Genomic DNA, 53138 nt, shown 5'->3' with positions numbered 1-53138 from the left:
AGTGTTTTGTCTTAAAACACACAATACACTAAAGTTCTGTGGTTCTCAACAGACCTGTATCAGGCAAAAATACATACCTTACAAGGAAGCATATGAGGATAATCCAAGCTGCATGTGCATTAGGTTACCAAAGGCTAAATTTTCTGCATACAAGTAAAATAATCATACCATCCAAGGATGCTGTTTACATTTTTCTTTATTGTAAACTCCTAAAACAATGGGCAAAATTAATGCCTTTCAGCAGAATTGATTTATTAAAATACATTATAATAAAAAATTACCTTTTTAGATGTAAATATACTATTAAAGAATGTAGGTTCATTAACCTTTAATGGATGGATACCCCCATATAAGTAACAATAACAGGTTTTAGAGTGGTGGACGGATTAACCTCCTGGGTGTATTCAATATTACATGCCATCGATTCAGAGAAATCATAGGAAAAAGGTCCCATTACTACTTCAATAGCCCATGAATTTTCTAAAGGCAACTATTGGACTGGCTCAGCTCGCCAATTCTAGGCAGCTCATGATTTAGTTGTGTATACTTGACTTCTAGGGGGCATGTACTGCCTCTCCCTCCCACATGAGGTCTTTTTATATATTTGCACATAAATATACCCAGGGGTTGCTGTTCGTTTTAGTTCTTATCTTTTATGATAGTATACATCAGTTATAATTGTAATTTTGCAAAGAAATATTAGAAAAAACATGTGTAATACAAAAAGTTACTGCATTTTTTATCTCAGTAAATTTATGTAAAAATATTTTATAAGAAATATACTCAGAATTAGTTACTGATATTGTGTGAACTGTAATTATAATTCTGAAAAATAAAATAAAATTAATAATTAGAAAAATTATGTATAAAGTGGCAAACTTTATGATTGTCTTGTAAAAGAAGCCCTACAAGGGGTTGTATATAGTAATTTTCAACTTTTCGTGGAAGGTAGGGAGAATTTGTTTAGAAATGTTTTCCTTGCACTTTGTGCATTTGCATATCTCCTCTTTCCATTGATGTGTTTTTGTCTTAAATTGGACGACCTCGAAGTCTCCCTGGTCTGGGGTGCTCCATGTTTTTTTTAGCTAGGTTCTTAAGGGTTAAGGTTAGGCCAACATTGAAGATGCACACTCAAGAATTGAAATAAATAAAACAAAATATTGTTAAAAATAAATATTTTTCATAAACATGAAATTTACAGTAGCAAAAACAAATCAACAAAATGTCGAGCACTTACCCAATTGATAATAAAGGGTACATAAGTGTAAATCATTATTTACATAAAAACAAGGCTACGGCCAATCTAGGAAATCGCACCTTCTACAATTGCCTATGCAGCCCTAACTGTAAGCTATCCTAAACATTATAGTTGAATCAGCTCAACTTTCAATAGGCTAGTATATCAAATGTTTCTTTACCCTAACCTTTGTCACTTTAGGATAAGCCTAAAGGATACAGTAAGATGGTACATGATTCCTATCATGTCAAGTAAAGCTATGCTAGGCTAAGCTTGGAGGCCGGTTCCTAGTTTCTTAATCATCATTCCAAAAACACTGGTGGTTAGATAGCAGAGCCTGAACTGATTTTCTATTTTTTTTTAACTTTCATTTAAATTTGTCTTCTTTTCTCTGGCATTGCTTTCACTTTGTCATTTACTGTATCTTTCGTTTTTTATAAGATTTTAATGTCACCTTCGTGTCTGTTTCTATTAAAAATGATTACCTTTCATTGTACTATAAATAAAATAATTTCTTTGTGAATGTACCCTTGCCCGTGTCCGACTACTAACATGATAGCTAATTTAGGTAGCCTATAGCCTAGCTAGTAGCTAGCTAGGTAATACTACTAATTTTAATTTCTATTACTACCTACTACCTAGGCACTCCAAAAAATTTCATACTGAAAATTTACTGGTTTTTACAGTTATTGTCTACTATAGTTTTAATAACCAGCTATATTATTCTATCGGGGCAATATTAGGGTAAAACATCAAAGCAGGCCACGCAGGCCAGCTACCATCAGTGCAAGCCACCCTCCTCCGAAAAAGTACATTATAACGCGTCCTGACACCCGAGATGGGCATCAGTCGCGACTTGTTGTTGGTGAGAAACGGAGCTAAAGACCTCTACTCTCCTTTCGAAGTAAGTATTTTCCCCAAAGTTAGAAATTAAGGCCAAATTTTAAGATTTAAACAGATTTAAACAGAGGGTACTGAAAATGGCGCCCACGGCAGTGGAAATCTCACCAAAACGCGTTCAACATTTTTACTTACAACTCGAGGTATTTAGAAGATTGACGCCATCTCGATGTTTACGGAGTAGCTTGTGTCAATAAACTAACCATTTCCTGTGATAAATCCGCACACCACTTGTACCCACAGACGCTGGAGCACTTTTATCACAACAATCGAAATACGTATTTCTCATCAACAACAAGCCAGGCGTAAACAGCTGTTGGGGTAGAAGATGACGAGAAGCGTGCTCTTGGCTAATTTTTAAATAAGTAGTAAAACATCAATATTTTACATATTTATGATGATTAATTTGAAATATTCGTTATTGAAAAAGTAACTCGACTCTGACTCAAATTTAAGTAATTATTTTTCTGAATTAGAACGTTCTTTCAAGTTCTGTATTATGACGTCACGACATCTTGACTTTCGTACCTATTGTAAATAATTGCTATACTCAACTGTCATTGCAGAACAGTTTACCAGTTATTCATGCAGCTTCGTTATCAGCTATACGTGTAATTGTTATAATCGTAATGCGCATATATATCTTTACTATTTACTTTTTGGATATATGAAGATGTTTTACTGCTGGATTATCGCCGTAGTGTGACGCAATCGTTTTCGGTCCATGGGCCTCTTGTCTGTTTTCGCACCATAAGAAATTATGGGGCCGAATTTGCAATGACCATCCAAAAGTCGTTAAAAAGAGGAAAGTTAGCATTGAGGGGCATATGTTTTTTTTGACTGAGAAAAAATACAAATTTATTCAATAGCTAGCTTGTAAAAAATACTTGGTTATAAAAACTTGTCTACTATGGGTTTCAGAGACAGTCAAGCACGTTTTTGGGCAATACCTATTTCTGTAACGAACACTCTTAACAGAACGAGATTTTGCTATAGTGCATTACACCCAGTGCCGTAATTTATAAGGGTATCGTGAATCACTAATCGTAAAGAATAACGACACTTGTCCTTGTACCAAGAGACAAAACTCCATTATGCAGAAATGGATACGAACACGCGTATAAAGCTCCACCTACCCTCTCCCCAACCCCCCCCCCTCCACCGCCATCCCTTTTCTTCTTCGTTCCTCCGCCTCCTCTCTCTCCTCTCTCTCTCTCTCGCTCTCTTCTCTCTCTCTCTCTCTCTCTCTCTCTCTCTCTCTGTTGCCATTCGGTATGTGTTGACCCTCCAAACTGGGTATAAGACTACACACAAAACGTTGAAATTGGTGAAATTAGGCTATGTATTGGAAGTATATATACATAAATATTAAAGCAATTTTATCATTATTGCATTACTATGACAACTAGAATTCATGGAAACAGTTTATAACCTGTTAAGCGTCACCCACGTAATAATACGTTTACCGCGATCTACTCGGTAGCGCCTTCAACGGGATATTACGTTCAAGACTTTAACTGTGCTTGTCAAGCCGTCAGCCCCGTAATAATAACGTTTTTTACCTCGTATAGAAAGTGTAGGAACATCATTTGGTAACACTCTCAGCACATGGGAAACTTATTTCCAGCCTGGCAACTCTTCCTGGTGGTCGCTTATGCTAGAAAACTGCCTGTCCCTGTTGGTTTTCTTTCAATACGCTTCGGGCGTTTATCGAGACAAATTGGATTTCGCGTCTTTCACAATGAATGTCCCAAAGAGAGGCATATTTCTTTAGGTGAGATCAATCAAATACTAGATGAGGAGTGTGATATTGATAACCTATTTGATGATGAGAGCTCTAGTTCTGAATCCTCCAGTGATGATACAAACTTTTCTTCCAATTGGCGGGAGTGAAGATGACTTTTCTTTGCCGAGTGACTGGACTCCGAGAGAGAGAGAGAGAGAGAGAGAGAGAGAGAGAGAGAGGAGAGAGAATTTCCTACAGTTAATTACAGTATGAATAACAAGCATAAAAATCAATATTAACTTTGAAAAACTATTCATCAGTGCTATGATCGCTGATTACAAAAAAAGCGTGACGGTACGTTAGCAGCGAGCTCATCAGGGCGGACGCTTAACAGGATAATGGAACGGCGTATGTGTGAAGCCTCCACTAATGTGGCAACGATGATTTTGCCATTCTTAGCATGCAAACATTAAAGCATGCAAACATTAAAGGTTACATTTATTTCTGGCATACGATTATTTAAGAAATTCAAAATACTAATAAAGACTGAATCAATGAAAAGTGCTAGCAAAAACAAAAAAGCAAAAAAAAAAAAAAAAACGTAGTCGTTCCTCTTTGCACTTTTCCGTATTCGTTCCTCTATGGTTTTCGGCAGCCCAGATGTACGAAAACGTTAGAAACATTTGATTTTATCTACGTTAGAAATATCTGTAATTTTTCGGGGTAATTTGGTTGCAAAAAAGGGATAATATACATGAATTAAATCAAAATTTTTAAATAACAATGTAAATTTAAACTAAATAACGAGTAAAGTAAACAGTTTAGGGAATAAAACTTTGCAGTTTCGTCGTCTGTCGTCGTCTGTCGTCGTCTGCTATTTGTAATTGTGTTTATGGCGCGCGCGCTTAGAAACCAGGAACAGCAACGGGTTTAAAGTGCAAGGTGGAGTGAACTGAGACAAAATGTGTATAATAACAATCAAATAAGCACTGTGGAGTTTCAGTTGTGATGGCAGTAAGGATAAAAACCGCCGATTACAAGGTAAGAATGAATTCAGTTCCAACCATAACCCCCGGAATAACAAGTTTCATACTTTCACTAATATAGGCAAACAAAATGTTGTTTTATTGTGCTGATTACAACTGCAATCTTGAGTAAGATCAATAAACGTTACATACATACGCTAACATTGTTCAAATGAGTGCTGGGAAGGCTGGGAAAAGATGGTGTCCGTCACTGATGAGAACCGTCCATGAAAAACGTAGCCGCCATATTGGATTTCAAAACTGCCTTGAAAACATATTTTACGAAGAGCTCACATGCTTATTTTAGTTCGTATGGGGCTTTCATATATCACAATATGTTGACGAGACTTCAGTCTTTTAAATGGTATGCTTAGAGTTGCAATTGTATTCATGTTTCACCAATTAAATATCGAGTGAATAAGACCCGTCTACCGTGATGAGGGTTGGCCTGTACTGATGTTTCCCCCTAGGTAGTACCTAGTAGTAGTACCTAATAGGCTAGGTACCTAGGTAGTATAATGGTTAGCCAGCTCTTAAGGATCGGAGGCTACAGTGTCAAAAATCTAAATGTAACTGACATTTACTTACGTTGATCATGGGTCACAATGAGTTTCTCATCTTCCTCGTACGAGCCCGGAAGAGTGTGTTCGGGAGCGACAGCTTCAACAAAATCATCTCCGTTCCAGGGTTCCAGGTTCTCGTCCACAGCTGTGCTCTACTCACACAACCTGTGAGACTGTAATGTAAACACATGTTTCCATGGCAACGGACATGCCAGATCATCCACTTATCTAAAATAATAGGAACTTTTAAAAGAAAAAAAAAAGAGGATTGACAAGCTAATGAAAACTAGTTGATTGCCAAATAGTCTGAAATGAATATCATCAGTCGATCACTCCTGAATATAAATGCTTTAACTGATGCCGAGCTAACGGCTGCATCTAGACGAGTTTCGTCTGGACTCTGGACATGTAAATCATTCGCTTGTTGGGGACGGCCATCTTACAACTCCGAATGTACTTTGCGGGCTATTGTGAATTACTTGTAGTGGCTGGGCAGTGTCCACATGCAGATTTGGATTACGCTGCTTTACGTCAGCAAAGGTTCTTGTACTTCATGCCGTAACGTGTGAAAATAATTTAGAGGCATGGTATGGACCTCAGGACTCCTCCACTCATTAGTGTGAATGTATGAAACTTCAAATACCAGGGATTCCACGATCCCTTACAGTTTTGTCACTGCCGTTAGATTTTTTAAAATGTTGCAGCATGTCATTACAACAGGAATCTAAATAGTACTATTGACAATTCAGGTTGCTTTATATTATATGGCCTTCATTTTCTGTTCAATATATCATGGTACCTTGCTGCCATAAATAATGAATTGTAAAAACACATGCTAATTTAGTGGACTAAAGCGTGGCATCACTAAAGGCGCTGTCATACATGCGAATTTTCTGTCGACTTTTGAATTTGACGTCGACGACTTTTCATAGTTTGCATCATATAATGCGATTAGAAATATATATAGTTTTTTTTAGGTAGGTATAGCAGCCATATCAGGGTAAAAAGAGGAATTGATAGCTAATGTACTTTTATCTACAGATCTGCTGAGGCGGAGGAAGTTGAAGATAGGCAAGAATTTATAAAAGAATTGTGGTATTACAGATAAAAAAACTTAAACACAGACAAAGGAGGAATAAAAACAAGTAATGAGTGGTTTTAAAGGAAATTCCGCCTACTACTACCACCACCACTACGCCACGGTACGGCGCGGCGTCGGGATACAAAGATTAGAAATACATATAGTTTTGTGCAGCAACTATATCAAAAAAATAAAGAGGAATAGGTAGCTAGTATACTCTTATTAGTAGATCTACTGAGGGGGGAAGTGGAAAATAGGAAAGATTTTCTAAAAGAAATGTGGTTTTTACGAAAAGAATAAAACAAGCAAGGGAGCCGTTTTAAAACATATCCACATGACTACTACTACAACTAAAGCGAGCGACTGTAAACGCGGCGCAACATGGTTCAAAAGTTTTTGATAAAAAATTATGAGGGCATGACACTATTACGGAAAAACGTCTCAAGAGGAATAACTACGAACATATCGCCATACGATTTACGGAAAGTTTTCCTGGTATTCATGCAGGAAAAGCAATATGGCCTGCCATATTGGCACATTGGACGCCAAATTCGAGAAATCTGGCACTTCAATCTTGTTTGGCGTCCCAAATTTTGATATGGCACATTTTGTTATTTTAGCATTTCTTACTTTGCCGTCCAGTATATGTACAAAAATATTAATACAAATAAAACATTTTTCAAGAAATTGAATCTCAAATTTTATTCAAATTAAATAATTAATCAATTGAGTTAAGTAACCCCTTGAATTTGTACGTGCATGGACTTCCATGTTTCCACGGTCCTTGGATACGTCACTAAATGACAGACGTCAGACCTAACAAGGACGCGGAAAAAGCTCGGGTAAGACAGTACTAAAGTACCGCAACGACCCTTCACTACCACCACCGTCGCCAGAGACAAGACCGGGAAGGTAATCGGTTACGAAATATTGAGGATTCGATAGTTGGCTGGTCGGGTGATCAATTTCTACTTTCTTCACTTTTTGTTGATGGATCGTTTTCCTGGAGGTACTGATGTGGTAATGCAGCTCAAGAGACTTCCTGTTGAATCACGAGCCTTCGTAAGGTGTACGAAATTGAACATGAGAAAATAAGCTCATCGTGTGGGGGGTTCGAGGTGAAGGACAATACATGGTGGAGGACGACGGCTGAGTTCCAAGATCTTCGCTGCTGGCTGCCTAACTCGGGTTGGAGTTTCGCTAAAAGGGGTGGAACCTTGGAGTGAAGAGAGGTCAAGAGCTATCGTCTTGGATCTAACGGGACACTTTCATCATGTAGACTGGGGATTTATTACTTAATTTCATGAAGCTATAGCCTTCAATAACTGAAGCTATTTTTCTCGAAGTGGCTCACTGAGAAACTATTAGCAACATAGTTGATTATCAACTCCCTTCATGATCCTTTCATGAAGTTATATTTCATGTTCCTTGACTGGGTTCTTCCAAAGTTTACTGAGTTCAACAAATTTTTCCCGTCAGATAAAGCAGTAATAACAGTTTTCCATGATAAAGTGTCCATGCTATTCAGAGACCTCCTTCTCTCATTTATGGACAGGACCAAATGTACCTAGGAGTTAAAGTTATGCAGGGATTAAAAAACCCCTCCATACAGGAAAAGAAAGCTCAACAGCAGGGGTTTTATCAGAGGTGTAGAAGTTTCCTTGTAGTGGCATGCACACAAATAGAAGAGGTATAATTTCAATGATGGTGTCCTGTCAAAGTTAAACTCTGTCCAAAAAATGCTCTCTCATCAGAATTCAGAGAAAGAATCCCCTCCTTATTCCCTCTTGCATTTGAGCTTCCTCTGATTGTACCCCCAGATGACCACTAACTACTTCAAAAGCTGGATGACCAATGGAGAATGTTTCCCATATTGCAACATAACTTCAACATCTCGTTAATGAGTCACCTGATAAGTTCTGGGGAGAAGTGTCCCAAAAAGTCTTGTTTTTCAGACGTAGCCAATTTTGCTCAAACTGCTCTTTGCTTGCCGCACTCTAATGCTGAATGCGAACGAGTGTTCAGTAAAGTTAAACTCTTTAAAACTAAACAAAGAAACAGAATGAAAACAAGGACAGTTAATGGGGCTCTTCTCTCTGCTAGTTGCAAGATTATCATGTTCAGCTGGTGAGTTTCCACCTATAACAATATCATCCAGATATGGATAAGCAAAATCATAAAATGCTAACAATTGGGAAATTAACTTCTGAAATATTGCAGGAGCAGAATGGATACCAAATGGTAAGCGTAAATATCTATATAGACCCAAATGTGTGTTAATTACAAAATATTTACGGTCTTCTGGAGCAACTTCCATTGGCAAATAAGCCTTCTTGAGATCAAGTCTGGTATAGTACTTATATCCAGACACACTGGAAATTAATTCTGACATATTAGGTAATGGGAATTTAGATTCATGAAGAATTTCATTTATTTTACGAAAATCCCCACAAACCCTAAGGGATCCATTTTGCTTCTTGACAGTAACAATTGGTGAGGCATAATCTGAGAATTCTACTCATTCTATAATCTTATTTTTTTCAAGCTCTTGCAGCGCACTCTCAGCCTCACTGCGGACCTTCTGAAAAACAGGAACATGACCAACTTTAGGATACAATCGGGCTTGACAGTTCTTAATTGGTTTCAAACTATCTACATTATATTAAATTCCTACCTATCAAGTTATTTGGGAGTCTGACCCAACAATTATGAATTAACGTCTGAATGATTTTGCTGTTTGTAAAGAAAATTTGAAACTTTGATCTTCCCAAATACTTTAATTGGCACTTGGTTATAACCCTGCAATTTAGTTCTACAGTTCAGTAATGTACAATTTAACTTCTTGAAATCATCATACTTTAATGTGGAAATAGCTGAACCGGTGTCAATTTCAAATAAAATTGGCTTATGATTCAATTGACAACTAACAACATAAGGTTGAACAGAACTCTTGTTTACTATACATTTCAAATCAACTGACTCATCATTGGATTCCTCTTCTTGGATTATAACTTCATGAGTCTTCTTCCTTCAAGTGGGGTTTCGTCGTTGGCGGCGCTCTTGTGAAAACTAACCTGAAGCTTCTGTACAAACCTGAGAGACAATTGTCATAACTTAATACTTTCGCAAGCTTAAGGTGGATTAAATACACACTTCGTGTAAAGTACTCGCAGCTTTATTGTTCCTTCACTTCGTTACAGGTGGTATAACTTATAACTTAAGCATAGCGTTACTCCTGATCCTGGGCCTGGCTGCCCTTTTCGGATCTTGTTTACATGCTGACCTCTTTTTGACCGGGTCCCGCCAGCATTACAAAGTAGAAGAATAGTAATGTATCTCTATATCAGGGTTGTAACAGTAGCTATATGCAGTATGTATGCTATATTTTTTTTTTTCAGTTTTAGACATCAAAGGTAGTGTTGGAATTGTTTAACAACGAAATTCTGAAATGTCACCCTTGGAGAGATCCGGTCAGGACGACGTAAACAGAACGTAGAAAACAACTATTATTCGATTTTAAGTTGAAATAGGCATTTTCTGATAATTCACAGAACGTTAAAAAAGTTGTCATTTATCTCCTGTTTTATTAATCACTGACTTCTCATTATGCCTTAACATGAGAACTGTGTGTGTGTGTGTGTAACACACTCGATCGGTGTCCGAGGCAAAACGTCCGTTACACTTCTTTACAGTATATATTGGATTTCTGAATCCCCCCCAGAAAATGAATGTTCATAGGACATCAGACGAACGTACTTTACAAGCTTGCGAACTTCAAGCCCCAAACTTAAAAAGTGCTTGAGATACACCTAAAAAGTACCTGTTTTCATGTACACTTTTAGGTTTGTGCAAGCCTTAAATATGCTTGAAATATACCTCAATAAAAGCCTTGGAAGAGCTTCAAAAAAACCATGGTATAAGCCTTCAAAAGCCCATATAGAACCTTAAAGGGGCTTTGTAAATGCCTCATAATTACTTATTAACTGCTTTTAACATACATTGTACAATCCTGTACAGAACCTTAAATAGGCTTTATAAATGCCTCATAATTACCTTTTAACTGCTTTATACAAACGTTGTAAGGATATTAAACAATCCTTATAGAGGCCCTGAAAATGTGTTTACAAGGTTTATTTGAACCTTGCAATAGCTTTGAATAATAATTTTCAAGACCATAAAATGAAAGTTCATATACCTTACAATAAATAACTCAGGAGAATGAAAGTTTTAATCTTGCTTATCATTTATTTTGCACTGACACGTTCCAGTGAGGACTAACACTGTACAAGTAAATAATGTGGCCTCTTGTTTTGTATATAAATAACCTACACATGCACTCGATTGATTCTTACCTCAGTCACAACACCTCATTCCATAAAAAAAATTACAGTAAAAAAGTATATATAAAGTATGTATGTACATACATACATACATACACACATGAGACTTGTGCTAATGGACAGCTATTTTTTATAAAACACATACACATTAATAGTCTGTACCATACTGAAGATTGCAACCACTTCTAATGATACAAAGAAAAGATGAAAGATTCAAATATATCACATCCCACCAAGCACATGAACCATTTGTTTTGGTTTTATTTCTATATTTCTTTTGGTAACAGATATATGCATGTACAAACACTGAAAATATACATGAAATAAACCTTATAAAATATGCTAATATGTAGATACATATATATAAAAAAAACATAATTTGGACGCACACACTTCCATCTCCCTTCCTATGTGGAGTCATTGATTTCTTCCTCATAATTTTCACTGAAGCGGTAATAGCTGCCAAAAACTGACAGTGGTACAGTTCCACCTTTTCAACCAGATGCCATGACACAATTCAGCCATGCCTCAACCTCCACAAACAATTCAAGTCGCATCCTGAAAAAGAGTGATATATATGTAGTTTTCCCTCTCTCACATTAGGTATTGTATGTGTTACTGTAGCCTACAGTGTTTTTGAACTGATTTTGCAAATCTTTAATTCAAGTTAATTGCAACTTATTAGTAACAACTGATTAACAAAAAATAATATACATGAATATACCAGTACACAATATAGGGTTAGGGGTATGAAAATTTCACAAGATATAATAAATTAACTGTTTCTTGTAACTCACTACTCAGTCCATTATACTGTAATAAGATAATGAACTTGCAGACCCTGAGAAAAATATGAAGCTATACCTCATTCATTTTATCCTGAACCGTGCAAAAGGGAATAGCCCAGGTGAGTTTGTAAGCCAAACGCTGATTTGCTGCTACCGTCCAATTACAGATCTGAATTATTTATTTATTTTTTGCATTGGTTTTACAAATACAGTGCTTTATCACATTCCATAAAAATGTAAGGGTAATATTATCACAGCATTGAAATCTACTGAGTTTTAAAAAAATTCTTTGGTACTAGAACCAATCCCTTTCTCAATATTTACCATGAATATCTGTTCCTCAAACACTAATTGCACTTACATCACCCATTACTTTTCTTTCAATGCTAGAGGTCCTCCAGCAAGGAAAGGGTAACTCTAGGGAATATTTTCACGCCTTATTTTTCTGTTTTCCATAAAAAAAACTGGAGGCAACTTTAAACATAACTATTTTTGCTATTTGATATTTCCTCACTTAATGACTAGCCTAGTATCTATGCATTCTATATACTATTGGTAAGGGTTAAGAATGCGGGATCCACTGACCATTAATGTAAATAAATACAACCTAACCTAATATTACTTAATCTAATCAACATAGCCCATGTTATCATTAAAATGCTGATTTATTGTAAATTGACGAAGGTTAAGTTAAATAAGCCAAATACTAAGTCAGACTATAGTAGTTCTACATAAAGAAGTTTAAGAGGATTCCACATTCTTTACCCTTAACCCTTATGGTAGGTCTCCTTAACTCAGAGTGGTGAAAATTAAAGATGTTGAGATGTCTTCTGAAAATTCACAATTTTAGAATTATGTCATTTAAAAAAAAAGACAGCTTTCTGATGTTATTTTACATATTGTTTAAAGAAATTCAAGTGGGGCAAACCCTCCAGCACCTCAATTTTTAATTAAAGTTGAAAATTGTCCTCCGGTACCAGAGCTTCCAATTTGTGGCACTGTCTTAACTTTTGGAGTCTACTTTTTTTTATTAGCACAGCCTTAATAGCCTAGTAAGAATCACTAAGTTACCAACCTTTTATTTGTCTATCTATGCAAAAAAAAAAAAAAAGGAAAAAAAACCTTGGTCTGTAAAATAGGAAGTAACCCTTTATTCTATAACCACCCAACAAGCATGGGGGCCTTATGGGAATCAGGGGTTTTGGGTGGACTAGCCTAACCTAACCTCTGCGTCAATCAAGCATTACCTAGATGGGGGGTTTGCCCCCATACCCCCTTTAAAGGTGTGGGGCTTCTCCCTCACATCCCTTGACTTAATTACTAAGCCGGGGACGGCCGTAGTACGCCATAAATTAGTTACTTACCTAGGTACCTATAGGTAGCTAGTACTAGCCTAGTAGTATAGGTTTACTTAATTTTTGGCTGAGACCTTGTCACCTTGTGCAGCCTATATTCTCGCCAATTTTAGTCCAGCCTAAAGGTTTGCTCACATTAAAACCCTTACTACAAAAGCAACTCTTCCTAGAGTCGTCGTTGGTATTTCAATTCCCCAAAGAAATTGCAGAATTACCTAATTCTCTAAGTAGACTAACGTTGCTTTTCTCAAATATTGATATACTATGGATGGTTATATAGTGAAAGATAATGGCATAAGCTGCTATCACTTACCTATGGGCCCTGGCTTTCTCACGTCGTCGTAGGGGTATTTACCTATATCAGCTGGCATGCACTTGCATGTAAATTTTATTCAGCCACTTTGTCAAACAAATTCAGTTCGTGCGGCCCGCCAATTTGTTTACGCTGCTGCAGAGACATCTGGTGGCGGCATTTGGTGACCATTTCCCACACAGTTCAAATTTCTCGATCACAGATAATTGCTGTATCATTTTGAGCTTATATAAACTTATTTCAGTACTCTACATGCTGTCGTTTGCTCACCAAACGAGGACGAATGTTTAAAACAACAATTAATAAAGGAAGTTTTTAAGAAATGGAAAAACCTTTAATTTCCTTCGAAAGGTGAAAATGAGGTTTGTACATGTTTTTGTACACTATAATATTACGATTTTTGTGCATCACTATATTTCTGCATGTGACAGGTCTAAAATCAATGAGAAAACGCATAATTTACTGTATATCGAGTTACATTATCATTGACGTCCTAAGTATGTGAAAAAAACGTTTGTTGGAAGTTTGTGAAACACTCACCTAAAAAGTGCCTTCATGAGCCTGAGATGAACAGCGTATTTGAAGCTCACGAACGTTCGCTTCCGGGGGGGATGACGAGTCCAACGCAAATTCATTTTAATAAGACACCAGAAAGTAATCTATCTTTTTATATTTTACTGTAAATGATTTTACATCATATAATAATATAGAAGTTTCACTGGTATATGTGTAACATCTATGGCATTTCAACAGAAGTTCTTCGTTTCGGCGACGTCGGTGACGAAGCAAACTTTCATTATATAGAGACTCCTGATTTACAACTATTAACGTCAGTAATTTTATTTAATAGTGTATGAAAGAGGTGAAGATAACTTTCTACTTATATAATATCAGCAGATTGATCTGAGAACGTAAAATAATGGGATTTTATATACAAGATGGTTTGTTGAGTCTTCAAGACCAAGTAATTTCGCTTAAGTTCCTGCAGCAATTTTACAACTGAAGGATACGGGTATGGTAGGAATCAATTAATTTATATTTTACTGGACATCAGTTGCCTTGTGAATGAAAAAGTATTTGTAGATCTATATAACTATTCCGCGACGAGCTAGATTATGGCATTTGACGTTTTTCTATGCAGTTTTACCTCTTATTCGTTTGGGGAACACATGATCAGTGTAAGGCTACTGAAACCCTATAGGCTACCTATATCCCAAAATTATTGCGGACTACAGCCGATATTGGTAATTTGGTATAGGTATTTTAGGTGGGTGAAAATACAAGAGCGAAATACAAGGATATGTTTTAAATGGTCCATGATACTTTAATGAAGGGTATTAAAGTGCAGCGTAGCCTACACTAGCTAAGTAAGGAGCTGGTAACTTAGGCTTATGTTAGTGGTCTACCAGGCTATGACCTGATACCTAAGGTTTAGTTCAGGTTAGGTAAGGGTAGATTCCCTGCCGATAATTTTTAATGTTAAGTTCCCAAAGTTAGGTTAAGTTGCAGTCCAGGAGGCGGCAAAAAAAGTCCGTCTATGTAAGGCCTTCTGTGCCTTTGACTTTGTTACATTGGATTGCAACCCTGTTATTTTAATTCACAGTCCTTAAAGTTACAGTAGGTTGGGGGGACGCTCATGAGAGCGAATCCCCCTGGTTAGGATCCCCTGATAGGTGAAGTAAGTCCAATGATTTTCACCCACCACCCAAATACCTGGTTCTTTCCATTTATAAAAGGGGGAGGGGGTTTTATTATATATATAAAAAAAACGTGTATTTTGGCCAGGTCCGACGTGCTAGATAGGCTATAAGGCGTTTTTTTTTTTTATTCGTTCAAATGCAAATTTCCTCGTTAATTGTTGTAGCACAGTAAAACCTTGATAAAAGAAGACGTTCTTCACAGTTAATCTGGATAAAAGGGCGGTCTTCACCAATAATACCTGGATAAAGGGGATAGTCTTTTCAAATAATACCTGGATAAAAGGGATAGCCCTTAACAGTAAAATACCTGGGATAAGGGGACCGCTTCACAGTAATACCTGGATAAAAGAGACAGTCTTCACAGTAATACCTGGGATAAAAGAGACAGTCCTTCAAAGTAACCTGGATAAAGGGGATGCTTCACAGTAATACCTGGATAGAGACAGTCTTCACAGTAATACTGGATAAAAGAGACAGTCTTCACCGTAATTACCTGGTAAAAGAGGACCGTTTCACATAAATACCTGGATAAAGGGGATAGTCTTCACAGTAATACCTGGTATAAAAGAGACAGTCTCACAGTATACCTGGATAAAAGGAACAGTCTTCACAGTAATACCCTGGAATGGGGATACCTTTCAACAGTAATACCTGGATAAAAGAGCAGTCTTCACAGTAATACCTGGATAAAGGGGAGAGTTCTTCACAGTAATTACCTGGATAAAGGGGAAGTCTTCACAGTTAATTCACAGATCACAATAATACCTTGGATAAGGGGACGTCTTCATCAGTAATACTGGAATAAAGGGGTAGTCTTCACAGTAATACTGGATAAAGGGGACCAGTCTTCACATAATACCTGGAATAAAGGGGACAGTCTTCACAGAAATACTTGGATAAAGGGGGATAGTCTTACAAGTAATACCTTGGATAAAGGGGGACCGTCTTCACATTAATACTGGATAAAGGGGATAGTCTCACAGTAATACCTGGATAAAGGGGATACAGTCTTCACAATAATACCTGGATAAAAGGGGACAGTCTTCACAGTAATACCTGGGTAAAGGGGACAGTCCTTACAGAATACCTGGTAGATATCTTCACAATAATTACTGGATAAAAGGGGACAGTCTTCACAATAATACCTGGATAAAGGGGACAGTCCTTCACAGTAATACCTGGATAAAGGGGACAGTCCTTCCCAAGTAATACCTGGATAAAGGGGATAGTCTTCACAGTAAATCCTGGAATAAAGGGGACGTCTTCACAATATACCTGGATAAAGGGGTAGGCTTCAGTAATACCTGGATAAAGGGGATTAGTCTTCACAGTAATACCTGGTAAAGGGGGACAGTCTTTCACAGTTAATACCTGGATAAAGGGGACCAGTCTCCACAATTAATACAAACAGTCATCACAGTTTAATACCTGGTAAAACGGGGACAGTCTTCACAGTAATACCTGGATAAAAGAGCCAGTTTCCCATTAATACCGGATAAAAGAATAGTCTTCACAAAGTAATACCCTTGGATAAAGGGGATAGTCTTCACAGTAATACCTACCAAAAGGGGATAGTTCTTCACATTAATACCTGGATAAAGGAGACAGTCCTTTCACAGTAATATTTCTGGATTCAGACATTTTTACAATAATCCTGGATAAAAGAGACGTCCTTAACATTAATACCTGGATAAAGGTGGGACCGGTTTTCACAATAAATACCTGGTAAAAGAGACAGTCTTCACAGTAATCCTGGAATACAAAGGGGATAGTCCTTCACTAATACCAGGATAAAGGGGAAAGTTCTTCCAATAATACCAAAGGATAAAAGGAGACCTCTTCACAGTAATACCTGGATAAAGGGACGTCTTCACAATAAATGCTGGATAGAGGACAGTCTCACGAATACCGGATACAAAGGGTGGATAGTCCTTCCCATTAAAACCTGGGGATAAAGGGGAATTAGTCTTCACAGTAATACCTGGATAAAATGATACCGGGGACCAGTCTTCACAGTAATACCTGGATAAAAGAGACAGTCTTCCAACAGTACCCTGGTACCGGGGACAGTCCCTTCCACATACTTACCTAAAAGAGACAGTCTTCACAGTAAATCCTGGGGATAGTCAAGTCACAGTAATTACCTGGAAAAATAGACAGTCTTCACAGTAAATATCCTGGATAAAGGGATAGTCTTTCACAGTAATACCTGGATAGTTAATACTGGATAAAGGGATAGTCTTCCACAGTTAATACCTGGACTAAAGGGGACCGTCTTAACCCGTAATACCTGGATAAAAGATAGTCCTCACAGTAATACCTGGATACCAGGGGACAGTCCTTCACAGTAATACCTGGTAAAAGAACAGTCTTCACAATACTAGCCTGGATAAAGGGAAGTCTTCCACAGTAATAAAACCTGGATAAAGGGGACAGTCTTCACAATAAATCTGGAATATGAAAAGACAGTCTTCACAGTAATACCTTGGATAAAGGGGACCAAGGTCTTCACATAATACCTGATAAAGGGGACAGTCTTCACAGTAATACCTATAAATAAAGGGGACAGTCTTCACCCGTAAAAAATAACCTGGATAAAGGGGACAGTCTTCACAGTATACCTGGATAAAGATAGGTCTTCACAGTATACCTGGATAAAAGATAGGGGACAGTCTCACGGATATACCGGTAAAGATCAAGGGGATAGTCTTCACAGTAATACCTTGGATAAGAGATAAAGGGAACAGTCTTCACAGTACTACCTGGATAAAGGGGGGCTAGTCGGGTCACAGTAAAATCCCTGGATAAAGGGGAAGTCTTCACAATAATACTGGATAAAGGGGAAGTCTTCACAGTAATACCTGGATAAAAGGGGACAGTCTCACAGGGGAATACCTGATAGAAACATCCTTCACAGTAATTAACCGGTATAAAGGGGATAGTCTTCAGTAAATACCTGGTAGATAATCTTCACAGTAATACTGGATTAAAGGGGATAGTCTTCACAGTAATTACCCTGGGGATAAGGGGACCAGTCTTCACAGTAATACCTAGGATAAAGGGGACAGTCTTCACAGTAATACCTGGATTAAAAAGTCTTCACAGTAATCTGGGGATTAAAGGTGGATAGTCTTCACAGTAATACCTGGATAAATGGGAATAGTCTTCACCATTTACCTTGGATAAAGGGATTAGTTTCTTCACAGTAATACCCGGATTAAAGGGACCGTCCTTCACAGTAATACCCTGGAGAAAGGGATAAATCTTCACAGTATACCTTGGAATAAAGGGATAGTCCTTCAACAGGTAATACTGGAATAAAGGGGATAATTCTTCCACAGTAATACCTGGGGATTAAAGCCGGGATAGTCCGGTCACCCAGGTACTTACCCGAATCCAAAGGGGACAGTCCTTTCACAGTAATACCTTGGAATAAAGGGATGTCTTCACAGTAATCCCTGGATAAAGGGGACAGTCCTTTCACAGGTAATTACCTGGATAAGGGACCATCTTCACAGTAATACCTGGATTAAAGGGGATAGTCTTCACAGGTAATCCCGGAATAAAGGGGAAAATGTCTTCACAGTAATACCCGGATAAAGGGGACAGTCTTCCCAGTAAATACCTGTATAAAGGGGATAGTCTTCAAAGTAATACCTGGGGATAAAGGGAGGAGGTGGGGAGGCGGGGCCAGTCTTCACGTAACCTGATAAAGGGATAGTCCTTCACCCATTAATTACCCGGATTAAAGGGGACCAGTCTTCAAGTAACCTGGATAAAGGGGATAGTCTTCACAGTATACCCTGGGGGATAAAGGGGACAGTCTTCCACAGTACTTACTTGAATAAAGGGAATAGGGGTCTTCACAGGTATAAACCCGGGGATGGAAAGGGGAACAGTCTTCACATAATACCTGGATAAAGGGGATAGTCTTCACCGGTAAGATACCCGGGATATGGGACAGTCTTCCACAGTAAATACCTGGATTTAAAGGGATAGTCTTCACCCAAGGGGTAAATACCCGATAAAGGATAGTCTTCCACAAGAATACCTGGATAAAGGGGATAGGTCTTCACCGTATGACCTGGATAAAGGGGATAGTCTTCACAGTAATACCTGGCCTTGGAAAGGGATTAGTAATCCCACAGTTCAATACCTGGATAAAGGGTAGGCTTCACAGTAATACCTGGGGATAAAGGGTAAGTCCATATCACCAAAGTTAATTACACCGGGGAATAAAAGGGGACAGTAAAACTTTTCACAGTATTCCTGGATAGAATAGGTCTTTCACAGTAATACCCGGATAAAGCCAGGGTCTTCAACAGTAATACTTTGGATCAGAAGGGAATAGTCTCTTCACAGTACCTGATAAAGTGGACAGTCTTCACAGGTAGAATACCTGGTAAAGGGGACAGTCTTCACAATCCCAATACCTTGGAAATAAAAGAAAGGGGACAGTCTTCACAGTAATACCTGGATAAAGGGGACAGTCTTCACAGTAATACCTGGATAAAGGGGAACAGTCTTCACAAAATAATACCTGGACCCAAACCACAGTCTTTAACCAGTAATACCTGGATAAAGGGACAAGTCTTTCCAGTAATACCTGGAATAAAAGGGAAAAGTCTTCACAGTAAATACCTGGAATAAAGGGGACAGTCTTCACAGTAATACCTGGATAAAGGGACAGTCTTCACCAATAAACCTGGGATAAAGGGGTAGTTTCTTTAAGTAATACCTGGATAAAGGGAATAGTCTTCACAGCAAACCTGGATAAAGGGGATAGTTTCACAGTAATACAGGATAAAGGGGACAATCTTCACAGTAATACCTGGATAAAGGGGTAGTCTTCACAGTAATACCTGGATAAAGGGGACAGTCTTCACAGTAAAACCGGAATTCAAAGGGGACAGTCTTCACAAGAATACCTGGAATACCTTGATAGGGATAGTCTTCACAGTAATACCCGGGGATAACAAATATAGGATACCCGTCTTCACAGTAATACCTGGATAAAGGGGGGACAGTCTTCTACAGTAATACTACAGGATAAGGGGATATCTTCAGTAATACTGGATTAAAGGGGATAGTCTTATACAGTAATACTGGATAAAGGGGGATAAGGCTTCACAGTAATACCTGGAATAAAGGGGATGGGGAGTCTCAGTAATACCGGATAAAGGGGATAGTCTTCTACAGTAAAATCCCGGGATAAAGGGGATAGTCTTCACATAATACATGGATAAAGGGGATAGTCTTCACAGTAATACCTGGATAAAGGGGGATATCTTCACAGTAAATACTGGATAAACGGGGGATAGAATCTTCACAGTAATACCCTTGGATAAAGGGATAGTCTTCCAGTAATACCTGGATAAAAAGGGTAGTCTTCACCATTAATAAAAGGGATTAAAGGGGACAGTTTCAAAGGTAATACCTGGAATAAAGGGATAAAGGGTCTTCACAGTAATACCCGGATAAAGGGGACAGTCTTCACAGTAATACCTGGATAAAGGGGATAGTCTTCACAGTAATCCTGGGGATTAAAGGGGCCAAAGGGGTTTAGTAAATTACCAGGAATTAAAGAGAAAGGGGACAGTCTTCACAGTAATACCTGGTAAAGGGGACAGTCTTTCACAGTAATACCTTGAATATAAAGGGAACAGTCTTCACAGTAAACATGGATAAACGGGGGACTCTTCAACAGTAATACCTGGAATAAAGGGGACAGTCTTCACAGTAAATACCTGGATAAAGGGACATCTTCACAATAATACTGGATAAAGGGGATAGTTTCACATAATACCTGGAAAAGGGGATAGTCTTCACAGTAATACCGGATAAAGGGGATAGTCTTCACAGTATAAACCTGGATAAAGGCGGAACAGTCTTCACATAATACCCGGGATAAAGGGGGACAGTTCTTCACAGTAATACCTGGATAAAGGGGGGACAGTCTTCACAGTAATACCTGGATAAAGGGGACAGTCTTCACAATAATACCTGGAATAAAGAGGGACAGTCTTCACAGTAATACCTGGATAAAGGGGATAGTCTTCACAGTTAATACCCGGATAAAGGGGGACAGTCTTACAATAATACCTGGATAAAAGAAGGGACAGTTTCACAGTAAATTACCTGGATAAAGGGGAACAGTCTTCACAGTAATAATGGATAAAGGGGACAGTCTCACATAATACCTGATAAAAGGGGAAGTCTTCACAGTAATAACCTTATAAAGGGGACAGTCTTCACAATAATACCGGGATAAAAGGGGGATAGTCTTTACAGTAATACCTGGATAAAGGGGATAGTCTTCAACAGTAATACCTGGATAAAGGGGACAGATTCACAGTAAATACCTGGAAAAGGGGACCGTCTTCACAGTAAATACCTGGGATAAAGGGGACCAGTTCTTCACAGAATACCTGGATAAAGGGGACAGTCTTCACAGTAATACCTGGATAAAGGGGGACAGTCTTCACAGTAATACCTTGGATAAAAGAAAGGGGACCCAGTCTTCACAGTAATACTGGATAAAGGGGATAGTCTTTCACAGTAATACCCTGGATAAAGGGGATCAGTCTTTTCACAGTAATACCTGGCTTAAAGGGGATATCTTCAAAGTAATACCGGAAAGGGGATAGGGGCTTAGTCTTTCACAGTAATACCTGGATAAAGGGGATAGTAATTCAGCAGTAATACCTGGATAAAGGGAGGGATAGTCTTCTACAGTATACCCTATAAAGGGGACAGTCTTCACAGTAATACCGGTAAAAGGGGATAGTCTTCAAGTAATACGGGATAAAGGGGATAGTCTTCACAGTAATACCCGGATAAAGGGGACAGTCTTCAACGTAATACTGGATAAAGGGGATAATCTTCACAGAATAAGGATAAAGGGGATAGTCTTCACAGTAATACCCGGATAAAGGGGACAATCTTAAACAGTTAATTACCTGGATTAAAGGGGATAGTCTTCACAGTAATACCGGATAAAGGGGATTAGTCTTCACAGTAATACCTGGAAGAAGGGGATAGTCTTCACAGTATACCCGGATAAAGGGGGGACAGTCTTCACGTAATACCTGGATAAAGATAAGGCTTCACAGTAATACCCGGATAAAGGGTATAGTCTTCACAGTAAGTACCTGGATAAAGGGGGATGGGGAGTCTTCACAGTAAATACCGGATAAAGGGGAACAGTCTTCACCAAAGGGGGTAATACCCTGGATAAAGGGGAGTCTTCACAGTAATACCTGATAAAGGGGATAGTTTCACAGGGGAATACCTGATAAACCGGGGATAGTCTTCACAGTAATACCTGGATACCCTAAAGGATAAAGGGGGATAGTCTTCACAGTCAATACCTGGATAAGGGGTAGTCTTCACAGGTAATACCTGGATAGGGTAGTCTTCCACAGTAATACCCTGATAAGGGGAGGTCTCACAGTTAATACCCGGGGATAAAAGGGGTCCCAGTCTTCACAGTAATACCCGGATAAAGGGGAAGTCACAGTACCCCGGATAAAGGGAAGTCTTCACAGTAATACCCGGATAAAGGGGACAGTCTTCACGTATACCGGATAAAGGGGGCAGTCTCAACAGTAATACCTGGATAAAAGGGGACAGTCTTCAAAATACCTGGATTAAAGGGGAAGTCTTCCCAAAATAATACCTGGATAAAGGGGATAGTCTTCACAGTAATACCTGGATAAAAGGGGACCAGTCTTCCAGGATAAACCTGGGGATAAAGGGCCGTCTTCACAGTAATACCTGGATAAAAGGGGACAGTCTTAACAGTAATACCTGGATAGGGGTAGTCTTCACAGTAAATACCTGGGATAAAAGGGGACAGTCTTCCACAGTATACCGGGATAAAGGGGAAGTCTTCACAGTAATACCCTGGATAAAGGGGAAAGTCTTCACAAAATACCCTGGATAAAGGGGAAGTTTCACAGTAATCCTGGATAAAGGGGACAGTTCCCTTCACAATAATACCTGGATAAAGGGGGTAGTCTACAGTAATACTGGATAAAGGGGGAAGTCTTCAATAATCCTGGAATAAATGGATAGTCTTCACAGATAATCACATATACCCGGATAAATGGGGGACGGTCTTCACAGTAATACCTGGATAAAGGGGGGTAGTTTCACAGTAATACCTGGATAAAGGGGAACAGTCTTCACATAATCCGGATAAAGGGGACAGTCTTCACAATAATACCTTTGATAAAGGGGATTACCTGGCTAAAGGGGAGTCTTCACGTAATACCTGGATAAAGGGGAACAGTCTTCACCAAGGGGTATAAAAACCTGGATAAAAGGGGAGGACAGCATAGTAATACCTGGGGAACAGTCACTACATTAATACCTGGTGGTTAAAGGTGACTGACAGCCCAGTAATACTGGATGAAAGGGGATGTCACCACAGAACACTGGATAAACGGGACAGTGACTACAATAATACCTGGATCAAAGGGACAGTAATACCCATCAGTTCACCCCCACGACTGTTAGAAGGTTGAACGTCCACATGTAAAAAATAGAACTGTCAGTCGGACCATCACTCATTGCCAGAAGAGTGACACAACTCAAAAAATGTGTTTGGAGCTATTGATACCAGCAGATAAACTGTTCTTTATTCCATATTGTGGTGAAAAATTCTAATTTGTATTTGTCATTAAAACAGCTCAGTAAAGAATCATCTAAATATAAATGGACAGAGTATAGAGAATTTCAACTTTAGATTGCTTTTCCCGAAATATAGCAATTTTCGAGTTAAGACACTCTATATCCCAATTTTGATCCTCATTCAACTTTGATGTTAAAATTGGTGATATAAGTGAATTATAATCGAGTCCGACGATTTGATTTGTTTCTTCATTATTTAATGATAGAACTCGGTATTACGAATATTTTTATTATTATTATTGTATTATTATTATTATTATTATTATTATTTTATTTATTATTATTATTATTCTTATTATTATTATTATTATATATAATATATAGATAATATATATATATGTATATATATATATAGATAGACAAAATGAATAATATTATAAGCCTCAATTAAAGCATTATACACTAAGCATGGCAGTAAACACATTAGATTCTCTATATTTCTGTTTACTACGCAAAATACGGTCTCTCTCTCTCTCTCTCTCTCTCTCTCTCTCTCTCTCTCTCTCTCTCTCTCTCTCTCTCCTTATTGAATGCAAAGCCTTAAACCTAAATGAAGGAACAAATGAAGAATTCCAGACCTTCGGGGAAAGAAAGAAAGAAAGAAAGACAGAGAGAGAGATTTCAGCAATTTATAACACCAAGAGACAAGACATAATTAAAATTCAGAATCTTTTCTGCTATCTGCTATATTTCGAGAAACCAAAATATCTCTCGTGGAATATAGAAAATCAACGAAAAATCGAGAGAGTGAGAGAGAGGAGAGTATATGAACTGGATACTTCAGATATGGATTTCAGTTTGAAGAAAATGTGGCCTTACCTGGCCTTGGCAGCAGCTGTTATTATGACGTTGTTGTCCAGATGTTGTTGGAAATCCGGAAGAATAGTGATCTTGTTTGGTGTGCCTGCCTATTCGCTGGCGAGATTTCTCTCCTGACTGATAATGATGGAGCTGAAGAGCCTAAGGAAAAGGAACTGAACGAGAGAATTGCGGCCTTGCGAGAAGCCATCCAATGCCAGAGAGAGCAGCGTGTGCACTTGGACAGGACAATAATTCTTCAGCTACAAGAGAGGCTCGACTACCAAGAAGAGTCGCAGAAGGCGGGCGGAAGGGAAGAACGCGTTGGTGAAATGCAGATGACTCAGGAGGTGTTGCAACAGCAGGCCTTGCAAGAGAGGGCTGACTCGCTCGAAGCTGGAACGATAAAGAGAAGAGGGAGAAACGGCAGCTGGAAGACAAGATGGTCAAGATGGCCGAAGAAAAGCAGCATCTGAAGAAGAACGTGAAGGAAAATTGGGTGAGAGGAAACGATGCCCTTTGTGAGAGGATAAGGGAACTGTCTGGGCAGTGGTCAGACGCAAACTGCCTGCTTGAGGGGCTCGAGAAACTCCTATGACAGAAGGAGAAAGACTTGCAGCTATTGATGGCAGAAGCGGCGCGGATAGCGAGGCTCATCCAGGAACAAAAAGACTCGAGCGAAAAGTGGGAATCCGACAGGAAAGACTTGGAGCTGAGGTTGGAGCGCCTGCAGAAGGCTTTGGAGGACCTCTTGGAAGGAAAAGAGTGGACTCCAGTGTAAAGTTGAAACAGCGAAACTCAAGAGGAAGGAGCTGGCATGCCTTCTAGAGGAAGGAAATGGTCGCCTGGAGTCGCTGAAGAAGAAGGCCGGTGTCCAGAGCGAATGGAACGACCAGATGGATGATGAGGTTGGATGGCTGCGAGGAACAAAGGAGAAAATGGTCTCTGATTTGAAGAAGCTCTAGGAGAAATAAAGACGAATGGAGGAGAGCAAGTGAAAACTGCAGAAGCTTGTGTGGATGTTGAAGAAATGGCGTGATGAAGACTGCACTGGCCTCATTCAGACGGATAAGATGTGGAAATTTTGAGGAAGATGTTTATTTTGTAATAAGTTTGTTTTGTTAATCCTTGAAGGAAATTGAACTAGAACGGAAATAAATATGTTAAAATGTTTTCTTAGAGTTTTATTGATTCGTGGATGGAAAAGAAAAGGGGGGGAATATAGAAACGGTGAAGAAAATAAGGGGATTTGTGTAGGTGCCAGGAGTAGAAACAGGATTAGGAGAAGCCCCAAGAAAATTGAGAGGATTCAGTAGGATTAGTGGAGGTGCCAGGAGAAGGAAGAGAGGATTAAGTGGATTGGGGAGAAGTGGGCAAGGAAAAAGAAGTGAAGGATTGAGAATGAATACCCAGGGAGGATTGGTGGAGTGCAAGGAAAAGAAGTTGAAGATTGAGAGAATCCCCCAGGAGAATTGTTTTTTTTTTGAGGATGCAGTGGCATATTCTGGTTCTAAGGTACAGAAAAGCTATTACACTGTGCAGGGGCTGGCGGGCGTGGCCCGCCGTGAGTCCCGGGACGGGCGGGCAGGCGTCCGCCGATTGGGCCCGCCGTGAGGTCCGGGACTGGGCCGGGCAGGGCGTCGCCTCCGGGTTTCCCGGGACGGGCGGGCAGTCCGGGTCCGGGCCGAGGTTCCCGGGACCGCGGGCAGGCAGTCCGCCACGGGTCCGGTACGGGCGGGCAGGCGTCCAGCCGCGGGGGTCCCGGAATGGGCGGGCAGGCGTCCGCCCGTGGTCCCGGGGACGGGCGGGCAGGCGTCTGAGGTTCCCGGGGACGGGAGGGCAGGCCGTCCGCGAGTTTCCCGGGACGGGCGGGCAGGAGTCCGCGAGGTTCCGGGAAGGGGCCCGGGCAGGCGTCCGCGAGGTTCGGGACGGGCGGGCAGGCCTCCGGCCGGGCGGGTCCCGGGACGGTGGGCCGCGGGGCAGGGCGTCCGCCACGGGTTCCCGGGACGGGAACGGGCAGGCGTCCGACCGGGAAGGGGCAACTGGGACGGGCGGGGCCAGGGCGGGTCCGCCGCGGTTCCCGGGACGGAGCGGGCAGGCCTCGATCGAGTGGTCCCGGGACGGGCAGGGTCAGGCGTCCGCCACGGTCCCGGGCTAAGGGCGGGCAGGCCGGGGTTCCGCCCGGAAGGTTCCCGGAGTGGCGGGCAGGGCGAGTCCGGCAGCGGTTCCCGGGACGGGCGAGGGCAGGCTGTCCGCCGCGCGGTTGGTCCCGGAATGGGCCCGGGACAGGCGTCCGCCGCTGGTCCCGGGACGGGGGGCAGGCGTCCGCCTGAGGTTCCCGGGACGGGCGGGCAGGCGTCCGGCCGAAGGTTCCAGGACGGAGGGCAGGCGGTCCTTGCCCGAGGGTTCACCGGGACGGGTGCGGGCAGGGGCAGGCCTCCGCCGACGGTTTCCCGGGACGGGCGGGCAGGCCTCCGGCCGAGGGTCCCGGGCGGGCGGGGCCAGGCGTCCGCCGAGGTTCACCCGGGACGGTGGGCAGGCGGGTCCGGGCCGAGGTTCCCGGGACCGGCGGGCAAGGGCATCCGCCGGCCCGGTCCCGGGACGGGCGGGCAGGCGTACGCCGAGGTTCACCCGGGACGGGGCGGGCAGCTGTCCGCCGAGGTTCCCGGGAAACGGGCGGGCCAGGGCCAATAAACCGCCGGCGGGTCCCGGGAACGTGGGAGGGCAGGCGTCCGCCGAGGCGGGTTCCCGGGACGTGGGCGGGCAGGCGTCCCCCCGGGACCGCCCGGGTACCGGGACGGGGCGGGACGGAGTCCGCCGAGGTTCCCGGGGACGGGAGGGCAAGGGCGTCCGCCGCGGGTCCCGAGGGACGGGGGCGGGCAGGTCCGTACATCCACACCTGAGGTTTCCCGGGACGGGCGGGCAGGCGTCCGCCGAGGTTCCCGGGACTGGAACGGGCGGGCAGGAACGTCCCGTCCGAGGCTGTCCCAGGGACGGGCGGGCAGGCGTCCGTTCCGAGGTTTCCCGGGACTGGGTCGGGCAGGCATCCGCCGATGGTTCCCGGGACTGGGCGGGCAGGTCGTCCGCCGAGGTTTCCCTGGGACGGGCGGGCAGGCGTCCGCCGAGGTTCCCCGGGTTACGTCTGGCGGGCAGTGGCGTCCGCCGAGGTACCCGGGACGGGCGGGCGGCGTCCGCCGCGGTTCCGGGACGGGCGGCAGGCGTCGCCGCGGTTTTCCCGGGACGGGCGGGCAGGCGCCGCCCGCGGTGTCCCGGACTGGGCGGGCGGCGTCCGCCGCTGTCCTGGACGGGCGGGCAGGCGTCCGCTGAGGTTTCCCGGGACTGGCGGCAGGCGTCCGCCGAGGTTTTTCCGGACGGGCGGGCAGGCGTCCGCCGAGGTCCCGCGACTGGCTGGGCAAGCTCCGCCGAAGGTTCCCGGGACGTGCGGGCAGGCCTCCGCCGATGGTCCCGGGACTGGGGCGGGCAGGGCGTCCGCCACGGGTCCCGGGACGGGCGGGCAGGCGTCCGCCACAAAGTGTTCCCGGGACGGGCGGCAGGCTTCCCGCCGCGGTTCCCGGGACGGGCGGGCAGGCGTCCGCCGCGGTAGTCCCTGATGGCGGGCAGGCGTCCGGCCGCTGGTTCCCGGGACGGGCGGGCAGGCGTCCGCTGAGGTTTCCCGGACTGGCGGGCAGGCGTCCCGCCGAGGTTCCCGGTAACGGGGCGGGCAGGCGTCCGCCGAGGTTCCCGGACGGGCGTGCAGGCTTCCGCCGGAGGTTCCCGACGGGCCGGGCAGGCCCTCCCGCCGAGGGTTCCCGGGACGGGCGGGCAGGCGTCCGCCGAGGTTCCCGGGACGGGCGGCAGGCGTCCGCCGAGGTTTCCCGGGACGGCGGGCAGGCGTCCGCCGCGGGTCCCCGGGCGGCGGAGCATGCGTCCGCCGAGGTTCCCGGAAGCGGGCGGTGCAAGGCGTCCGCCGCGGTTCCCGGAACGGGCGGGGCAGGCGTCCGCCGAGGTTCCCTTAGGGCCGGGCGGCAGCGTCCGCCGCGGGTCCCCCGGGACGGGCGGGCAGCGTCCGCCGAGGGTTCCCTTGGACGGTGCGGGCCATGCGTCCGGGCCAGTAGGTTTCCCGGTACCGGCCAGGCATGCTTCCGCCGCTGGTTCCCCTGGGACGTTGCTCGCCAGGGTCGGGTCCCCGAGGTTCCCGGTACGGCCGGGCCAGCATCCGCCGAGGTTCCCGGGACGGGCGGGTCCATGCGTCCGCCGAGGTTCCCGGCGGACCGGGCCGGGCCCAGGCTGGTTTCCGCCGGAGGTTCCCGGGAAGGGCGGGCAGGCCGGTTCGGGCGGAAGGTTTCCCGGGAAGGGCAGGCCGGTCCGCGAGGGGTGGTTCCTGGGAGGGCGGGCAGGCCTTCGGCCGAGGGTCCCGGGACGGGCGGGCAGTCTGCCGAGCGTCCCGGGACGGGGGCGGGCAGGCCTCCGCCGAGGTTCCCGGGAAGGGGCGGGCAGGCTTCCGCCGAGGTTCCCGTGACGGGCGGGCAGGCGTCCGCCGAGCGTCCCGGGACGGGCGGGCAGGCGTCCGCTGGGCGTCCTGGGACGGGCGGGCAGGCGTCCGCCGGGCGTCCCGCCTGGGCAGGCTTCCACCAAGTGCCCGGGACGGGCGGCGGGCAAGCGTCCGCCACGGGTCCCGGGACGTGCGGGCAGACGTCCGCCAAGTGTCCCGGGACGGGCGGGTAGGCGTCCCCCAGCGTCTCGGGACGGGCGGGCAGGCATTCGCCGAGCGTCCCGGGACGGGCAGGCAGGCGTCTGCCGAGGCGTCCCGGGACGGACGGGAGGGGGGGGCAGGCATCCGCTGCGGGTCCCCGGGACAGCGGGCAGGCGCGCCGAGCACCCCACCCCGGGACGGGCGGGCAGGCGTCTGCTGAGCGTCCCCGGGACGGGCACGGGACAGGCGTCTGCCAAGCGTCCCGGGAGGGGCGGGCAGGCATCCGCCGAGCGTCCCGGGACGGGCGGGGCAGGTGTCCGCCGAGGGTGGGTCCCGGGACGGGCGGGCAGGCATCCGCCGAGCGTCCTGGGACGTGCAGGCCGGGCAGGCCGTCCGCCGAGCGTCCGGGAAGCCGGGCAGGCAAAAAAAAAGGCGTCCGCTGTGGGTCCCGGAAATGGGCGGGCAGGCGTCCGCCACGGGTCGTGGGACGGGCGGGCAGGCGTCCGCCTGCGGGTCCCGGGATGGTGGGGCGGGCCAGGCGTCTGCCGAGCGTCTCATGACAGGCGGGCGTCCGCTGCATGTCCTGGGACGGGAGGGCGGGCAGGCGTCCACAAGAGTCCCATGACTGGCGGGCAGGCGTCCGTTGCGGGTCCCGGGACGGGCGGGCAGGCGTCTGCCGAGCGTCCCGGGACGGGTAGTCAGGCGTCTGCCGAGCGTCACGGGGCGGGCGTACGCCACGGGTCCCGGGACAGGCGGGCGGGCGTCCACCGCGGGTCCCGGGACAGGCTGGCGATGTCTGCTACGTGACCGGCGAGGAATGTCTGACATATATCCCGGAATTGTTAGGCTGGGCTAGCCACGGGTCCCGGGATGGACGGGTGATGTTTGCCATAGGTCCCGGAATGGGCAGATGATGTCCGCCACGGGTTCCGTGATGGGCGGGCGATTACAGCAACGGTAGATGTCTACCTCTTGTTCCGGGAAGGGCAGGCCGAAGCCCATCTTGGGTCCCAGGAGTAGCGGGCGATGTCCGCCACATGTCCCGCGACTAGTGATACCCAACCTACTCTTCCTGGGACGGACATTCAAGGTGTGCCACGGGTCCCGGGATAGGCGGGCGATATCTGCCACGGGTTTTCGGACAGGTGGAACAGCCCCATGTCTGGTCCTGGGATGGGTGAGCGATGTCCACCATGGCTCCCAGGACGGGTGGGCGATGTCCACCACTCGTCCTTGGACTGGTGGGGGCAAGGGCCGCCACGGGTCCCACCAGGACAGGCAGGTGACGTCTGCCATGCGTCCTGGGACAGGCGGGCAAGGCCCGCCACGCATCCTGGGAAGGGTTGGCGAGGCTTACCACAGGTGCTGGGACGTTCGGGCAAGGCCCGATACGGCTTTTGGGATGGTCGGGTGAGGTCGCTACTGGTGCCTTATGGGTGGGTGAGGCCTGGCACAGGTGCCTTGACGGGTGGGCGTGGCCTGTCACAGGTGCCGGGACGAGCGGGTGAGGCTTGCCACGGGTCGGAATGGCCGGGCATGCCCTGTTACGGGTTCCAGGATAGGAGGGCGAGGCCTGTGATAGGTCCCCAAACGAGCGTCCCGGGACGGGCGGGCAGGCGTCCGCCGGGTGTCCCCGGGAGGATGGGCGGGCAGGTGTCCGCCGGGCGTCCCGGGACGGCGGCAGGCGTCCGCCGAGGCGTTCCCGGGACTGGCGGCCCAGCGTCCGCCGAGCGTCCCGGGACGGGCGAGCAGGCGGTCCGCCGAGTGTCCCGGGATGGGCGGAGGGCAGGCGTCCTACGCCGAGTGCCCGGGACGGGCGGCGGGCAAGCGTCCGCCACGGGTCCCGGGACATGCGGGCAGAGTTCCGTCCCCACCAAGTGTCCCGGAGGGCGGGCGGGCAGGCGTACCCCCAAGGGCGTCCGGGACGGGCGGGCAGGCGTCCGCCGAGCGTCCCACGGGACGGGCGGGGTTTTTTCAGTGGCGTCCGCCCGAGCGTCTTGGGACGGGCGGGCAGGCGTCCGCCGAGCGTCCCGGGCCGGGCGGGTGCAGGCGTCCGCCGAGCGTCCCGGGACGGGCGGGCAGGCGTCCGCCGTGGGTTCCGGGACGGGCGGGCAGGCGTCCGCCGAGCATCCCGGGATGGGTGGGCAGGCATCCGCGAAGCGTCCCGGGACGGGGCGGGCAGGCGTCTGCTGAGTGTCACCCGGGACAGGCGGGCAGGCGTCCGCTGCGGGTCCCGGGACGGGCGGGCAGGCGTCCGCCTAGCGTCCTGGGACGGGAGGCAGGCGTCCACCGAGCGTCCCGGGACGGGCGGGCGAGGCGTCCGCCGCGGGTTCCGGGACGGGCCGGCAGGCGTCCGACGAGCGTCCCGGAATGGGCGGGCAGGCATTCGCCAGAGCGTCCCGGACGGGCAGGCAGGCGTCTGCCGAGCGTCCCGGGACGGACGGGCAGGCATCCGCTGCGGGTCCCGGGACAGGCGGGCAGGCGTACGAAACCGAGCGTCCCGGGACGGGCAGGGCAGGCGTCTGCTGAGCGTCCCGGGACGGGCGGGCAGGCGTCTGCCAAGCGTCCCAGGACAGGCGGGCAGGGGCGTCGACGAGGTCCCGAGGACAGGCGCGGGCAGGTGTCCGCTGAGCGTCCTGGGAACGGGCGGGGGGAGGAATCCGCTTTCCGAGAGTCCCGGGACGTGCAGGCCGGGCAGGCGTCCGCCGAGCGTCCGGGTAATGGGCAGGCAGGCTTCCGCTGTGGGTCCCGGAATGGGCGGGCAGGCGTCTGCCACGGGTCGTGGGACGGGCGGGCAGGCGTCCGCCGCGGGTCCCGGGATGGGCGGGCAGGCGTCTGCCGAGCGGCTCATGACAGGCGGGCGTCCGCTGCATGTCCTGGGACGGGCGGGCAGGCGTCCACCAAGAAAAGTCCCGTGACTGGCGGGCAGGCGTCCGTTGCCCGGGTCGGGACGGGTCCCTTTCGGGTCCGGGGACGGGCGGGCATGCGTCTGCCGAGCGTCCACGTCACCGGGACGGGTAGTCAGGCGTCCACCGCGGGTCCCGGGACAGGCTGGCGATGTCTGCTACGTGACCGGCGAGGAATGTTTCTGGACATATATCCCGGAATTGTTAGGCTGGGCTAGCCACGGGTCCCGGGATGGACGGGTGATGTTTGCCATAGGTCCCGGAACGGGCAGATGATGTCCGCCACGGGTTCCGTTGATGGGCGGGCGATTACAGCAACGGTAGATGTCTACCTCTTGTTCCGGGAAGGGCAGGCCGGAGCCCATCTTGGGTCCCAGGAGTAGCGGGCGATGTCCGCCACATGTCCCGCGACTGGCGATACCCAACCTACTCTTCCTGGGACGGACATTCAAGGTGTGCCACGGGTCCCGGGATAGGTGGGCGATATCTGCCACGGGTTTTCGGACAGGTGGAACAGCCCCATGTCTGGTCCTGGGATGGGTGAGCGATGTCCGCCATGGCGGCTCCCAGGACGTGGGCGATGTCCACCACTCGTCCTTGGACTGGTGGGGGAGGACTGCATGGTCCCTGGGATGGGCCGTGAGGCTGGCAAAGGTTCGCATATGCGGGAATCATATGAAGGAGTCGGGCGGGGAAGGTCCGTCACGTGTCTCGGGAATGATGGGCAAGGGCCGCCACGGGTCCCACCAGGACAGGCAGGTGACGTCTGCCATGCGTCCTAGGACAGGTGGGCAAGGCCCGCCACGCATCCTGGGAAGGGTTGGCGAGGCTTACCACAGGTGCTGGGACGTTCGGGCAAGGCCCGATACGGCTTTTGGGATGGTCGGGTGAGGTCGCTACTGTGCCTTATGGGTGGGTGAGGCCTGGCACAGGTGCCTTGGAACGGGTGGGAGGGGAGGCCCTGTCACAGGTGCCGGGATGTTAGCGGGTGAGGCTTGCCACGGGTCGGAATGGCCGGGCATGCCCTGTTACGGGTTCCAGGATAGGAGGGCGAGGCCTGTGATAGGTCCCCAAACGGGCGGGTGAGGCCCGCCATTTGTGCCAGGGTGGGCTGGTGAGGCCCGCCACTGGTGCCTGGGTTGGCTGGTGAGGCCCGCCATTGGTGCCGGGACTGGCGGGCGAGACCCGCCACGGGTGCTGGGACTGGTGGGTGAGGCCCGCCACAGTTGTCAGGACAGTCGTGGTGCGAGGCCCGCCGCAGGTTCTGGGATGAATGGGCAAAGTTCATCACAGGTCCCAGGACGAGTGGGTGAGGCGACCAGCTCGGGCCAACAGGTGTTGGGCCCCCAGCCGGGAGGCGACCAGGTCAGAACGCCATGGGTGGGACCTTGGTGGGGGAGGAGACTGGGTGGGGCCTCCACTGGGAAGCGAACAGGTTGGGCCGCCTGGGATTGGGCCCCCGCCGGTGAGGCGCCCAGGTCGAGCCGCCTGTGGATGGGCCCCTGTTGGGGAGGTGACCAGATGAGAACGCCATGGTTGGGGCCCTTGGCGGGGAGGAGACTTGGTCTGGCCGTCAGGGGTGGGGCCTCCAGCGGGGAAGCAAATCAGTTGGGCTGCCAGGAGTGGGGACCCCAGTGGGGAGGCGACTGGTTATTGCCGCCAGGGTTGAGGACCCTTGTGGGGAGGACACCGGTTTGGTCCCCTGGGGTTGGGCCACTGGTGGGGATGAGAACGGGTCTGGCTGCCTGGCGTCGGGTCCCCGGCCAGGAGGAAAAAAAAAAATAGTAGTTTTTCAGACCTAGCCAAATTTGCTCTAACTGCTCTTTGCTTGCCGCACTCTAATGCTGAATGCGAACGAGTGTTCAGTAAAGTTAACCTCTTTAAAACTAAACAAAGAAACAGACAGAAAACAAGGACAGTTAATGGGGCTTTACTCTCTGCTAGGTGCATCAAAGGTTCAGGAGGGTCATGTGTTCATTTTACTCCTGCAAAATGATATGTTTTTCCAGAATAAAATAATATGCTCAGTTATTCCAGAACGTCAGAGAACATGAATTTGATTAGGAAGAAGATTCTTAAAGATATACTTTACAATTATTATTGTTATTAATTCCTTTATCATGGGATAGGTATCAGTACTGTCATGTTTCAATTATATATATTTATTTAAATTACTACTCAGTGATGCTATTTTGATTTTCGATGTTTTGGGGTTTTTGTTTAAAGATATTGTATGGGTGGGCCTATGCAACAACACATATCTTCGTGTTAATTCGTTATCAGTTTAGTTTACATTATGGAAAGAAGTGACGTTCTAAGCTGTCTACTTTTTTACCACAGTGTTAATACAATATAGTAATAATTTGTCTATAACCATTGTTGATAACATTTAACTAATTATTCATAATTCCAATGTTTTTTTCGTTTTTGTAGAGAGAAATGTTTCATTTGTATTTTCTTCTTAATTATATATGTAACATTGCAAGATATTAATGACTACAAAGAAACAATCATACATAAATTCATTATTTGTCAAATTATAAAATGTGTTAAATATCAGAAACAGGGTGAGATAATAATCTCGATAAAATCTACAATTTTGTACGATATTTTTTACTGAAAACCCATAATTTTGAGGAGCCAGTACGATAATTCCAATCCGAGAGTGTGGCAGCACTGTGATGAAGAGGCAATGTTCCGTGTTGGTGAAACCCTCTTGATTTGAGACTGCCTTGACGGAGTTACGCATTTCCAACCTATGGTTGAAACTGCGTAGCGGGCAAGAGGGCTTTCGAACTGGGAGAATTATCTCCTAGTTTGAATCTAAATGTCTCAATTTTTCTCTTACTTGATCATCTTCCAATCTCTTTCTTTCTTTCGCTCAGTTGCTCCCCCTAGCTGTCCTCCTTCTCTTCACTAAAACCCTCGTGCAGGTTAGGTAGGAGCTGGGTCTCTGAACTTATTGCCTTGATCCAAATGGCAGGGACTATAGCGGTTTGGTCTGCCGCTCGATTATGTTTGGACCTTGAGGATATTGATGTGATTCTGCATCAATATTTTATTGGGGCCGGGACTACATTGGGTGGGACTTGCCGTACGGAATCCGGGGAGGTATAGTCTCCACGGTAGGACTCTCGGCAATTTATACCGGATTGCCCTTCTAAACTAACATGAGTGGGGATGATTGCATACTAGCTATGCCCTCGGTCCTATCAAGCGGGTTTTGCTTACACTTGAGCCAATCATGTTATGTTAGAGCCATCCCTTCGGGGTAGGGTAGGGAGTGGACATACGGGAGTTGGTCCCTGCTGTGTGTCTTTGGTGAGGGGGAAGTTTTTGAGAGGAGACCCAGTTTTTACCATGGCTTGCAGTTGGTTTCTCTGTAATTTCAAAAAAAAGGAAAAATGGAAATTGACTATGGAACTCAGTCCCCCGGAAAATGTGACCCCATGACACTAAATTCCCATCTGACCCTGGAAACGAACAAGGACACCCTTTGGACAATTCAACCAAAATATACCAACCATGGAGCCTTTTATTAGGCCTAGAAGATTTATCAAAAGAAAATTCCAGCCTTGCCCTTCTCTAGCTTTATTTGAATCACTTTTTGGAAAGGACACTTGGACAAGATTTTTGACAATAGAAAGTGAAAAGAAAATTTCAAATTTTAAAATTAGAAAATTATTTACTGACCAGATACCCAACAGAAAACATGAAATTTCGTCAAACACAAACAAATACATGGATAGTGGAAACCACTACTAAAGCCCAATCAGAAAATTACTTACAAATTACGAACATAGATAACGCACAAATAAAAGTCACCAAGCATAATAAACTAAATAGTATTACTGGTACAATAATCATGCCAAATAATGACGACGAATTAATAGATAAGAATATGTTGATGGACTCGCTTAAGAAAAGATACAAAAATATTGAAGAATGTGACATATATGATATCCCAAGTAGGAAAAATTCAAAAATAATTATACAGATAGCTAAATTGAAATTTGAAGGAAATGAAAATCCCTTTCCCCTTTAACTATTAAAGTATTAGGGCAGACGAGAGAGATAAGACCATATATCCCCAAACCACTACAATGCAAATCATGTATAGTAAATATGGCCATTCAATAAAAATTTGTAGAGAAGTTCCAAGATGTGCATGTTGTGGATCATACAACCACACAACAAAATGGGACTGTGAAAACCCAATTTGCATAAATTGTGGTCAGAATCCACCACTACAAGAATCAAAGGAATGCGCCTATTACCTATACAATACTGAATTAAAAATCTTACAAGAAAGAAGTGGAATGTCAATAAGAGAAGCGAAGATAGAACTAAAAGTAAGAGGATTACAAGACCCAGCAAGGTAAAACACATATAAAGAGGTAGTAAATAAAGAAGCGCAAAACCAAATTCCTACAATATTGCACAGTATAAATCAAACTGAAAATACTCATAATATAAAGGCCCAAAATTCAAGCTCGGAAGCTACAGAACATATAAGCAACACAAATTTATATAATATATACCCCACACCAGAATGCAAGAAGACATTGATGAATGTGGAGGACAAGCAAAATACAAGAGCTAAGTCAAAAGACAAAAAAAAGACTACTTGAAACAACCCCACCCAAATCCAAGAAACAAATTAAACAATCAGTAAGACCCAAAATCTCTATGGAAAAAATGAATACCGAGAAGACAAAGTCAACGAAAATTGCTTGCAAACAAAAAATGAAAAAAGAGAAACCCAAATAAAAGAGAGAGTTAAAACATCAGATAAAACTGAAGAAAGTATTGAAATAGAACCCAAGATCAAAAGCCATTTAAATGCACCTCTAATAAAAAGAACATCTGAGACTCTTCAGCCAATAAAGAAAACAATAGCAGAATACATCACCACCAAAGAAGAACAAAGTACAGCAAAATTATACAACTTCAATAAAATTCAAAGTTCGGGAAAACAAATAAAGATACTAAATCAAAACCCAAAACCTTCTTAAAATGTCTATTTTACAGTGGAATATTAGAGGATACGTATCAAATAATGAAAACTTAAAATCACTAATTAGTGAATGTAATGCAAATATCATTTGCTTACAGGAAACTAAAATAGGTAACAATGTTCTCAATGCTGGCATAAATTATAATGTGTGGAAATCAACACAAATTTTAGATGACAACAGCCAAGGAGGAACTGCAATCATAACGCATTCTTCAATCAAATGCCAACCTGTTAGAATTAACTCGTAATACAGGCATGTGCAGTTCAAGTATTCCTGGAAAAAAAAAAAATAACAATATGCTCAATATATATGGAACCATCTTTAGAAATCGCTTAATGATCATCTTGAAATATAGACAATTACAAGTGGAAGATTTAGAAAATCTAATAGAACAATTACCAAAACCTTACTTATTAGTAGGTGACTTCAACGCCAAACATACCCATGTGGGGGAAGTACATCATCTGACAGGAGAGGAAACACTGTCCTAGATTTTATAGATAACAAATATTTGATATTTTGTTTTAAATGATGGTTCTCCAACAAGATTTGATGTTTATCATAATAACAGCACTCTGCAATAGACATCACTTATGTTCCCCAGAAATTGCCACAGATTTCAGGTGGAAAGTAAAATAATAAATTTATTTGGAGTGACCACTGGCCAATACAAATTGAACTAAAAAATAATACTAATATAACATATATACCGAAGAGGAAAATGGAGGAAGCAAATTGGAATTTATATAAAGAGAAAGAGAAAACGGTGATTAACAAAAAACTATCTGACTTTACAAACCACATAGATGCTTATGAACATCTAGTAAAAACAATAGATGATAAAGCAAATGAAACTATTCCAGTTACCTCAGGCAATCCGACTAGACCACTGGTACCCTGGTGGAATGAGGAATGTAAAGCAGCAAGGAAGATAACAAGAACATGCTTTAGAAGATATCTGAGACATAAATGTGAAGCCATAGAATTGCATATTTGAGAGCTAAAGCAAAGCAGAAAAGATATTCAAGATAGCCAAAAGAAATTCATGGAAAAAATATATTAATAATATAAATTCTAAAACTCAAGACAAAGAAATCTGGAAGAAAATAAATAAACTGCAGGGTAGATATCGGCCAGAACCATTACCTACATTAAAAGTAGAAAACAACTATATTTTAAACAAACCCCAAACTAGTAGCAAATGAATTGGGTAAATGCTTCGCCAAAACATCTAGTATCTCGAACTATACAAAAAAAATTCCAATTAAAAATTAAAATTATGTCCCAATACCATTAAAATCTAATAATCAGGAAATCTTTAATCTTCCTTTCACCATGGAAGAACTAGAAAATGTCCTGAACTTGCAAGTCCAACAGTCTCCAGGGGAAGACAACATTAGATATGAAATGATAAAAAATCTTCCAGATGAAAGCAAACCTTTTTATTAGAAAATTTTAAATAAATTGTGGCACTCTCACAGCATGCCTAAAACCTGGAAAGAATCTTTAATCATACCAGGTTTAAAACCAGGAAAAGACCAGAGTCACCAAGCAGCTATAGGCCAATAGCCCTTACTAGTTGTCTAAGTAAGATATTTGAAAAAATGGCGAAATAACAGATTAATATGGGTATTAGAAAATAACAGATATTGTCAAACAGACAGTTTGGATTCAGGAAAAATAAAAGTACCATAGATCCCCTCTTAATGACTACAAGAGAGATACAAAATGCAATGGTTGGTAAAAAACAAACAATAGGAGTATTTTTTTATTTAGAGAAAGCATATGATACCACCTGGAGGGGAGGGATTTAAAAAAAAATGATAGAATGGGGAATAGGAGACAATTTATATAATATATTAGGGAATTCCTATCTGAAAGATATATCAAAAGTCAAAGTGGGGGCAGAAATCTCTGAATAATTTATCCAGGAGGAAGGAATCCCCAAGTAGTGTACTAAGCGTGGCGTTGTTTGCAATAGCAATAAATGAGATAATTGAATGATCCCTCGAGGAGTCCAAGGATCCCTTTTTGTAGATGACTTCGTCATATATAGTAGCGGTGAAAAAGCACTGGACATAACCAACAGATTGCAAGCAGCCATAAATAGGATAAAAAAAATGGGCCGATAACAAGGGTTTTAAATTTTCACCGCAAAAAACAAAAGCAGTCAGATTTACTAGATCAAGAAAACAGGAATTAATTCCTACTTTATTCATAAATAATGATATAATTGATTATGATGAGATTAAATTCCTCGGTGTAATACTTGATAAAAAACTTACATTTAAAGAACATATAGAACAACTGGCGATAAAAGTAAGAAAATCCTTAAATATAATAAAAGTAATTGCGCATAATGACTGGGGTGCTGATAGAAACCTCTCTGATAAAAGTATATAAGGCTATTTGTCTAAGTAAACTTGATTATGCATGTCAAGTATATGGTATGCTTCTAAAACCACCCTATTAACAAAACTGGGATGTCATTCATAACATGGGTATTAGACTATGCACTGGAGCCCTACAGAACTTCCCCCGTGGAAAGTCTGTATGTAGAAGCAGGAATAGATCCCCTGAAAGTACGAAGAGAAGAAATGGGATTAAATATATAGCTACAATAAATAACCTTAATGATAATCCAAACACCAAATATATGAAGAAAACATAACAAATAATTATGACAATAAACCAAGAGCCTCTAAACCATTGGAGAATAGATTAAAACCTGATATAGAACATCTAAAATTAGGAACAAGTAGCATATCAAAAATAACCACTCCTAAAATACCTCCGTGGAGACATGCTAAAATAGAAATATGTGAGAAATCATTTAATAAGAAGGTCAAAGATGCACAATTTTAAGAGTGAATTTCTGTCACACCAGGAAAAAAACATAAACGGGATATTAGTATTTATCGATGGTTCCAAGTCGAAGAGGGGTGGGGTAGGCTATGCTGTAGTATAACAAAAAATATAAAAATAAGGGAAAAAATTCCAAAAATATGCTTGATATTCACTGCAGAGATAAATGCTATATTAGAGGCTATAAAATATACCTTTATGGTGGGAAAGGCAAACGATACCTTTGTAATATACACGGATTCTTACAGTGCTTTAGAAGCGCTAAGACAATACACAATTTCTCATCCCGTAATTGAAGAAATAAGGGAGTGGATAGATATAATAGTAAAACGGAAATCTATAATATAAACTATGTTGGTCCCTTCCCATGTGGGCATAAAAGGTAATGAAGAGGTGGATAACGAAGCCAAAAAGGCAGTAAAAAAGGAGTCTATCAAAAAAATACAAATACCTTACAATGACATTAAAACAACAATAAATGAATACTGTCAATCAAAATAGGAAAAAGAATGGCTAGATTTGAATCATAAATTAAAGCATATTAAACCATCTGTAAAACCTTGGAATAGACAACAATGTCAAAGAAGGGAAGATGTCATATTAACAAGATTAAGAATAGGACATACATACTTGACACACAAATACTTGATGCTGCAAGGCGAGGAAAGACAGGCCCCTTACTGTGACCATTGTCGTACTCTGGTCACAGTTCGTCATCTGCTAACTAAATGCAATAAATTCGAAAGAAAACGAAGATCCAACAACATATGTAATATACCACTTGAAGAACTATTGGGAGAAAATGCCCCGCTTCAAAATATAGTAAATTACCTCAAAGAAATAAACCTGCTTTATATGATATAACACGTCTTATAGTCTCATAGTTATGCCCCAGTGCTTGGTGTTACACCTAAAATTTATAAAACCAACCAACCAACCGTGTTGGTGAAAAGTTCACAACATTAGGGGAGGTAGATATGAGGGTAGAGTTGTTACAGAAAACTCATCTCGTCCAGCTGTATAAGAGGCATTCTAGGTCGATTAAAGTTGCAAAGAAGAGGAACCCTTGGCGGAGTTACAACCCTAGATTAGTTGTATCTGAGTTGGAGCCGAGATGCGCACACGGAGGCAGGAATTTTGTGTCCAGGTCTAAAGGCGGCCGTCCCAGTCAGAAGCAAGTTATGAAGTTGCAACATGCATGTGTATAAAGCCAATGTATAACACCGTTATTTAGCTAGTATAGGTACTACCTAGCCTATAGTTGATATCACCACTAGACATCTTGAGTAGGTAAAATGCGCCCATAGGATACCTAAACGACCAAATGGCCACCCAATTTCACTCGACCACTTTTTTATTTTTTAAACAACAATACAATTACATCTTTAAGTATACCATTCAAAAGATTAACTGAATAAGTTTACCTACCTAGGTACTGGTATAGCTAGGTACTAGGTAGTACCCTAAATAGAAAAATATGATCTACTACTACCTATTAGCTAATGCACATTCCTTTTCGTATTTTTCAGAACAATTCTGATGGGGTGCACCTTTCACGTGTGGCTGAAAGCCAGCCGAGATGGTGAATTCCTTGTGCGCAAAGTTTGTGACGAACATGTCTACCACATCCCTGATAAAGTATGCATTCGTGCCTGTATATTCGAGTAAGTATAGTAGTAAATGTTAAATACTTTTAATACAATCACAGTTTCCCCAGATTGTTGATTCTTTTTTTTATCAAAAGGTGTCATTCATGTATTTGCCACAGCAAAGAAAGTTGCCAGATGTCAAAGAGGAGCCTGAACCCCAAAGAATGTCGCCAGAATATATCATGGAGAAGCCTGAACCCCAAAGAATGTTGCCAGATGTCAAAGAGGAGCCTGAACCCCAAAAAATGTTCCCATATCTCATGGGGGAGACTGAACCCCAAAGAATGTTGCCAGAAGATATCAAAGAGGATATCAAAGAGGAGACTGAACCCATGCTGAGTATGGAGGCAAATGAGGAAATTGTTCAAAACCACATAATGCAGACAACTAGAAAGAAGTGTATCCTGAAAAATCTAAGCAACATAGCATCTGGGCAGACTCAGCTTCCACCAGGCAAGACTGATCTTGAGGGTCTCGTCGACAAAATGAAAAAATATGAAGGTAAAGTAATATGACCAAATGCTTCATTACCTACTAATTAGCAAAATATGATAGTAAAGGTTATTAGCTGGGTGACTGAAAGCTTTATCCAAACTAAAATATTCAGTGTAATCTTTTAGTAATTTTTTAAACGCCATGGCTATGGTACGCGCATGCACATTAAAAATAAAAACACTTCCCTAAATGTTGGATACAAAGGTGGCTTTGGAAAGTCTGAAACTGGCTGTTGGTTCCATAGCCACACCGTTTTTAAAAACAAATTCTTAGAAAATTTGGTGGTGAAGGTATCATTTTGTTTGTAGTAGAAAATCGATTGAATATCAAATACCTAGTGGTCCCAGGTAGTTCCCTATACAAACTAACATACCTATTCAGTGTATTATTATAATTCTTAGATAGAAAATGCCAAGAAAAAACTATTGTGTAATAATACCTTGAATTGACACATAATTATGGGCACCATTGAGGTTCTATCTCTATATTGTTCATTAGATGGCAGAACAGACAGCCAGTTTCAGACAGTCACAAATCCAACAAAATACACAGGCAAGCGCATAAAAAACGGTGGGCACAATAGCAAGAACACAATTTCTGTAAAGTTATTTAGTTCATTAGGTAATATTTCTTATATAAAGCTAAATATGTATCTTTCCCCTTTCAGATCAAGTGTATAAGAAGAGGAATCTACCTAAATTCCAGGTCTGACACCGCTCCATTAAGCTGTAAGTTGTGTACATTTACAATGTTACATCAAATATATACGATGTGTGTAATATTTTACATACAATGAAATGATTGTCTAATTATGTTATATAACAGTAAAATTAAAGTTTTATATGTAAGAAGTATCTGGCCTGAAAATTAAGATTTTGTCCTCAAAAATACTACATAATTACCTTCTGCTTGTGGCCTGCAACACTTCCTCCTCAGCCAATTCAAATATTTATGGCTAAGAAAATAACTATCAAAAGTTGATCATAAAAATAAAACTAGTGCATACCTATAAGCTCCTTCATTCTTAAAGTACTAATCCATTAATGTTTCCTTACATTTTGGCCATCATTGGTAATACGTCTGCCAGGAATACTATCCTAACCACTGTTTGGTAAACCGATCTCATTTCAGTATTATTATTATTAATAGGGGTTAGTTTTTCCAGACCTCTGAGTCTCAAGTAGACTCTTCTCGGGCTGGTTCTCAGGGATCAATCCTGAGAAGAAAAAAAATAGACTTTATTTGAGAAACCTGTCTTATTTAAAAAATTTATGATGTTATTAATTGAAAAATCCCTGCTTTCAGCAAGAATACTTTTCATTTCTGAATTCCGTAGATAAATAGATCTTTGCTGGATCCAATTTTGGCACTCAACAAGCAAATGCTGTACTGTCATGGGTGTTTGACATCTGCTACATTTCACTGGGTCAGCATGTGGTGTTGACATCAAGTGACCATGTGAGAATCTTGTGTGTCCTATACGGAGCCTTGCTAGGATCACCTCTTTTGATCTTTCCTCCTGTGAGGATGTCCTCCATGCATATACTTCAGTTTTTATGTTTTTAAGTTTATTTGTTGTTGGCACCGAGGCCCATTCTTCTTTCCAATCCTGGTAAATCAATGTTTTAACAGATTTTACCCAGTCTGACACTGGGGCATATGAAATTGTTGGAGGGATAGTGCAGGCTAATTTGGCAGCAGAGTCTGCATATTCATTTCCTTTTATTCCCACGTGTGCTGGGATCCAACATATTTCCATTGATATTCCTGATTGGAGGAGTTGATGAATTTTTATTTGAATTTCCTGTACTATTTTGTTTCCTGGTTTATACTGTCTTATTGCATCTATAGCGCTACGTGAGTCACTGAAAATAACAGACACTTGCTTTTGCCTCAGATATCATATCTAGAGCCATCTGTATGGCTGTGACTTCAGCAGTAAATACTGATGATATTGAAGGTAGGCTTTTTTTAATTAACATATTTTTCGAATATGCAGATGCTCCTACTCCAACATTATTTTTGGAGCCGTCTGTATATACCATAAATTTGTCGCCTTTTCTTCTAATGTGCTCCAAAGCATGTTGGCGGTACATTTCTGTACTTGTCATTTGCTTTTTGAGTAGGTAAGACAGGGAGGTACATATCTTTACTCGATTTAAAATCCATGGTGGTGGCAATTCCATTGGTGGGTGAAAAATTGGATCCATATTGTGCAAGTTCATCATGTTCTTACCTCTTTTTTGGGAAAGAGCTAGTACATATTAACTGCCTGTTACTGGATTACAGTTTTGGAAGCAGTCAGCTGCAGGAGACGATCCCGCTTGCATTGAAAGACCTCTTCGTATTGTTATCAAATTACGGTGATGTTTTAAGGGCAAAACACCTGCCTCTACCAAAATTGTGTTTGTTGGGGACGATCGGAATGCTCCTGTGCACAATCGCACGCCTTTATGGTGCACTGCATCGAGAGATTTTAATGCAGATTCTGAGGCGGATGAATATATTGGACAGCAGTAATCTATTATGGATAAGACTGTTGCCTTATATATCATGAATAAAATGTCTCGCTTTGCTCCTCAATTAGTGTGATAACTTTTTTAATATGGCAAGGGCTTTGATGCCCTTGGCTTTAATGTATTTGATGTGCTCTTTCCAATTTAAATGTTGATCAAATATTACTCCTAAATACTTGATTTTTGTACAAAATTGTATTTCAGTGCTATAAAGATGAAGTTGATTGTTTGGTTCTTCATCCATCTTTTGTCTTTGTAGAAGACTATTGCTTTTGTTTTATCAGTTGAAAATTTAAATCCAACTGAATTTGTCCAACTACATATATTTGAAATGGCAGTACTGAGAACTCTCTGAGCATGTCTCAAATACTACTCGTATAGTAAATGACAAAGTTCATCAACATATTAAACTGTTTTTTCAACGACTAACTTGATAAACCTATAATAAAGTCATTGATTGCTAAAGCAAACAATGTACAGCTCAAGACACTACCTTGAGGGATTCCTTCTTCCAGTTTATAGGTTACTGAGTAAGAATTTCTACTCTTACTTGAAAAATTCTGTTTGTTAAGAAGTTCTTAATTGAAAAATATTGGTAAGTGGCCTCTTAGCCCTTGGAGTGGAGTTTTTTTGCATGATGTTTTGTTTCCATGTTGTATCGTATGCTTTTCTATATAAAAAGAATATGGCTACTGTTAATTTCTTTTGTTCAAACCTTTTTTGATATGATCTTCTAAATGTGTTAAGGGATCTAGGGTTGATCTGCCAGCTATTGAACCAGATTATGTTGGTGTTAAAATGGATTCTTTGGTTATTATATACGTTAATCGTGCATTAACCATTTTTCTAAGATTTTGCATAGGCAGCTTGTTAAGAGATATCGGTCTATAATTGGATGGATTACTTGCATCCTTTCCTGTTTATTTATTGGAATAATTATGGCATGTTTCCATTTATCAGGAAAGACACGTTTTTTAGCCAGATACTATTATTTTTAAAATAAAATATGATTTAGCTTATAGGAGCTCATTTTTTCTATCATTTCAAATGATATTTTATCATATCCTGGAGCAGAGGGATGACAAAAGTTGATGGCATTATCTAGTTCATCCATGTTGAAAATATAGTTATATTCCAGGTCTTCAAGAGTTTTCAATAAATTGAGTATTATATTTTTCTTTTTGTTTTTTTTTTCTGATATTTTTTTGAAAAATGTATATCTAGGAACCTGGAGTAAGCACTGATGTTTTTCAAAATGCTTCGCCCAATTATATTTGAGATATTTCATAAGTATCATTGGTATCTTTTTTGTTATTTTCCAATTAAAATGTATTGCACTTCTTGGAGGTCTTATATGTTTTTCCATTGATTTTCCTTATCTTTTGCCAGATATCCCTTGTGGATGTGTTTGAAGATATGTTTGAGACATATTCCTTCCATGATGCGATTTTTTCAGCTATTACCAGTTTTTTCCTTTTTAAATTTGGGTTGTATATTTGTTATATAGTGGTTTAATGTGGTTAATTGTTATGTTTGTTATAACTATTTTGTTTAATATGTTTATATTATAGGGCATTTTGTTGAGTGATTTAAGGCGAGTTTTGAGTCTGTTAAGATTGCGACCCAATATATGTTTTATTTTACTTAATGTTGTTAAGGTTGGATTCCACCATGGGACAGGGGATTTTGTGGAATGTGAATTTGGTTTTTGGAATCCCTTTTATCTGCAGCATTTATTATGAAGTTTGAGACGGATTCACATGTATTGTGATCTTCATTATGTGGGAATGGTGGTATGTTTCGTGTGTATAGGAAATATTTATCCCAGTTAGCTTTTTGGATATTATATCTTGTAGGTGGCAAATATTTTGACATTACTTAAGTAGTTCAGAATGATTGGGAAATGGTCACTTGTGTATGAATCGTCTAGGACGTTCCATTCAAATTTCTCGGCTACATCATTTGAACATAATGAAATGTCAATTGAAGAAAAGGTTAGGTGTGTATTTGAAAAATATGTTGGAACTTCACTTTCATTGAGACAATACAGGTTGTGTTTCATTATAGTATTTTCTATGTTGATTCCGGATGTGTCAGTGGGGTTATTACTATCCCATAATGGATTATGTGCATTAAAATCTCCTACTATAAGTAGGGGTTCCTGTATACTTTTGCTAATAAGTTCAGAAAAATCACTGAAATTTGCATTGAAATTTGGTTGGTTAGTATATAAATTACAAACAGTGATTTTACTTTTATCAGGCATATACAGTTTAATTGATGTTATTTGATATGGCATAGATGGAATGCCAAAAGGTTCATATGTAATGCTATTATGAACGTATATGGCTGTGCCTAATTTTCCACAGTCAGTTGGTGAATAACAGGCAATTTTGTAGTGTTGGATATTTGTAGGGTTACTTCCTATATGTTGTAGACATATGCACATTGGGTTGTGGTCTCGTATGATTCTTTGTAATTCACCCAGACGTAGTCGGGTTAAGAGACCATTTATATTCATTGCAATGATTTTATATTCCATTATTGGGAGGAATTGGTGTTAAATTCTGTAAATTGATTGCTGATTTTACTTTATCTCGTAGTTTATATGCATTTGGAATTTGATTGTGGTTTTTTAATCGTTGTATTTGTATGTTTTGGTTTATTGAGATTCTGCAGTTGTTTGTTTTTCATAGTTTGAATATTAATAAGTCTAATTTTGTTTTATATAATTTCCTTTTTGTATTTTAAGGATTCAGAACATAATTCGTTCTCATGTTGGTGTGTTAAAGGACACCTCCTTAATTTGGTAAAATTGTCTATACAATTTCGTACTGTGTCCTGTGTCTTGGTAGTTAGTTGGTTATATGTACTTACAAAGCATTCATTACAACCACAAGATGAAGCATGTTTGGTAATGTTAATTATTGGTTCAGAAGTATTTGGTCTAGCTTTAGAAATTTCTGGTTTTTGAATTCAATATTGTTCCTTTTCTGTAGTGATAAGGACTGTTGGTTTGAGGGGTTATTTGTTTTGTTGTTGTTAATGGGATATTTGGGTCTTGTGGATGGTTGGGGGGGTGATAGTTATATTTTGGTTTGGTTTAATGGTATGATTTTCATTAGTATTATTTGATGGAAATTGTAAAGAGTGATCTTTACTGTCCAGATGTTGGCTGTTTGATTGAGATTGAGGGTAATTGTGTATTTCCACTTGTGATGAGGTTAGCTTAATATCTTTTTTAAAATGTTCACCTGGTGTAGTTGGAGTTTCTCTGGATTGATTGTAATTTTCAATATTTACTTTTTTTCCCTTAGGTGGGGTTCTTTCTAGAATTCTTTTCTTTTTGCCAGTTCGATTATCATCATTATTTAATTCTTCTTCTTCTATTGGAAGTTCTTTTCCATGGATAACTGAATCATCTATGTTAGTGGTGGTATTGGTTGTTGTAATATCACTTTTATTTTGGGTTTCAGTATTATTGGTATGAAATTTAGTTTCTGTTTATATTATCTTGTTTGTTATTGTGCTGCTTGATGTCTTGATTTTTAATCACATTTGAAAAGGTGGGGGTTTTGGATGGATTATTAACGCCTCTTACTTTTAGCTCAAGTCTGGCTTCCATGACTGACATTCCTGTCCTATTTATTAACAACTGAAGTTCTGTGTTATATTGGTAAAATGTACACTCCTTAGATTTTGCGTGATGGGCTAGTCCACAATTAATATATTTTGATTGATTACCAGTTTCCTAATTAGTGGTAATGGTCATCTGATGCACTGACTGCACATATAGCCTTATTACGGCATCTTTTGTATGTGTAGCCATACCTTGAGCACTGTGTACATTGTAGTGGTTTAGGAACAAAAGGACGAACTTCTCTATTTTGTCCAAGAATTTTTATTTTAAATGGTAGGTCTTGGCCTGTAAATTTTATTTTGGCAATGTTGATATATTTATTTTTATCTTTCCTACTTAAAATCGAGTATACTAGTTCTAAATCGTGGATATTGTTATATCTCAATGAGGGAGTCTAGCAATAGTTGTTTTTGAAGGAAGCTCCTGCTCGCTATGGTAGGATGACTGTACCCTGTACATAATTCAATGTTTCGTGGCTTGTAATTATTACCTTTTATATTATTTATTTATGTTATACTTAAAAAGGGCAGTGGACTGCTTTTTATGGTTACTTTGGATAAGCCATTCATTGTCCTTGATGTGTCTGCATTCCATGTCTTGTGTTGGATATATGTTAAGTAATTTGTTTTCTAGCATCGTTGCTGATTTTGTTGTCAGCTTTGAGGACTAGAAATCTTGACCAATTATCTGGTCCAAAGAGGTCATCAAAACGTACCAATGTGGGATTAAGTCGGTAATTTTTGTTTCTTTTTGGTCCTTGTTTTATGTATGTTGCTTGTCTATTATGATTTTTATATTTTTCTGTATTGTTGGGAGGATTATTTGTCTCTAATTCAGAATTATTGTTCATCTTATATGGTTCCATTGTTACGATATTGGAGTTTACCAATTTATTATCGTTTGTTTCTTTTATATTTATGCACTCTATTTGGTTTTCTGGCTCTACTGCTTTACTTGGAACAGGGTGTTCCTTTGTATCATTTATAGTACTTTCACTATTTGTGGCAGTACCTAGGAAATTCGGGAGTGACGTGCCAATAGTCATCAACTGTGCCGTAGTTTTTCCATCAGGGGTACTCAAATCATTTATTTCAATGTTCATAAATTTTGAGTTTTATACAAAAAAAAAAAGAAATCTTGAAAAGATATCATTGGCCCTTCGTGAAGTTAAATCTTCCGCCAATGGCACAAGTGAGAAAGGACTCCCAAATGTCCGCATCCCTACCCTACCCCAAAAGGGGATGGCATAACATGATTAGTATGGCCCAATTGTAAGCAGAACCCGCTTGCTAGGATTAAGAGTATTATGTTAATACAATTTATCCCCGTCTATCACATTATGGGCAAACTGGATTAGAATGCCGGAAGAGCACAGCACACATTCCCTAGAAACCAGGGCCCCCCCCTGGAATCCGTGTGGTCCAGCTCCAACAGAAATAGTTCCGCCTGAAAAAACCGGTCCGAACATGTTCCAGGTAGGGATAGATGGATCTTACACCCCAGTTCTCATAGTTTAGCTTCGGATGGTATTTAATCTCCTACGTTAAAGCCATGGATATGTTTTCTCATTTATTTGCGCTTTAAATTTCAAATTTTGGCAAAATGGAAAAGTCCACATAAGTTTTACTCCGAAAATAGATAATGCAATATGGGACTCTTGGGTTCGAACCTGGGGAAGAAGAGATTCCTGAGGTTTCGAGAGGCCCCCCTCACCAACTGTGCAAGGTGGTCCCAAAATGACGGGGCGAGGGGGCCCAAAAGGGGATGGCATAACATGATTAGTATGGCCCAAGTGTAAGCAGAACCCGCTTGCTAGGATTAAGAGTATTATGTTAATACAATTATCCCCATCTAATCACATTATGGGCAAACTGGATAGAATGCTGAGAGTTCTATTCCTAGAAACAGGGCCCCCCTGGAATCCGTGGTCCAGCTCCACAGAATAGTTCCGCCTGAAAAACAGGTCCGAACATTGTCGGGTAGATGATGGATCTACCACAGTTCTCACTATTTAGCTTCGGATTTAACTCTACGTTAAGCCATGATATGTTTTCTCATTTATTTGCTTTCAAAAATTTTGGCAAAAAAATGGAAAAGTTTCACATAAGTTAACTCTCAAAATATGTAATGTCATATGGGACTCTTGGGTTCGAACCTGGGAAGAGATTCCTGAGGTTCGAGAGCCCCCTCACCACGTCAAGGTGGTCCCATAATGAGGGGTCTCATTTCAGTAGGCGAATACAAATTCTTAGATTGTACAAAAATAAAATTACCTGCAAAAGCACTATAGTAAACACCCTGTAGAAGGCTAGTGCTGTCAGTGTACCTCACAGGGTGCACTGTAGCCATTGCTTAAGGTTCTTTCCAGTGAGCCTTCGCTCCCTAGGTGCAACCCATTTCCTTTTTCATACTGTACCTCCATTCTCTTTCTTCCTTCTTACTCTCCACCCTCTCTTCACAATCATTTTATAGAGGAGCCGTCAGGTTTTCCTCCTGTTGCACCTTTCAAACCTACTTGCTGTTAATTTTCCTTCCAGGGCTGAATGACCTCACAGCAGAGGCGTCGTGAGGGGGTGGGGAGGCTGGGGGGACATACGTCCAAGGGCGCAGCATTGAGGGGGCCACCAAATTGAATTTGGGAAGACATCTATTTTGGGGGAAAATGGTGGGATGAAACCAGTAATTTATAATCTATTTTTATGAGTTTTCAGTACCTATTTTATAATTAATGAAGAATGGCTTCCTTTAATGTTCATTGTATATAAATGTAATCATTGTGTGTTAATTACTATACTATCAAATTTTATTAAATACTTATAAAACAAGTGGTTCAGTGACTGTGAGTCAGTGCAAAGATATTGGATAGTTACCCCCATCAATGTAGTGAAAAAAAAAAATGCCTGGTGAAACTAGAGATAATACCTCTCAGCAGAAATTGAGATGCAACATCTGCTAAAAGGTATTAATGACAAAATGCATAATGAAATGGGCAAACAGTTCATCAGACTGCATAACTGCGATTCAAAGTTTGGCTTTCTTTTGGATAATAAGGAGTTGCTATCTGCAACCAGTGAAGCATACATCAAAGAAAGGTGCATTAATGTGGCAAATTTCTATGACACTGACTTAGATGGCTTGGAACTTTTCAGCAAAAATGTAGATTGCAGAATGCTGCTTAAAACACGAGATGATGTTCTGATCACTAACCCCCAGGAATTACTTTGTTTCATCATACAATATGGGGATGTCTTTGGTTATTAAGAGTTACTGTGATGCTTTACTATAACCTACATTTTAGTTATCAACATTTTGGGATTTGCTTATGATGGCTAATGATTAATTAATTACAGTATGTATATCTATTATGTATATGTAAAATAAACTATTTCAGTTTGCAAATTTGGTTTGTGTTCTATCATTCCAGAATATTATTATGCAAATTAGAATGTTTTGTTTTCAACACAATATATCTAAAATAACGAAGGCAAATATTTCCTGCCAAGATTAGCATACTCAAATGAAAATAGTCCTCCTGCACTGGGCCCTCCCCTTTGGGGGTGCCATAAAAGACTTAGCCCATGGGTGAACCCTCATGATGCCACTGTGTCATAAGTCCCAGCACTTGGCCTTTGGCCTAAACTCTATGTTCCACTAAAGCAAACAAAATGTCGCTTACATTGTTGGGACTAGTTTGGATAGGTTTTGATAACATCTTAAATACTTCTGACACAATGCCAAAGGCATTTTCTGAAGCGGTCCTTGCTCTTGGGGGTCTTCTTCCAAGATACATATTATTATTATTACAATAACTTAGCCTAAGCTTATTTTTCCCACAAGAATCTATCCAACATCAATGGTAACCCAGGGATATGGAAACCTCATAAACAAAGTGTACAAATACAAAATGATCAGCATCTTTCATGCATAACCTAATTAATACACTTGGCCTAGGATAGATTAGCCTTGCCTAAGCCTATACAATTCAAAGTAACATAGCCTACCTATTACTAAATAACAGAGTGAGGGTCAATCGCTCTGCAGCAGACACAGCTTTCTTCATTTTAGTCATTGTTTTTACAATATGAGGTGTCACCAGGTTCAATAGATGAATAAACTGTTCTTCTTCACTATTATCATTAGTACTTAATTTAAACAAGACCAGTGAATGAAAATACTTCAGTAGCCAAGGTTTGGCTCAAGAGGTTTGCAGGTTCTAATATATGCAAGTACATACATAATGTCAAACTGCTACTGTGGAAGTACCGCCTACTTTGTCTTGTTCAGCAATGGAAATTGCACTAAACATTCTTTTGGCTCCCTGCAGCAATGTTCATTTCCTTTTACTTATCATCCATTCCCCATGGTCTATTTCCACCTGCTGCCTGACTCCTTGAACTACTTTGCTCCAATCTTTACATTTTTTTTAAGCAAGTCTAACTATATTACTTGACAATCAATGGAAATACTTACAGTATCTTACACACATTATCTGGATACTTGATATCTAACTTGAGATGGTGTCTTAATGATGGTAATCAAACCAAACACATCATTGTATAAAATATTTCAGGATTTTCTATATTCCTTTGGCTGGCCCAGGAAATTCATCATTCAGAGCTAATACATGTGTCTGTTGATAAATTTTAAATATAGATTCAAAGGTTAAAGCAGATAATAAGTTACCGTAATGATTTTATTAATTTTTGTGATCTAGTAACTAATAGCATCATTATTCCTTCTCAAAAACATACATTACTCTCCTAATCAAAATAATAAAGTAAATTCACAATTTGTTTTCATAAAAATTATACCTTAAATGTAGATTTACACTGCCAA

The 53138-nt window shown here is 42.5% G+C and overlaps 2 protein-coding genes across 3 annotated transcripts in view; one reads left to right on the top strand and one right to left on the bottom strand.

Annotated features, from left to right (window-relative positions):
* Positions 1-14120: 14120 nt before the first annotated feature.
* Positions 14121-44331, top strand: LOC135226877 (uncharacterized). Of its 2 annotated transcripts, none has more exons than XM_064266570.1 (4): positions 14121-14340; positions 41532-41640; positions 41771-42152; positions 42814-44331. In XM_064266570.1, the coding sequence occupies exons 2-4, from the start codon at positions 41542-41544 to the stop codon at positions 42855-42857; spliced, it is 525 nt and encodes a 174-aa protein (XP_064122640.1). In that variant the 5' UTR covers positions 14121-14340; positions 41532-41541; the 3' UTR covers positions 42858-44331. The 2 variants fall into 2 exon arrangements, with proteins under 2 accessions (XP_064122640.1, XP_064122641.1); XM_064266571.1 differs by having other exon boundaries at positions 14121-14345.
* An 8650-nt stretch (positions 44332-52981) lies between these two features.
* The window catches only part of LOC135194991 (dedicator of cytokinesis protein 4-like), a 180019-nt gene continuing 179862 nt past the window's right edge, over positions 52982-53138 (bottom strand). Inside the window, exon 9 of the mRNA XM_064221244.1 lies at positions 52982-53138. This exon is cut by the window's right edge and continues 15082 nt beyond it. The gene's annotated coding sequence lies outside the window, so the exon portion shown is untranslated.

This window comes from Macrobrachium nipponense, chromosome 15 (assembly GCF_015104395.2).
Source record: "Macrobrachium nipponense isolate FS-2020 chromosome 15, ASM1510439v2, whole genome shotgun sequence".
In the NCBI taxonomy this organism is placed as follows: Eukaryota; Metazoa; Arthropoda; class Malacostraca; order Decapoda; family Palaemonidae; genus Macrobrachium; species Macrobrachium nipponense.
Note: the sequence above shows the minus strand (reverse complement) of the source record. Positions and strands in the feature narration are given on the sequence as shown.

Bases quoted from the DNA above. Each gene is read 5' to 3' on its own strand.
- LOC135226877 (XM_064266570.1), top strand. From the start codon at position 41,542: ATGGGGTGCACCTTTCACGTGTGGCTGAAAGCCAGCCGAGATGGTGAA. The intron at 41,641-41,770 runs GTATGCATTCGT...TATTTGCCACAG, and splicing joins TCTACCACATCCCTGATAAA to CAAAGAAAGTTGCCAGATGT. The intron at 42,153-42,813 runs GTAAAGTAATAT...TTCCCCTTTCAG, and splicing joins CAAAATGAAAAAATATGAAG to ATCAAGTGTATAAGAAGAGG.